Genomic DNA, 72,089 nt, shown 5'->3' with positions numbered 1-72,089 from the left:
ATTTTTTTTATTGGGTATGTTTTATAGCATAAAATAAAAAATATTGTTTTTTTTTTTTTTCCAAATTGTCAGTCTATTTTTGTTTATAGTGCAAAAAACAAAAACCGCAGAGGTGATTAAATACCACCAAAAGAAAGCTCTATTTGTGGGGGAAAAAAAGACATCAATTTCATTTGGGTACAGCATTGCACAACCGCGCAATTGTCAGCTAAAATAACACAGTGACGTATCGCAAAAATTGGCTTGGTCATTAAGGGGGTAAATCCTTCCAGTCCTTAAAGTGATTGTAAAGCTTTGTTTTGTTTTTTTTTTTAATAACAAACATGTCATACTTACCTCCACTGTGCAGTTCGTTTTGAACAGAGTGGCCCCGATCATCCTCTTCTGGGGTCCCTCAGTAGCGCTATCAGCTCCGCCCTGTTAGAGAATTTAGATTCTTATTTTATAATCATTTATGTTTGTTTACAAAAGATTGCTTAAAAGTAGTAGAATTTCAAATTAAGCAATATATGTTATTTCGTAGATATAGAAAGTCTTGAACTTTAGATGACCTCTCTGCTTCATACTGATATTTTTACTGGGTGAAAGTTCATTAGAATAGATTCAAGTTATATAGAATTGTCTCAAGTCCTTAAAATGCATATAAATCAAAGAGATAAGATAAGAACATCTTATACAGGAGGTTTAAAATAATTATGTGGAATATGGAAAAGTTATGTGCAGTATATTAATTAAGTTTGACAGGGTCAAACAAAGGTCTACTTGTGCCTCATTAAAACTCTGATGTATGTGTATAATATATATGTGTGTGTGTGTGTGTGTGTGTGTGTGTGTATATATATATATATATATATATATATATATATATATATATATATATATATATATTTTATGTAGATAATGCAGTACTTTTGCACATAGAATTGTGTAGTGAAAAACTATAACACATCTGGTGGGGTTATTCAAAGTTAATTCTCCCAAAGTCGTAAATCTGTAATATTTGAAGTTAGTTAAATCTTATTAAGATGAGGAGGGTTTGATCTAACACAGCTGGGTGCCATACTGTCTCTACACATGTGTTTTTAATTGGACAAAACCAATTATAAATCACTTTAATGAACATATAGGAATTCTGGGAATGAATAAGTGTCACGTACCTGAAGGGACACTGAAATGATGAGGTCGGCCTCTCTTGTATCTCCAGTCCAGGTCCCGCTGAGAATGAAACAGAAGGAGCCCACGAGTGCCTGCAGATGGAGACCTGGAAACCTGTAGCAGGAAGTCGCAGCTGGTCGCAGGACTGTGGCTGCAGAGCAGGAAGTTGCAGGACTGTGGTTGCAGAGCAGGAAGTCGCAGCTGGTCACAGGACTGTAGTTGCAGACACTCGTCTGCTGGTTGGAGACACAGTTGTGCTGGGCCGAGCTGGGCACCAGGGCAAGGTCCGTCAACAGACGGGCAGCAGGGTACCAGAACATTAGGCAGAGACGGGTCAGATTGGAAGCCGAGATCAGGAACCAGAGATCAGGTATAGCAGAGTTCAGAGCTGGGTCAACAGGAGCCAAGGTCAGCAACGGGAATCAGGCAGAACAACACAGGTTTCAGAGTAACAGGAACACAGCTGAAGACCAGTCAGTACCGATCAGTTGCTGGGGCCTTATTTAAATAGGCCGACTGGCGCCAACTGGTGCTAAGACGCGCTGCTCTGCGTGTACGACGGGCATCTGTGGTCTCCCGCGCGCACGCATGCGCACCAGCGTGCGCCAGGCGATTTCTACTGGTTTCCTTACAATAAGTTTGTCTGGTTGTAGAACAGGTGTCAGATTTATGGATAGTTACATTGACGTAGATTTTAGCAACCAATCATATCTAGGCGAGATGGCTGAGATAGTCTTGTAAAAGGGTATATAAATGCAAGTTCTACAATTGTTAGACAGACAATTCAGATAGGAGCTCATAAGGCTGAACTCTATTGCATAGGTCATAGAGGTCAGAACCAGTGGGCAATTATCTGTTCAGATAGGCGTCTATCGGGCTGACTGTTTGTCTATGCAGCCCTATTGCACAGGTGGCAGGCAATCAGAGCCAATAGGCAAATATCTGTCCTTTTGTTGTAACTTGTCTCCTCGTACGAGTCAAATAAAGAAAACTTCTTAACTAGATCCAGAGTGTGGTCTCAGGTGAATTTTGCTCACACTACCTGCATAGTATAACCCCCTGGGAGGCGGGCACGCTCCCGAGTCCAGAATTTGCGTCCATAGGTGCAGAATGCCGGACTTGGCCCTGCCCTCCGGTGCCCACATCATTGGATTTGACAGCAGCGGGAGCCAATGGCTGCGCTGCTATCAATCTATCCACTCGAGAGCCGAGAACCCCCGGACAGAGAGGAAAAGAGCGTCTCCGCCGTGGGAATTACAGGACTTAGGTGAGTAAAATGGGGGGCTAGGAGGCCGGTCACTGTCAGAAGTTTTTTCACCTTAATGCATAGGATATGCAACATAACAGCCCTCACCTTACATCACAGCGCTCCTTTCCTTGCATCCCACTCCCTTTCATAGCCCCCTTTCCTAGCACCCCAGTCCCCTTCGCAGCCCCCCCCTTTCTTGTATAGCAGTCTCCTTCACAGCCACCCTTTTTCTTGTATACCAGTCAACTCTACAGCCACCCTTTCTTGTATACCAGTCCCCTTCACAGCCCCCCTTGCTTGTATATCAGTCCCTTCACAGCCCCCCTTTCTTGTATATCAGTCCCTTCACAGCCCCCCTTTCTTGTATGCCAGTCCCCTTCACGGCCCCCCTTTGTTTCCCAGTTCCTTTCACAGCCCCCCTTTTTAACATCCCCAGTCCCCTTTACATGAAAGCCCCCCCTTACATATTGTCCCCCCCCCCTTCCAATCATAACCACTCCAAACTTTCCAATTCTATCTTGCACAGCAGTAGGTGGATGGGAGTCAGTGTGTCTGGAGGGGGGCGGGGCTGCCCAGCTTTTCCTGTCGCGTAAGTAATTGTCCTATCTGTTCCCCTTCCATAAATTGCTTTCAATTAGAAAGATAACTACTCTGTTCTACCTTTATCAGAGAAATATTCCTCAATGCATCTTCCTTCTGGATCAATTTAACTCGAACCAGTGGAATAGAATTCAGAATAATTTCTCCTTCTGTTTTGGACACTGCCCCTAAAAGGTTAGATTACCACGGTCTAGATTTTGTTTAAAAAAATAGGAGTGTATGCCAAAAGGGATTTACATTTCCAGCCAATTTATTTGGGTTGATTATTCATATCGGTTACTATTCTCAAAGGAGAATGATCTTGATAAACTACCCAGTCCTTGGAAACTACCCTCAGTGCAGACACGGAAGAATTTCGTATAATTGGCATATGCCGGTAGAGAGGCTATGGTTAACCATTCCTTGAGGGTTTTGCAAGCTTCCTCCTGAGTTTGGCAATTGGACTGGATGACAACTCGCCCTTCTGCTGAAGAGACTGTCCGCACAGCAACTGTGTAAGAGGGGCTGCAATCAGAGCAAATTTGGTGATCAAGTGTCAGTAACAGCCTTCTAGCCCCAGCTGTCACAGCTTTGAGGGCCAGCCAAACCCATACTGCCTGTGTCTTAGCTGGGTGAGGGGACACCCTTCTAGCCTCCACAACATGGCCTACATACTGTATTTCTCATCAGATGACATTTGCTCAGCTTCAGTTTTAGCCCACATTGTGTTAACTGGGTGAAAACATTATCTCAATATGATTTTCAAAGGTTTTAGATAAGCTGATGATGTCATCCAAATAAATGAGAACTGTCTCAAAGTTGAGGATCCCCAAGCATTGTCCCAGGAGTCTCTGAAAAGTAAGTAGCGCTACCCTTGCAAGGGCCACTGGAAGTTGCTTGTCCCCATTGGTTGCCCTGACCTTGCAAGCTCCCCAACACCCCTGACACTCTGGATTCTGACATACCGTACTTAAAGCAAACATAAAATACAAAGACACCAATAATTAGTAGGATTTGCAAGTCAACACTTTACTGAAAGGTTAACTCAAACAGACTATAGTAGTTACAGGTATAACCCAATTTGGGTGGTATTGCAGTAAAATGAGATCACAAGTTTGCTCCCAAAGTGTCTGCCTTGATCAGAGTGTATTTGTTTAGGCAGTGTCAAGATGCGCATGCCACTAAACAAGATAACTCCTCTGGATGAACTCCTGGGCGCAGGCTAAAACATATTCCCTTTTGTGCTCACAAGAACTGTGCACTGGATAATACATATGTGCAAACCCATGTGCACAAACAAGCCATCACGCATTCTCGTGCACGCTGGTGCTTGCGTGTACCTGTGACAGATGCTGGCGCCAAACACGCTATTTAAACTCAGCCAGTGGTCAGAATCAGTGCTGCTTTGTCTTCAGCCTCTGGTGTACCTGTATCCTGCTTTCAGTTACTGACCCAGCTTGTCTTGACCATTTCCTGAATGAACTCCACCAGCATCGACCTTGGCTTGTCCCCTGACCTCCACTTCTGTCTGTTCCTTTAGCTCCTGTTCCACTGATTGGTTCCAGACACAGCTTGTCTCCTGACCACATTTCTGTCTGTGACCTTGCTACTCTGCCTGCTGGGGCCAGAACCAGCTGCCTGCCTGCTTGCTGAAGCCATTTGAAGACTTCTCCTGCCCAGCTGCTAGCAAGACTTACAGGCACTTGTGCCACTCTGCACTCCTGTGCCTCCTGCCTACACTAGCAGGGGCCCCACAGAAGTGTAAGAGAGGCCTTCCTCATCATATCAGGCCCTGCTACCAGGTATGTGATAGGCAGGATGTAGTGCACAAAGAACTTTTCCACTAAAACCTTTGCCACTATGATGGCTTGTTGGTCTTGGATGGAATAGGCTTAAGCATATTGGGTGAAATGATTGGTCACCAATAGAACATTGCTTCTCTCACCGGCATTGGGTTCCAGGTACAGAAAGCCAATGCAAACCAGTTTCATAGGCCCTTGACTTTGTAAATGTCCCATGGGTGCAGCTTTAACTGGCAAGGTCTTCCTTTGGATGCACAGTAGACAGGAGTGACAAAAGCTCTTCACTTCTGCTCTCGTGTTAGGCCAATAGAACTGCTCCCTGACTAACCTAAAAGTCCTATCTGAGCCTAAGTGTCCATGTTCTTCAAGGAGAGCAGCCAGGACAGTCTGCCTATGTTTCTCTGGGAAGAATAACTGCCACTTTTCTTCAGAGTCCTCTAAAGGGCTCCTCCTGTACAGGAGGCCATCTTGTACCTGTAACCGGACCCATTCTCTGGACTACTTTGGAGTTCTCAACAGAGCTCTTAAGCAATAAACTGGGGTTTTGCTTGGTCAACGCTTCTAGAGCCAGATGGCACAACAAGTCCTCACTGATCCATCTTTAGATCCTTCTTTGACAATTGAGGAAACACCTCACTTCTCACTTGGGTCAGATCGCAGTAACACTTTGATACTCCAGTGGTGGTAACTCCAATGGCTTCTGCTCCAACAGCCCTCTTATGACAATGTGCAATACTCTGGCACAGAGCTTGCACTCCTTTCGATGTCACAGGAGTCCAACCATTTGATTCTGGCCAAACTATGAGACCTTCAGGCCAAAGCATTAGCATCTCGATTCCCTGCCCCTGTTCGGTATGTCAGGATAAACTGAAATCCAGACATTGCAGCCACCATCAATGTCCGGTATCATCCAGCTTAGCTGATGACAGTAAATACGTCAGAATGTTATCCATCTTCACCACGAAGGAAGCTCCATAAAAGGTCATTTTCAACTTGTCTACTATAGCCCACTTTAGGGCCAGAAACTCTAGCCTATGTACAGAATAGTTTTTCACAGATGGGTTCAATTTTTCGACTCACATACACTATGAGGTGTAGTTCATCATTCTGCTCCTGGTATAGGAGGCTGCATCTGCATAAGCTAGTACCGGTGCTTCTGTGAGGCTTCCCTTGCGGTAATGAAAAGCTTTCTCCCATTGCGGGATCTACTGCTCTTGTATAGACTCTTTTCCAAGCACCATGTTTTACTTGGTTCAATTTGCAATCTTCACCTTCAACCTCAATTGATGTATAATTCATCGGTGGAAACCTCTAGTGTGAGGAATTGTTCCAAGAGCTGGGATATGCGATTGTAGAAAGACACCACCTGAGGTGTGCTGAGGGGAAGCAAATGCAGATGCACTAGGATGCAGAAGACAGCAGGCAGGAGAAAGGTCAGGCAAGCCAGGTCATACACAGCGGATCAGTCAGCAGAGACAGCAGGCAAGGGATAGTCAGAGTTCAGGCCGGGTTGGTAACAGAGGATCAGGCAGACAAGTAAACAGGTTAAGGGAGCCAAGGGTCAGGACTAGAGACAGCAGCGAGGTCAGGAACCCGTGTTAGTGTTAGATCAGATGCAGGATCAGGTCACAGGGTAAAGCTGCAGATCAGACAGCAGCTGCATTAGTGCAGCTGCTGTCTTTATATAGGCCATATGGCACCAGCATTAATGGCTGTGTGCGCATATTTTCGCGCATGCACATATGCATTCGCCTGTTAGAGCAAATGTGCGTTCGCCTGTTAGCGCCAATGTGTGTTAGCGCCAATGTTCCCGCGCATGCGCATAGACTTTAGCCTATGCCTGGCAAGAGGTCACCTGCTAATGCACGTCTGCGCATGTCATGTCCCTGACACAAACAGGCAGATGAATGCCATCTTCTCCCCATCGTTAGGGTGCATAGGGATCTGACAGCATCCACTCTTGAGTCTAACACACTGAACCACTTTGCCCCAGACAAACACTGAAGGGCATCTTCAATAAAAGGGGGAGTGTACTGATCAAGAATGGTCCTTCTGTTCAAGGTCCTATCATCAATACACCCGCAACGCCCCATTTTTCTTCCTCACAACCACTATAGGGGAAGCATAAGGACTCCTGGATTCCCAAATGACTCCTGATTTCTTCAACTCAGCTAGCTGCTCTCTGAGATCTTCCAGATCACTCAGTGATACTTGCCTGGCCCTTTCCCTGGAAGGGTCTATCCTCCTGGAACCAAATTCGGTGCTCAGCATTTTTGGCGCAACCCACGTCAAAGTCATTCTAGGAGAAAATCTTCTCCCACCTAGACAACTGCTCTTGGACCCTTTCTTCCCATTCAGGGGGAACGACATGGATGAAGAGAGGTTCCCCTTCTAAATTCTGTCTCCTCTCGGTCATTATCGTCAGGGTCACTGGTAGTGGCTGAACTCAATCGCTCAATCAACATTTGGGGCCTAAATGAAACTGGATGATCAGTGACATTCTTGAGACTGACACCTTCCCTCCATTCTGGGACAGGGCTTTGGTAGGTACTATCTCAGGAACCAATTTCACGTCTGCTTCACTTTGTTGAGAATCAGTCTCCAAGAAAATGAAGGGACCTATCTGATCTCAAGTCAGCTTGACAGTAGCCTTCATGCAAATGATCTTGCCAGGCTTCAACACCTTCTCTCTCGTTTCCAGCCTCCATAGTCCTCCCACCCCCTCTACAGGGGCTCTCTTTACGTGGACTACCGCTTAAAGGCCTTATGCAGTTGGGGATGTATCCCTTCATATGTAGAATTTTCCTTCCTGGCTAATGGAACCAGTAACTTTTCACCAGGTCAGTGTTAGCCCCAATTAGCATTGAATTTTGTCCAACCCTTGGGGATTAAGGGCACACAAGAGTCAGCATGTCAAAGGTTTTGGTTTTCCCTGCTACTGACGGCCCAAAGGTGATCTTGACTGGGATATATCCATCATAGAGGAATTTCTCAGAGCCAATCCCCCAGATCTCCAGCACTTCCAGCTTACACAAGGGAATATGCTTCAAATGCTGGTCACAGAAATCCCAGTATAGCAAGGTTTCCTGTGCTCCAATTTCTAAAAGCGCTCTAGTGTATATGCCCTTTACCTGCACTGACACTGTTGAAGAGGGGCCTATAAACCTCTGCCATCAGTAAATGGTTGTTTTCCCCTGCATTCAGGAAGTGATGCAATTATTCCCCATGTTGAACACTAGAAGGAAAGTGCTCCATGCATATCACATGAAGGAGTGACACTGAGTGAATGTAATAACACAGCCAGCACTTGGCAACAAGGGCTCTGATCGTGAAGAAAATCCCTTTGAAAGGTGTCAGCCTGCAGGGACCCTGGTGAGGTCACTCCTATGCTTTGGTCATTGTTCAGTCTGGGAGTGTAAAGCCACGGAAAGCGGCCTGATGAGTGCCATTACTACCTATGCTTGTGAGTAGTTCTTTTTATCATATTTTTACACTTTAACAGATCTTCTCCCTAAACTAAAATCTTGAAAGTGTCCTCGGTCATTGCGCTTCTTTGGTAGTATCTCCACTCTGGACTCTACCCAGGTGTGCTTTTGTTTTTCAGGCTTTTGTTGTTATGCATGGAACTTTAAAGCGGGGGTCCACCTATCTATCGTTTTTTTTTTTTTTTTGAGTTCATTCACAAACTTTTCTTCTCAGCATTACATACTCACATATTGTGTGTAATATGTCCGCCTGTGTCAGATTTCGTCGGAAAGAATAACTTATATTATTCACTGCAGGCGGTTTCCATCTTCATTGTGGGCATTTGAAGCCCACAAGCATTTATTTCCTGGATGTGGTGAATGCTGTGCTCCCAGCATTCACCGCTCATTCCCGCACATGCTCAGTGGCATCCTGGGAAGCCAGAGACTAGCTCCCAGGAGTCTGGGAGAGGCTAGAAACACGCCTACTCCCACGGGAGGAGAACCAGGAAGTGCAAAGAAGAATAGAAAAATAAAAGGTAATTACGGCGATTTAAATTTTTTTAAACGGCGTGTCAGCATCTAGGCAAGGAAGAGAATACATACAGATATTGTTCAAAATTTGGGTGGAACCCCGCTTTAACTTGCTGTCTTTTGCTCTGGTTTGTTCAAAGGAGAAATCCTTTGAACACTAAGCATTTTAGTGTGTATATATATATATATATATATATATATATATATATATATATAAATTGAGACTTACATAATCTCCTTACCATGATTTTTGCTAGATTACCTATTGCGGAGGCCCCCTAGGACATTAAGCCCCTGCTCATTTGTTGTGCCATTTTTTGCTGCCCCTAACGGGACTTGTGTGGATGCCCGATGACCCACCCGGTAGAACAATGTCTTTGTGACATTAGTGATGTTTCCAAGTGACGCCACCTCCAATCAGCAGTAAAATTACATGATGACCTCTCTGGGTATGTTCTATGCAGGTTTTGTTGGGATGTGTCCTTTATTGTTTATAATCATTGTTAATTATTGATATTTTTGTACTGTTATTTATTATTGTAATCTGATTTTTATCATACAGTGTGACTTCTTCATGACTATATTCTCTGACAAAGGGACGTTGTGTCCTGAAACGCGCCGGGTTGCCGTGATCCACACGGGAATTTATCATCATTGTTAATCAATTTTAGCGGTTTGATTTTTCATATTTGTATATATATATATATATATATATATATATGTGTATTTTTTTGAATAAATTATATTTGTATTATTGTACTTTCGTTGCCGTTAAAGTCCTTATTTGGGGATTACCTCCTTTTTTACTTTTATCATACTTATAATGCAATTTGTGGGATAATGCACTAGGCCTGTGCACCCTTATTTTTTCGTTCTTTATTTGGCTACAAGTACTAGGGGCATTCGTTAAGCCAAAGCGCTGTTGATTAAACTCATACAGTCCTGGAGGATTTTCTCGATCCCCCTCTGTCACATGCACTTGACAATAGCCAAGTCTAAAGTTGAAAAGTGTTGGCAGTCTTGGACCTGTATTACTGAAGGATGGCTTCTGCTGGAGGGGTTGCACTTTGCGGTGCACCAGGACAGTACTGTAATGCTGCAGAGTAGCGCCCAACATTTCTTAATCTGGATACAGGGATGTTTTTTCAAGGCAGGCGTCCCTCTTCAGACCCTACTTTGCCAGGAACCTTTCCCTGTGCTATACACTTTCCCTAGCAAGAGGGGTCTCTGTCCTGGACCTACCACTTGCTCTAGGCATGCTCAAATGATCACCCTTTTATATAGAGTCCCACAACAAGATGGTTGCTGGAAATCTTGAGAGAACATAGGTTCCAATTGGATAGCTGACCTCCCTGAGAAACAAACAAGTTGACAATTCCTCTAAGGTCCTTTCAAGCATGTGAACCATTCCTTTCAACAGTTCAGTCATGTCTTTTCAAAGCAAAAAACAAATTAAGTTGACATCAGTTTTTCCATGCAAAAACTGACTTTTTGTCCATTCTGTTTTTTGTTCAATCAGTTTTTTTTAACCACTTTACGACTGCCCACCACATATATACCAAGGCAGGGCGGCCGCTGTGCGCTGGATCACGTATCTAGTACGTGACCCGCGTGCCGGGGTAGGGAGTTCCCGGCTGTGCAGCAATTGGCTACGGCATGAACAAATCAGCGGGTGCCAGCCACTGACTGATCGCCGGCACCAGACGATCAGCTTTGGCAATTACCAAAGAGAACCCTGTGTAGGTAAAAAAAATACAGGGCTCTCTTCTGACAGCAGCAATATGCTGTTTTTTCTCCCTACAAAGCAGGAAGTAAAAAACAGCACACACAGTGCACAGTAGCACATGTTGGGTACATATTTAACCCCTTGATCACCCTAGATGTTAACCCCTTCCCCGCCAGTGTCATTAGTACAGTGACAGTGCATATTTTTTAGCACTGATCACTGTATTGGTGTCACTGGTTCCCGAAAAAGTGTCAAAAGTGTCAGAATGTCTGCTGCAATATTGCAGTCCTGCTATAAGTCGCTGATCGCTGCTATTACTAGTAAAAGAAAAAAAATTAAATATCCCAAAGTTTGTAGACGCGATAACTTTTGCACAAACCAAACAATACACACTTATTGGGATGTTTTTCAAAAACATGTAGCAGAATACAGATTGGCCTAAACTGATGAAGAAATTAGAAATTAAAACACATCCAATTTTTTGGATGTGTTTTATAGCAGAAAGTAAAAAATTTCTTTTTTTTTTCAAAATTGTCGCTCTTTTTTTGTTTATAGTGCAAACAATAATAATTGTTATAATAATAACAATAAGCTCTATTTGGGGGAAAAAAAGGACATAACATTTATTTGGGTACAGTGTCACACGACCGTGCAATTGTTAGTTAACCGCTTCCAGACCGCCCCAAGTACATATACTGCGGCAGGGCGGCCCTTCAGCGCCAAATTACGTACCTGTACGTCATTTCCAGGTCGGGGGTGTGCATCAACCTGCTCCCGCTGTGATTGGACACAGCAGGAGCCAATCAGCGGGTCTGGTGGACCCGATGTTCGCCGGCACATGGCGATCTTCCCCGAGAGAGGCAGAGTGGCGGTCTGCCTATGTAAACAAGGTAGATCGCCGTTCTGTCAGAGGGGAAGATGGAGATCCTGTGTTTCTGCTAAGCAGGCACAAGGATCTCTGTCTTTCCACAGTACAACCACCCCACACACAGTTAGCAAGCACTCCTAGGGAACACATTTAACCCTTTGATCGCCCCTGATGTTAACCCCTTCCCTACCAGTATCATTAGTAAGTGACAGTGCATATTTTTAGCACTATTGGCGTCACTGGTCCCAAAAAAGTGTCACTTAGTGTCAGATTTGTCCCGCTAAAAATCACTGATTGCCGCCATTACTAGTAACAGAAATAAAAAAAATTAAAAATGCCATAAATCTATTCCATAGTTTGTAGATGCTATAACTTTTGCACAAACCAATCAATATACGCTTATTGGGATTTTTTTTCCCCAAAAATATGTAGCAGAATACATATTGGTGCAAATTTATGAAGAAATTATATTTTTTTTTATTGGACATGTTTTATAGCAGAAAGTAAGAAATACTATTTTTTTAGAAAATTTGTCGGTCTTTTTTTGTTTATAGCGCAAAAAATAAAAACCACAGAGGTGAATAAAAAAACACCAAAAAACATTATTTGTGGGGAAAAAAAGACATCAATGTTATTTGGGTACAGCATCACATGACAGCGCAATTGTCAGTTAAAGTAACGCAGTGCCGTATCGCAAAAAATGGCCTGGTCAGGAAGGGGGGGGGGTAAATCTTCCAGAGCTGGAGTGGTTAAAGTGGTTGTATGCCCTGAAAAAAAAAAAAAACACCTGTAAGGCAAAGGCATAATAAGCATACGAGCGAAGAACAAAACGCCCGCACTGCCTCCTGATCACTGCTGAGGGAGCTGACTTGTTGCCTCTGTGTTTCTTCTGGGTTGGCGGCTCTGGTGCTGTGAGTGGCCAAAGGCACAAATATGTCAATCCCGCACGGGAGCCCTCTTTCCCGCAAGAACCGGTGTTCTGTCAAAAAAGCCAACTCGTCAGAAACTCTAACTACTTAACTTCCGGTTTCTTTAAAACATCAGTAATTGGAGATTTTGACAAACTGTTGTTTGGACACAACACCAGCAACCAAATACAGTCCGGTGCACGATATTATGAGCGGAGATTGTTACTCCGCCCCGATACTAGGCAACAAAATGGCCATCTCCGAGGCGATGACAACTATGTCCTCGTTAGCCGCTGTGCTGTCAAAACAGCTATATCTTCCTGTACCGGACTGTATTCGGTAGCTGGTGTTGTGTCCAAACAGCAATTTGTGGAAATATGCAATTACTGATGGTTTAACCACTTCAATACAGGGCACTTATACACCTTCCTGCCCAGACCAATTTTCAGCTTTCAGCGCTGTCGCAGTTTGAATGACAATTGCGCAGTCATGCTACGCTGTACCCAAACTACATTTTTATCATTTTGTTCCCACAAATAGAGCTTCCTTTTGGTGGTATTTGATCACCTCTGCGGTTTTTATTTTTTGCTATACAAGACCGAAAATTAAAAAAAAAAAAAAGTTTTGCTTTTGTTTCTGTTAAAAAATTTTGTAAATAAGTTTTCTCTTTCACTGATGGGCACTGATAAGGCAGCACTGACAGGCACTAATAAGGCGGCACCGATGAGGTGGCACCAATGAGTGGGCACTGACGATGGGCACTGGTAGATGGCACTGATATACAGCACTGATGGGCATTGATAGGCGGCACTGATGGGCACTCATGGGTGGCACTGAGAGTTGACACTGTTGGGCACTGAAAGGCTGCAAATATGGGTTCTTATGGGTGGCACTGATAGGCATCCCTGGTGGCACTGGCAGGTATTGTGAGTGGGCACTGATTGGCAGCTGCCTGGGCACTGATTAGTATTTCCCTGGGGGTCTAGGGGGCATACCTGGTGGCCCAGTGTGGAAGGCCATCCTGGTGGTCCTGGGCGGCTTCCCTGGTGGTCCTGGGTGGGATCCGAGGGGGGGCTGTGCTGATAAATAATCAGCACAGACCCCCCCTGTCAGGAGAGCAGCCGATTGGCTCTCCTCTACTCGCATCTGTTAGACGCGAGTGAGGAAAAGCCGATCACAAGCTCTTCCTATTTACATCATGATCAGCAATGATTGGACACGGCTGATCACGTGGTAAAGAGTCTCCGTCAGAGACTCTTTACCTAGATCGGAGTCGCGGTGTGTCAGACAATGATCCAGGGGCGCGCAGCGGCTTAATATCCTGAGGACGTCATATGACACCCAGTCAGGGTATTGAAAACACTTTACAGCTGTCATTTTGCTATATGGCGGGCGGCAAGTGGTTAAATAAACCAGAAGTGACGTGATTGGAGTGCCAAATCGCTCCAATGTGAATCAGGGCTTAGAGCACATGCGGCGCTGACATCACTGGCTGCATGCAAGGTGAAGATCTTCTTAACGGTACAGGTTTAGGAGATATTCATTGAACATACAGGTGAGCTTTATTATAGGCTTACCTGTAGGTAAAAATGTGCAAGCGGAGTATACAACCACTTTAATGGAAGAAAAATAGGGCTTTGATCCATTCCATAAAAGGGATGTTTATGGAAGCGGATCGAAATAGACGATCATCCGTTTTTCCGTAGAGATGCATTGATGTCCGTTGTTCATCCGTCAACAGATGGATGAAAAATAGACAAACGTTCCTCATGTATGAAAAGGGCCCAACAGACTCCAGTCCACCTTCACAGCGCCATCTACAGGACAGAGGGGGGACCTGCCTCAGTCCTCCCAGGGATCAGTGCTGTCCTCCTGGGTGTATACTGACTGATGATAGAACTCTCAGCCTCCATTATTAATAAAGGAGGGATCACACCAGGAGAGAACCTGCTCGCCGTGTACTCCGCCCAGGGCCAGCCTTCCCTCAGTCACCAACACCGGGTACCTGCCATCCACCTCTGAGCTCCCTCCTCACCACACAGAATATTCCAGAACAGCCCCCTCCCCCTCCTCCGCCATTGCACAATTCCCGCTGTCCATCAACGTGACGTACACGAGGCAGGCCCCGCCTTCTTGTCAAACCGGCGCCTCCTGACCACGCCCCGTCCTCCGTTCCATTGGTGGAAGTGACGAGCCGCCGGAAGAGGTGCCAGTCCGGTGCGGGGAGCAGGGTGAGCGGCGAGGTGAGGCCGGTACGGTGACGGAGGGTGTGTACGGTGTGTGTGAGGGGGAGGACAGCTGGAGTAGCCGGTAACCAAGGCTGCGTTGCTAGGGACTTGTGGTAGGCCTCATCCAGAATGAATGGAGAATGGGGGTTCATAGTGCTGCAGTGTCAGTCCCAGTGCTTGGCTTCTAAGGCCGTACAGCCAGAAGGAAGGGGAGGGGGCGGAGCTCCCTGACACCTGTGTGATCTCCACATCTCATGACATGTTCATGTATCTTTGTGTATGTGGGGGGATCTGATGTCTTGCACACAGTCTCCTAAAGGATCAGTCCACCTATAGAGAAGGATGGGGGCCGCCATTGTGGATCTGCTTCTAAAAATGCCAGATACCTGGCTGTGTCACAATCCAATACCTATGAGGAAACTGCCATTACATATCATGGGGATACATTCCCCCACTATAAGTCCAAGTATAGACTGATACCAAGAGAGGGCACTACAGATCCCAGCAGAACCTCTATCTACTCTCTATTATGGGGATGCAAATCAGTACCGGCTCCCAGCATCCCCCTGTATGTGTGTGGAAATCTCTCTCTCTAGCTCTCCATACACACACAGGGCAGTGTTGGAAGTGGTGCCACCTGAATTCATCATTTTTGCTGCTTCCCGCATGGCAAAGATGGCCGCTTTGTGCGTTGTGTGTACGCATGCGCCTCCGCGTTGTGTTGATGAGCAGTGGCGGCTGGTGCTCCATTTTTTGGGGGGGTGGTAAACAAACCTCCCGGAGGAGAATCGGGAAGACAATAGCGAATATTCAGTATTGTCACACAACTGGGTGGGCTCAGGGCACATTGCTCTTCGCCCCAAGCCCACCCCTTTTTTTAAGCCAATTAGAACCTCAGGCTCTGATCATGTGCTTCAAGAAAAAAAAAAACTCCATTGAGATCCATGCATCCGGTGCCCTGCATGTAGATTAGGGGCAGGGCGCATAGATTAAGGGGGTGGCGCTCTTAATGGACGGGCCGCCCCTACTGATAAGTGTCACAGAGCAGAGTTTACTGCCAGACCGTTGTCCCTGTCCAAGCTCAGTGACATTAAACCTGCACTGTTAGGCCCCATTCACACCTGTGCAACCCATCATTTTTATGTTATTTTTAGTTTTTTGTGAATGGGCTTTGCTATGTGTGACAAATGCATCAAACTACCCCAAGTACCTTTTTTATTTTGTTTTTATTTTTTTTTTCGTAACAAAATGCAGGACTGCTACCAGCATTTGGAGTTCCATCAAAAAATAATAGCTCCGCAAGCGCAATGCGCGTTTTTCTGTTCTTTTAGCGTCTTTCCAAAAACGCAGGCAAAAAATGCGTTGCCTAGGTGTGCATGCAGCTTTAACCATTTCAGTACCAGGCACTTTCACCCCCTTCCTGCCCAGGCCAATTTTCAGCGCTGTCACACTTTGAATGACAATTGCACGGTCATGCAACACTGTACCCAAATTACGTTTTTATATATTTTTTGAGACTGATAGAGCTTTCATTTAGTGGTATTTATTCACCACTGTGTTTTTTATTTTTTGTTAAATGGAAAAAAGACTTTTGGGGGGGGGGGCAATGTTTTTCTTAGTTATTTTGGAAGTAAGGTATTTTTCTCCTTCACTGATGGGCGCTGATGAGGCTGCAATGATAATCGGGGTGCTGATTATTAGTGTAAACAATGTATTGGAAGCGTTACCAGTTATCAGCTCTCCTCTCCTCATAGCGCATGAGGAATGCACTGCAAATAACCAGCAAGTCTGTGATCAGCTGTGATTGTGCGTAGTTAATCACATGGTAAAGGGCTGTTGTGATTGGCCCTTTACCCTGATATGTGATTGGGGGCGGGGCAGGCACCTGGTTTTGACAAGTACCTGCTCCCACTTCCAGTCAGATTGCCTAGTCACTGGAAGTTCTCCCCTCCGCTTTGCCTGCAACCTTCCTGGACAATTCCCAGATCCCAGAAGGCTGTGGGAATATTAACAAAGCACAGTGGCTCACACATGGGCAGTAGCACCCAGCTGTGAAGCCGCAAGGAGTCACAGCCGGCCTCCCACAGTTAACATGCCAGCCCTGGGGATGCACAGTTGCTTATTGAAATCGCTCCCGAAGTCCTCAAAGGTAGTGCAGGAACTACTTTCAGAAATCAGTGTGGTGCCGCACTGATTGGGACAGTGCCATTGTTCTATTGGATAGTGCCTGCTATCGAGAAGTGCCCGGGAAGAACGGCGCTAGAACACCGGCAATGGGCTGCAATATGTCATTTGACATGTCAAATCATGCCAGTGTGAACGGGGGCTAACAGTCCTTTTAATCAAAGTCAGCCGCTACAGAATTTGTAGCGGCGGACTTTTATTTTTTTCAAACCAGGTGAATAATCTTTTTAAGGGTGAACTCCAAGAAAACTAAAACTCTAGCGAGACTTGTGTCTGGGGGTTTGGTAAAGAATTTTTACTTACCTGATCCTCTGCATCCCCCCTCCCCCTCCATGCTCAGCTGTCTAAGGGCCTTTGATGTAGGGTCTATAGCCATGTATTGGATGTGAAGACCTTGAGGAACAATCCACCACTGGAGCATAGGGATTGGGTGAGTAAAATGGTTTTACCATCTCCTAGACACAAGGGAGGAGTTTTAGTTTTACTGGAGCTGGACTTTTCCAGGCTCCACCTCACTGAAGGAGCTCAGCGCCTGCTTATGTGACAGGTGCGGCAGCCTGGCAGGGATCCTGTGGTTTTGCCAGGCACAGGAATTGCTGAGCTGTACCAGGATAGAGTATCCAATATGGTCTCTCTGGCCTCAGTGCTGCCCCTCATCAAGCCTTCATGAGTGCCCCCGAGGCAGCTGCCTCAATGCAACGCATGCTGTTGTACTCAGCGGCATTTATGAATAGCATATATTTTTCATAGAGCACCCCTAGGTGTGAATTCTGTCCATGGAGGCAGACTCCACCAAGCCCCCCTCCTGACCCGGGAGGACCTCTAGTACCTTTATCGGTGGCCTGCTTATGAGTCAGAGACCTTGAAAATGCATGTTGTAAATGAGCATACCCAAATTCCTTGTCTTTATAGCTGATCTGGGTCATCAACTCAAGATTTTGAAGCCACAGTATCAGGATGACAGCCAAGGGGACACAGTCCCAATTAAAGGCTCCAGAAATGAGAGCCTACATTAATCACATGAGAAGTTCTCTTTAAAATATTTCAGCTCTAGGATTGTTTATTGGAGTTCTGTATGGGTTCACCCACTAACTTTTTGTATTTTCATGTAGAGGGGAAATCTCCATGTATAGATGTTTGTGTTCTCTTCCTCAGTATATGAAATAAATTAAAATATTAACACTTTCATGATTTGACTTGGCTGTAACTCTAATTTCTCAGTTTAACCACCTCAATACAGGGCATTTCAACCCCCTTCCTGCTCAGGCCATTTTTCAGCTTTCAGCGCTGTCGCACTTTGAATGACAATTGCGCGGTCATACAACACTCTACCCAAATGAAATTTTTATTATTTTTTCTCCACAAATAGAGCATTATTTTGGTGGTATTTGATCACATCTGCGGATTTTATTTTTTGTGCTATAAACAAAAGAAGAGTGACAAGTTTGAAAAAAACACAATATTTTTTACTTTTTGTTATAATAAATATCTTTTTTTTTTTTTTTTTTTTTTTTTTTTTTTAACAAATTTTTTCCTCAGTTTAGGCTGATACATATTCTTCTACATATTTATAGAAAAAAAATCGCAATAAGTGTATATTGATTGGTTTGCACAAAAGTTATAGCGTCTACAAAATAGGGGATAGATTTATAGCATTTTTATTATTTTTTTTTTTTACTAGTCATCGGACACATCGGACACTTTTGACACATTTTTGGGACCATTCACATTTATACAGCGATCCGTGCTATAAAAATGCACTGATTACTGCATAAATGTGACTGGCAGGAAAGGGGTTAACACTAGGGGGTGATCGAGGGGTTAAATGTGTTCCTAGGGAATGTTTCTAACTGAAGGGGGAGGGGACTCACAAGGGGAGGAGACCGATCTGTGTTGCTCTATACTGAGAACACAGATCGGTCTCCTCTCCTCTCTGACAGGACGTGGGTCTGTGTGTTTACACACACAGATCCACGTCCTGCCGTGTTATCAGGCAATCGCGTGTGCCCGGTGGACATCGCGGCCGCCGGGCACGCGCATCGGGTGCCCAGTGACACGGCGGGCGCGCGATTGCTGTCTATGTGGGTAGGGAAGGCATATGACGCCCTCCCAGAACGAGAGCCGCGCCGCCTCGCCGTCATATGACAGCCGGCGGGCGGCAAGCGGTTAAAGACCGAAAATTTTGAAAAAAAAAAAAAAAAAAATGTTTTTGTTTCAGTTACAAAACTTTGTAAATAAGTAAGTTTTCTCATTCACTGATGGGGCTGCACTGACAGCCCTGATAAGCGGCACTGATGGGCACCCATGAGGTGGCACCAATGAGGTGGTACTGATGAGGTGGCATTGATGTACTGTTATGTATGGTACTGATGGATGCAAATCAGTGCCAAATAATAATGCCTGCCAATCAGTGATGCCCATTGTGGGCACTGATTGGTATCCATTGTGGTCTATAGTGGCATACCTTGTGGTGACATCCCTGGTGGTCCTAGTGGCGTTCCTGGTGGTCCAGTGTGGGCATCCTGGGGGGGCTGTGCTGATCGATCAGCACAGACCCCCCCCCTGTCAGAGGAGCAGCCGATTGGCTCTCCTCTACGTGTCTGACAGACGTGAGTGAGGAAAAGCCGATCACCGGCTCTTCTTGTTTACATCGTGATCAGCCGTGATTGGACACAGTTGATCACGTGGTATAGTCTCCGTCAGAGACCCTTTACCGAGATCGTAGTTGTGGTGTGTCATACTGACACACCGCAACAACGATCGCCGTGATGCGCAGCGGCTTAATATCCTGAGGACGTCATATGACGCCCAGTCAGGATATTGAAACCCTTTGCCGCTGTCATTTTGCTATATGGCGGGCAGCAAGTGGTTAATGAACCAAAACTAATTAAAAAAGGTTCATGCAGCATTTTCGGCAGTGTACAGCAACGTACAGTGTGTTAAGATCACACTAACGCCTGAACAGGCCCTAAAGCCTTGTACACACGATCAGATTTTCGGACAACCGTTCGTCTGCTTTTGTTGCATGCTAGTCTCATGTTGAAAGTGAAGAGGTTACTCACCAAATGAAAATTCTCGTACGACAGAATACAACTTCAGAAGTGATGTAATGTGTTGAATAGTTTCTGTATGTATTCCTTCGTTTCTGAGCATGCATAGTCTTGCTCTTACAATTTTTTTTCAGACGAAAACCGTACTAATTACACCGAAAATTGGAGGTTTGAGTTCAAGTACGACAAAAATGTTATAGTCTGCACATCTAGCTTTTGTTGGACGAAAAAAACGTAATCGGCTTTTAAAAGCACCATACCAATGATCCGAAAATCGGCAAGTCGTTTGTCGGACGAAATTTTACTTCTGATTTTCGTATCGTGTAAGGGCCTCAACAGTCTGTATTAGTGGGCAAAGGCAGTGTGCAAGTTTGAGATGCTTCTGCGATCATTCATGATTAATTGCTAATGCAGTTGACCTGCTTCAAGGCTAGGTTCACCCTTTTTTTTTTTTTTTGTTTTATTTCTTTCTCTCTCTCTCTAAATTCCAGCTCCCCTATGCACCTACCAATATACTATTAATGTACCTCTGTTGCAGAAAAATAAAAACTTTCTTTGATTTTTTTAGAACAAGGCCTTACCTTAGCCCCTGCTGTGTTCATAGAAAACGTCATGACTTCCTAGTATGTAGATTTGGAACGTGAGAACCAGTAAGACACAGGAAGCAGATCACCAGCTGACTACATTAGCGCACACCCCTTGCACCCATCAACTATTTCGCATGGCATCCCTCCAGGCATTAGTTTGCCTGGCTTGTCAATGTAGGCTGCCACACCTGCTATGTTTGTACAGCATCCCCCCAGATGCACTGCAGATCACTCTTCAGAGAGCCATGCTAGTGTAAACCAGCCCTTCTATAAAAGGAGAAGCGGTTCTGAATTGCCTGTTGACGCTGACCCTAATCGTTTTTTTTTCGGGATAAGGCATAGTGTGTGAGGACCTTAAAATGCATCTTGCGTTTTATAGATGGAATGGGGCCCCCAGTTAATGTAGAAGGAAAGAAATCTTGTTAAGGCTGGGTTCACACATATGCAGATGGAGTCTGGTGTGTCCCTGTTCACCAGTGCAGGTGCGAATCAGGTCTGAATTTCTGGCTGAATTCGCACCTGAATCGGACCCAAAGACGCACAGGACCCTTTTTAAATGTGTACCACAGCCGCCCAGGACCTGGGTGAACCGGTTTTATTTAGAGCCAGTCACACTCGCCTGTCATTTGAATTTGGTGCGAGGAAACCCGCATCCAATTCAGATATGTGTGAACCCAGTCTAAGGCTCCATTCACCTGAGTATTTTGTAGCTCGAAGCTACAAAACGCTCAACAGTAAAATTCCCATTGTTTGTAACGCTCCTGTTCACACCTGAGTGCTCAGGTGTCTGTCGCTAGACGCCGGTCATGTGAAAAAGTAATGGAGCTTCTTTTTATGCAGATTTGGGGCATTTTTGATCCCATAGACATCAATGGGATTGCCTGAAAAAAAAAAATTTGTGAAAAGTCTATGGGGTCGAAAGCATTCGATCCTGTCCCAATGAATCTCCTGAAGAGCACAGCACATCACTGAACACCCAAAAAGTACAACCCCCCCCCCCCCAAAAAAAAATCATCCAAATACATTACGCTGAAGTGTAAGGCTTAAAGGGGTTGTAAAGGTAAAAATTTTTTCACCTTAATGCATTCTATGCATTAAGGTGAAAAAACTTCTGACAGAACCGCCGCCCCCAGGCCCCCCGTTTTACTTACCTGACGCCTCGAAAGTCAGCTTCGCGTTCCCGACATCTGTTCCTCCGCTCACCCTGGCCACTGATTGGCTGCAGTGGATGGATTGAAAGCAGTGCAGCCATTGGCTCGCGCTGCTGTCAATCACATCCGATGACGCGGCGCGCCGGGGGGCGGGGCCGAGTGATACAGCGAGCGGCTATAGCCGCCGGCTGTATCACGGGAGCGCGCCCGCAAGCACTCACCACCGTGCGAGGGAGCTCGCATTAAGGTGGTGAATGCTTGCGGGGAGGAGCTGAAACAGCCGCCGAGGGACCCCAGAAGACCAGGTTCGGGGCCACTCTGTGCAGAACGAGCTGCACAGTGAAGGTAAGTATAACATGTTTGTTATTTTAAAAAAAAAAAAAAAACACCTTTACAAACGCTTTAATGTACACAGGACGTTTTAAAATCTCTTCTGACTCTAAGTTGACAGATAGTAACCGACGTTTAAAACATAAGTTTTGCCGCGTTTACATGCCGAGTTTAGCCACGTTTGCATTTAGAGGCATTTTTTTTGTCAAAAATGTATCTCCATTAAAACCGCCTGTAAACGAAGGCCTTGTGTACACTGCTGCTGGTTAAGGATGAGCTCCGGCGTGTTCGCATACACTCCACGTGCCGAGCCCACCAGGAAGTTGGCATGGCGCTGTGCTAATCACAGGCAGTGAGAATATTCCCGATCTCTGCGGCTGCACATCGGGAAAATGGAGCTCATCCACGGACATTTAGGAGCAGTTGGGCATTTTTTTCCAACTGCACCTGAACTTTCCTCTGTTATCTTATCAGTACATGTACACAAGGTCGTTTGCAGTCGTTTCTAGGCAGTTGAGTTTAGAGGCTTTTTTTGGAACCCAAAAAAATGCATTCAGAAGCTTAAAGTTCAGAGTTTAGAGGCATTTCAAATACGAAATGCGGCTACCCGTGTTTAGGCGCGATGGTGTCTAGTAGCGTTTTTAAAGGGAAACATTTTATTTATTACTTTTGAGCCTGGAAAATGCTAAAAAAACACACCAACAACTCAATTATCACTGCCTGCAAGCTTGATATACCATGTGATATTCCCCTCATCAGCCAATTCTGCTGTACAATAGACGACTTGCATTACTTGACGCTGAAGTTGAATAGGAATTTCACTCACCCGTCAATCATTGAGAATTTGCAAACTAGACGGAGTCTAACCTTTTCCAAGAGAACGTCAAAGGTGGCAATCAACATGCGTGTAAAATTAAAAAAAATTCTCTGGGTAATTACGCAGCTGAACATAGATATTAGAAAAGTATCCTGTGGACATGCGTTGTGCCATCAATGGATGTGTCCAGTAGAAATGAACTCTGGTCCTCTCACGCAATTTTCTATGTTTTTGGAGCCTCAGCAAAAGCAACATCAGGATCATTTCCTCACACATGCTCATCATGGAATCCATATTAACAAACCAGCCAAAAAATAACAGCAAGCTACAAGCACACTGCTTTCTCAGCTGCTACTCGCACTGTGTTCTCACAGAATGGCTGAAATAGTTTTTAGTGCTTTCTAATCATTTGGGAGGGTCTCCTGAGGTTATCTTTAGTAAAGAGGAGAGGTTGAGAAACATCCTGTGTACATGAAGCCTAAAGGTGAGTTACCGCATTTACAAGCTGTTACAGGCGTTTCAAGTGCCTCTGAACATCCATCCTGAATGCATTTTTTGGCTTTCCAAAAAATGCTTGATTTGATTGTAGCCGTATTAGTGCAATTGTGACAGAGAAAATTGAGTACTGTCCGTGATACTTTTTTTATTTGCACTAACATACAATTTTTCAGGACAAGCTTCAAGGAGTACTGCTTGGACCTTGAAGAAGGGGACATACCCCGAAAGCTTGTCCTGAAAAATTGTATGTTAGTGCAAATAAAAAAAGTATCACGGACAGTACTCAATTTTCTCTGTCAAAAAATGCTTCTAAACACAACTGCCTAGAAACAACTATAAACGACCCTGTGTACATGTACTGATAAGATAACAGAGGAGTGTTCAGGGGCAGCTGAAAAAAACACCCAATTGCTCCTAAACATGCGTTTACCAGCAGCAATTTACATGAGGCCTTAATGTGGCCTTAGATATAGCAGAAACTCTTGGCAGATTTTGCTTTCAGTGATCTTCAAAAAGTTTCAACCCATGGCACTGCAGTATGTCATGTGTGGCGATGGTGCACATGAAAACATTGCTGCGTTGCTGTAGTGCATAGGTGTGAATGGGCTCTTACTGTCTTATCTACCAATGGTTTTTGTAACTTCAGCTATTCTTGTGACATACACACACCCTGCTATTCAGAACAATCACTGTGCTGCCTTCAGGGTCAGCTCATTGCACAATGGTGAAGATGCTGAATCACTGCCAGTGAGAAGGTTGGAGAGGCTGTTAATAGAAAGCTGAATTGCAAAATCAGAAACGACATATTTCACATTTCAACTGTCTGCCCATTCATGTGCATATATATAAATCAACTGTGATTTGCTTTAAAAGCAAATTTAGGGTGTAACATGACAAATGGTCACATTCCGCAGCCTCCCCCCACCCAGACCTATATAGTGGAGCTGCACGATTAATCAAAACAAAACGCAATCTCGATTAAACCCTGCAGTGCAGAGCCGTTCTCTACTCACTCAGAGCTGTCAATCTCCCCCCCCCCCCAAAAAAAAAAAAAAAACAGGCAGCCTGCCAAGTATTTCCCAACATTGTCAGCGCTGGGAGATCATTCTAAACAAAGGTGTCTTTTTAGTTCATTTAGATCAAAGGAATCAACTTCTGTCTGCAAATGAGGGCAGTTTTTAAGTGATTGTAAAGTCTTGTTTAAAAAAACAAACTTGCTATACTTCCCTCCTCTGTGCAGTTGGTTTTGCACAGAGCACCCCGGATCCTCCTCTTCTTGGGTCCCTCTTCGCTGCTCATCAGCAGATTCCTATGGGGGCACTGGAGCTGAGTCACAGTTCTGTGTATCCATTCAGACCCAGAGGCCCCGCCCCTTCTCTCCCCTGATTGACTGACTGACTGACCAACAGCCGTGGGAGCCAATCAGGAGGCGTGTCCCGGACGGTTTAGACATTCGCTGGAGAGAGATGGGGCTCAGGTAAGTAATTAAGGGGGTGCTGGGGAGGCTGCTACACACAGAAGGTTTTTTTTATTAATGCATAGCTTGCATTAAGATAAAAAAAACCTTCTGCCTTTACAACGCCTTTAACCACTTGCCTACAGGACACTTACACCACCTTCCTGCCCAAGCCATTCTTCAGCTTTCAGCTCTGTTGCACTTTGAATGTCAATTGCGCGGTCGTGCTACATTGTACCCAATTTTTTTTATCATTTTCTTCACACAAATAGAGCTTTCTTCTGGTGGTATTTAATCACTGCTGGGTTTTTTATTTTTACAAAAAAAAGACAAAAATTTTTGAATTTTCTGTCAGTAAATTTTGTAACTAAGTAAATTTTTTTTGCCTTCACTGATGAGCGCTGATGAGGTGGCACTGATGGGCACTGATAGGCTGATGAGGTGGCACTGATAGGTGGTACTGATGGGCATTGATGGGCGACACTGATGGGCATTGGCAGCACTGATAGGCGGCACTGATTGCCAGCACTGACTGCGCCGTGTCCTAGCAGCATTGCGCAGCCACGCAAGAGCGGCCGTTCTGGAACGACTTCCCAGAATGAGAGCCGCACCACCCTGCCATCATTTGACGGTGGGCGGGCGGCAAGCAGTGAAAGACTAAGCCTTTTTCTGACACTTGTTGCTTACAAGTTAAAATCAGTATTTTCTGCTAGAAAATTACTTAGAACCTCCAAACATTATACATATATATATTTTTAGCAGAGACCCTAGAGAATTAAATGGCGGTCATTGCAATATTTTATGTCACACTGTATTTGCGCAGCGGTCTTTCAAACGCAATTTTTTTGGGAAAAAAATACACTTCAATAAATTAAAAAGAAACTAAACAGTAAAGTTAGCTCCTTTTTTTTTTTTGTATAATGTGAAAGATGATATGCCACGAGAAATGTGATCTTTATTCTAAGCAAAAAAATTGTGATTCACATTTTAGCCAGAATCTTGCAGCTCTCTATAGATTGTGGCTAAACTGGCTGTAGTGACTGTGTGGTGGGCTTGGCATATTTGGGTTGGGGTGTGGGAAGAATCCAATATGGGTGGCTGTGAGATTGCAGCGTTAAAGTGGAATTAAAATCTCTCAATCAACATTATGTTAAATCCCCATACTGCTAGCATTAGTAAATACATAGGAAGGTATATTGTATTTCAAGGTGGAAACATGGATGGGGGAGTTTGCTTGGAATGTTACCAATTCGTTAAAGTGGAACTTCAATCTCTCACTCAGCATTGACTATTTTTAATCCTTGCTACTAGCATTAGTAAATAGATAGGAACTTATATCATATTTACTTGTTTTAAACCCTTTAACATTTCTTCAGTTACTTTCAGGTTTCCATGCCTAGGTAAATTATGTCATACATCCCAGCAGTCTCAGGAGAGAAGGAGGGGTTTTTCTAAGCTAAACACACCCTCCTGCCTACATGCCTGAGCTAAGGGCAGATTGATTCCAGAAAGTAAATGCTACATGTATAATCTGCCCTTATATAAAATGGCCATGGTCAGAAATACCAGGGGGTTGTTTTTCAAAGTTATTTGTCAGCAAAATAAAGTATGGAGACATGGAAGGATGGGTTTTCTTTGAATTTTAAAGATTAACCAAATGGTGTTTTTCAGTTTGTAGTTCTGCTTTAAAGTGGATGTAAACCCAATGTCATCCTTTCTAAGCTACTGCCATAGGGGTTATCTATAAGGATATACATGTCTCCTGCATGTATCTTTACCTGTCAAATGTCTCCCCTCTGTCTGTTATGAGAGCCGAAAAACAGCAGATACTGTGGGTGGGTCTGTTGTCTGGAGCTCGGTGGGTGGAGTCGTGATGTCAGTAGACTCCCCGCCCACCTCTACACTCCCCTTGTCAATATGCATTTTCTCCTGTGTATTTCTAACACTGAACTTCTGCTATGATCTCTAACATCCAGTGAAAAGACAGGAAAGTAACCACATGACTTCAGCATGCCAAATCATGGTGAGGTGTGGAACAGCCAATCCTTGCAGAGCTGCTGAAGAAAGGAGTGGGGGAGGGAATTAAAAAATACTGCATGTCTTAGGCTAGTGCACAGAGATGTAAATCACCTGTCACTCACAGCAAGGGGGAGGAGTTGACAAAGTTTTTCTGTTTGTCAAGTTTTATCTCACTGAACAATAAAAGAGGATTGCTCAGAGATGGATTAACTCTGTGTGGCAAGACTGGGCTCAAATGATAGGAAATCTTATACTCTACATTATGACAGCAAAAAAAAAAAAAAAAAAAATATTTCGGGTTTACATCCACTTTAAGCACATAGCCACAAACTTGCCCAATTTGAGATTCTTTGTAAATCTTCACAGAATATGTTTGCATCATATAAACAAGTAATGGGAAATTTTAGTTAGCGCCCTTAGAAATATGAAAACCTAAAACTCATTGGCACTGGTGGTGTTTCTTTAGGACCCTTTTATAAGGGGGCCTTTGTCCTTCCTAAGCCACCAGTTTTGTTGGGCCTACTGTAACTATTAGCTGTCCATGGTCACATTGAATGGTGTTTGGCTTAGATTAGAGGCTGAATTAAAAAGGTTTTCTTGTTACACCCCCCCCCCCCCCATGAAAACTTCAATGTTTATTACTGTAATGCAGTCAGGCTTTATATACAGTAATAAATATGCTGTTCTTTTTAGTTGCTAAGTGCTGCAGCAAGGATTTAAATACCCTGGCAGCACATTGGAGAGTCTGACCACTACTCACACGCAATGTAGTCTCAGCCTCAGTCTCCAGTGGTTTGAAACACCCCACTACATGCTTGCTCCCATAAATAGTGCTGCTTAGACATCATGGACATTTATTTTCTCATACATAACAAACATTTACTCAAGCGTGGCTTCATTCAGACATGTCAATTGGCTTTGCTCAACAGTTATGCTAAGATGGCAGGGATTTTACGTTTCAGGACATAAATGTCTTTGTGCACAAGGCCTTGGGGAGCAAGGGTGCTTTTGTTTGGAATACTGTGGATTGCTGTGTGTGTGTGAGCCACAGTCTATCTCTCCCATGTGCTGTGTGCACAGAGTATTTAAACCTCACTGCAACATTTGGCAGCAAAAAAAAAAAAAAAAAATCAGCGTATGTACATCTGCATCACAGTAACAAATACAGAGGGTTGGGTTTAAAAGCTACATTTCGGAAATTCAGCCGATTTGTAGAAAGTGAAGATAATCTTGGTGCATGACATCTCCTGGACTTCGCTCTATTATTTATATTTAACAGATTTTTTTCTGCCAGAGAGAGACTTGGGGATCTAAGAGCAGAGAAGCACACATAGAAGGTATGCCAACCCCCTCCCCTCTGCTGCCCATTCACAGAAGCCAGAATGTGTTCACACAATACAAAGGCTTCTGTGATTTGGCAGGAGGAGGGAGGGGGGGGGGCAAGCATGGCAGCTGCATTGACTCTACTGTTGAAGGTGTAGAGATCAGAAGAATCAGCATCGGGCTCCTGGAAATACAGCGATAGCTGTCTTCCTGGTGTACTATAAACCTGTCAGCTATAAATGGAGATAAGTCCAGGAGATGTCATGCACCACCTTGGACCTGTTGTATGCCTTCAATTTTTACAAAGAAGCTGCCCTGGAATTCCGCTTTAAACTGTTAAAACATTTAGTAGCATGCTACTACTAGTGTTTGGTAGAGAAGAAAACGTGTAAACATTGTATCCTCTTGTTTCACTTTCTAAAAAGTGAGTTCTAATTCTGTGTGCTGCAGCACATCGCAATCCACTGTAACGTGCTGCTATAAAATAATGCCTGCATTAACTTTATCACAAAGCATAAAGAGGAAAGGATTGTCTCTACTCCCTACCATCCAGGTGAATAAACGATAAGAAGCGGCCTCAGCCTACATGTTTTCACCACACCCTGATGCATATCATGCTGGTGTGAACAGGCCCTATACCTGGAGTCTCCAATTTTTTTAAAGAAAGGGCCAGTTTACTGTCCATCGGACTTCAGGGGGGCCAGACTGTGGCCTGGGAGAATAGAATAAACTGTGCCAGATCTTTGGTATTAGGGGGAGGGAATAGTGCCTGATTGTTGGGGTCAGTGAGAAAAATGGCACCCCATTGTTGTCAGTGACAGGAATTATGCCCCTTTGTTGGTGTCAGTGGGATGAATAGTTCCCTAAGGAATAGATAAATGCAAGCAAAGGGCCACAGTTTGGAGACCCCTGCCCTATACAAAGCGAGACGTTTTGTCTTTGCATTGGGGGACACAGTCCTTTGCAGCCCAGCTGGGACTGATGTGAACAAGCCAGAAGACTGAGCTAGATATACAGTGTGTATATATAAGATGTCACCAAGTAAAAGACCAAAAGATACATAGTTCACAGGTCAGTGAACCTTAATCAGATGACATGACATGATAAGATGAAGCATATTTGTAATCTGATCAGGGTATTATTATGGCCTGTGTCAGAATATTGGTAAAAAACATACATTTGAGCGTGGATGCCTAGACAAGGGGCTCTCCATGTGTGTTTGTGATCCATTCAGTTGCATTCGACTCTATGGGTTGATTTACTAAAAATGGAAAATGCAAAATCTGGTGCAGCTCTGCATAATAGCCAATCAGCGTTTACCTTCAGCTTGTTCAATTAAGCTTTGCCAAAAAAACCTGGAAGCTGATTGGTTTCCATGCAGAACTGCACCAGATTTTGCATTCTCCAGTTTTAGTAATTCAACTCCTATGAGTCTGTCAAAGGATTTGTTTTATGTGTCTACCTTTCCCTAAGATTTACACAGCCCTACCAAAAGCAAGGTTTGTACCCCAGCTTCTTTACTACAGTAAATTAGAACAATTGGGCTTGTCCCTGTCTCCAGCCCCTGACTTGACAACAAAGAAAAAGCAGAGGACTGATGAGTACATATACTCTGTCAGTCTGATCTTTCCTCCCATCAGCTTGTTCTTGTTAGGCTCCATTCACACCTTCCGGAACTTCATTTGGGCGACACGCGTCCCACAAGTTTGTTTGCCACGATTTGTCATGCAACAATCTCTGCAAAATCGCACCATAAATACGTGATTGGGAGAATTCTCTCTCTGTTACAGTCAACTGTGCTGAATTGGCTTTGAGTACAATTGGAGGTTAAGTTTCGGTCCTATCAGTATTCTTATCTCCTAAGGCCTTTAGACTCCCATTCACTGGTCCGAACCTTTATGCAGGGGGTAACTCGCTTGCTTCCCCCCATTAGGTCACCTATGTGTCCTTGGGACTTGAACTTGTGTTCTGTCTGTGTTACAGAAACAACCATTTAAACCTATCGAGGAAATTCCATTAGACTTGCTGTCACGCAAGCTAGCCTTCCTGATGGCCATCATCTCGGCTAGAAGGGTGTTGGCAGCCCTTTAGTGCTGGGAACCATACTTGATCCTTAACCACGATGGGGTCGTGTTGCGACCTGTTCCATCTTTCTTGCCAAAAGTGGTGTCAGCCTTTTGCCTTCCTTTTTCTCTCACCCCCCAGTGTGATTGTCATTGTCCGGGCAGTCAAGGTTTATTTGTCTAGATCTGCGGAGATCTGAGGATCAGACTCCTTTTTTGTTTTACCAAGAGGACCCAAGAAGGGGCAGGCAGCTTCCATTGCCAAGTGGATTCCGTCAATTGGTCATTCAGGCCTATGGTCTGAAACATAAAGCTCCTCCCTTTAGGGTGAGAGCTCCCTTTACTGCCCCGTACACACAGTCGGATTTTCCGACGGAAAATGTGCGTTCGGAGCGTGTTGTCGGAAAATCCGACCGTGTGTGGGCTCCATCGGACTTTTTCCATCTGATTTTCCGACACACAAAGTTTGAGAGCATGCTATAAAAATTTTCCGACAACAAAATCCGATCCTTTAAATTCCGATCGTGTGTAGACAAATCCGACGGACAAAGTGCCACGCATGCTCAGAATAAATTAAGAGACGACAGCAATTGGCTATTGCCCTGTTTATAGTCCCTACGTACGTGTTTTACGTCACCGCGTTCGGAACGATTGGATTTTCTTATGACTTTGTGCGACCGTGTGTATGCAAGACAAGTTTGAGCCAACATCCGTCGGAAAAAATCCTAGGATTTTGTTGTGGGAATGTCCGATCAATGTCCGACCGTGTGTACGGGGCATAACAGGGGTGTAGGAACCTCCCTGGGCTTTTCGCCATCAGGTATCTGTGGCTCAGATTTGTCAGGCTGCTACCTGGTCTTCAGTGCATATGTTCACAAAATTTTTTCAAGTGGATGTTCGAGCAGCCGAGGATTCGGCTTTTGGCCGTATTGTACTGCGGGCTGCCGTATTAGGTCTGATGGCTGTTGTGTGGCAGGGTGTCTCCCTCCCCTCAAGGCTATTGCTCTGAAACATCCCAGCAGGTAATGAATATTAGCCTAACTCTGTGTCCCATAATGTATGAAAAAGAAAATAGGATTTTTTCGTCATACTTACCTGTAAAATCCTTTTCTTTGAGCACATCATGGGGCACAGAGGTCCCTCCCCTCTTTTTGAGGATTCAGTGCTTGCTACAAAACTGAAGTACTTTATCTTGGCATATAAAATGGATCCAATCGGTCAATCCCTTGATTCATTTAAGAACCGTTTGTGGGACTAGAGACCTGGTGCTCAGAGAGCTCAAACAACCGTGCCATCCACCTTGTAGACACTGGTAAAAAACTGAAGTACTTCCTGTATGGAAGGAGTTATATAGGGGATCACTTCCTGTCTAAAGACCTTTGGTCTACCAGTGTCCATTCACCTGGAGATGAAGTATAACCCAGCAGGTAATGAATATTAGCCTAATGCCCCGTACACACGGTCGGATTTTCCGATGGAAAATGTCCGATCGGAGCGTGTTGTCGGAAATTCCGACCGTGTGTGGGCTCCATCAGACATTTTCCATCGGATTTTCCGACACACAAAGTTGGAGAGCAGGAGATAAAATTTTCCGACAACAAAATCCGTTGTCGGAAATTCCGATCGTGTGTACACAAATCCAACGGACAAAGTGCCACCCATGCTCAGAATAAATAAAGAGATGAAAGCTATTGGCCACTGCCCCGTTTATAGTTCCGACGTACATGTTTTACGTCACCGCGTTTAAAACGATCGGATTTTCCAACAACTTTGTGTGACCGTGTGTATGCAAGACAAGTTTGAGCCAACATCCGTCGGAAAAAATCCTAGGATTTTGTTGTCGGAATGTCCGAACAAAGTCCGACCGTGTGTAAGCCCTATAACTCTGTGTCCCATGATGTACTCAAAGACAAGTATTTTACAGGTAAGTATGACGAAAAATTCCTATTTTGGCAATCGGTGTGGCGCCGCAACTCTGAGCCGTTGCCGGCAGTAGACATGTCAAATTGGCCTGATGTGAATGGGGGTTTATTTTCAAAGCTTATTGAACAAGCTGTAGTTATAACTGATTAGTTACTACGTACAGCTGCATCAAATTCTGTGTGCATGAGTAATCTCCTCAATGATGTCTGCTTTGCAGTAGAAGATCTTTGTTATGTTTACATTTTACTCTTTGTGTTTTCCCAGATATTGCAGCCATGGCGGACTCGGTCCCTAACACTCCTCCCCAAGTAGGGGCAGTGGTAAGTAGTGTATATTGCAGTTTACCAAGCCTTAGGTGTTGTGGCTGAATTAGTCTTTTTTCCTTAGTTTTCTTTTGGTGATCCTGCCAGTAACACACTTCTTGTACTAGGGTGACAACACTCACTTGCTATACTGTAACTGTGGGATAGCAGCATTATCACCCTAGGACAGGCACTGTCCTAAAGGCTACAGACCCCCCCCCCCCCCCCCCCCATAACAGAGGGAGTGTTCTGTAGTTTAAAAGTGCAGGGTTGATAACACTACAGAGAGCAGAGGAATAGATGAGTCCACTGGATTTCTGGTAGGATCAAAAGGTTTTTTCATGCATTTGATTAACAGATCTATGAAAACTCTTTCAATTATGTATTTAAACACATCAAAAGTGAGCAGAGAAAAATGTCATTGTTATGGTTTACATACACTGTAAGTCAGTGTTTCTAATTTGAAGCAAATGGTACAAGTTCTGCATCTTGCTCATGTTTACTTTTTTTTCAAGCAAAACTTCATTCATGGCTCTGCATATTGGATGTTTTCCAGTATTATAAGCATATACATGTAGCTATTGAAGCCTATAGATTCCAAATAGTGGTTTATAACCTGAACCATTTCCTAGGAAGGGCTCCACATTTCATGTTCATCTTTGTTATGGATTGGTACATCCATGGATGGAAGGAATCAACCGCATCATGGGAACTTTTGTCAAAGGATACAGTAGTTAGTGCCATCATGGGTGCTGTCACTAGTAACTGTAATGTGTAAACTGTTTTTATACACAAAAGTGTATTAATTGTGTGTTCTGTCTTTTTGTTTTTTTCTGTAGCAATTTATGATGGCAAATAAACTTGACACTGCAATGTGGCTTTCTCGATGGTTCACGGTGTATTGTTCAGCATTATTTATTCTTCCTCTTTTAGGGTAAGCAATCACCTTTTGGTCTTGGCATAATGCTTTCAATTAAAACAAGGCTAGCTAAAGTTTTTAAGATATTAGGCTTAAAATCCTTTGCTTCATATGAGGAGATAAAAAAAACGAGAATCAGAAGACTGACACCATAAGCTTGTAAATCGCGAGTGTGAGGGCCGGTGCATTCGACCTTATCCTAAACTTTAGACTTTAGGTCCCCATCAGGGTAGCCAAGATGTGTCTTCGACCCTTTCTCAATAATGTGGCCAGTTAAGCCCTGTGTTGCATGTCTATTGGCAGTGCCCAAACGTGACCAGATTTTGGATTCAGCTTTTGAACCGCCTCCGTTTGGTTATGTGGGTGAACATACTTGGAACCCTTGAAATTACCCTCTTTCAAAAATGAGATATTGCGGGGTTTGACCGTCTTAAACATTTGAGGTGATTGGTCTCCTACATAATTCTCGCAGCTAGAATTGTGATTGCATGGAACTGGAACCAGTCAGTAGCGATCTTCCATTATGCCAAACAGAAACTGAATTGGATCATAATTAATAATACATTTTCATGCACTCTTAATAAAACCTAAACTAAATTTGACAAAATATGGAACCCATGGATACACGATCTGGCAACATGATTTTCTTTTGCTCAGGTAACTTTTTTTTTTTCTTTTATAATTTTTCCTTTCTTTTTCCCTTTTGTGTCACAAGTAGGGACTTGGCTTATCATTATTACTTCGTTTTAATATGCATACACAGGCCTCCTACCCACATGCTAGGATTAGCTGCAGAATACTTCTGTTGATACATGGCATACGTTCCTACTAGTCATATGCCATTATTCAAGTATTGTATCTATTTCAAATATCTTGTTAATGTGTGGTGTATATGGAAAAGCTAACTGTTCTCTCCATGACAATACTCAGATCCCTGAAAGTATTATTATGTCTTTGCATACAGGTTGGAAAGGGATTTGCATTTTGTTCTAATTTAGTTTAGACAAAAAACCCTCTGGTGGGACTTTTTAGGGCATGAACGTTAACATGATTTAAAAAGTTTAACAGTATACTTTATTGACATGGAAGCATAAAAAAGGACAAGACAAAAAATACAAAAGTGGTTCCAAAAGAAGTTGTCTGTGAATATGTAGGAATAACCAGCGTCAGGCGGTGGCTTACATTAGACATGTTGTCATATAATATTATGTACAAATTTGTATTTGCATTCTCTGCACTTTGGGGCATGCCCCCTTTAGAGCTCATATTTTAACTTTTGTGGAAACACTGTATGCTATTCATTTTTAATAAAGAACGTATTTTTCCAATTACATCTACTATTCATTTACTTCGCTGCTAAAAACCCCTCTGGGGGGAACTTTCCCATAACATGTAGGAATAACCAATTTCCAACTGTCAGACCTCACATGACAGAGACCAACGCGTTTCGTAAACTTAGTTTCTTCAGGGGTAGGTGGTTACAGTACAAAACTTTTCCTGCAGACACAAGCATAACATAAGGAGCCACCTAAATTAAAGGCACAAAGGTTTATTTGCCGCTGCGTGTTGCCAGGAGTCCAGTTATCAGGACACTGGAGCTTGCGCCTCTCCCCACAAGGAGTTAGATGGAAGCCCACCTAATCGCCACTGGACCTGCGTATAAGCCATCTGAACTTCATAGTAATACAGCCAGCCATAGATGCAGAACAATGGTGTGAACAGAGGGGTAACGCCAGGAAGTAGTCCTGAAAGCAGGTGGTACTGATGGGATATTTGAGTGTTGAAATAGTTACTAGACCATGCCCTCCAATAGAGTAACAACATCTAGCTAGCTGCAGCAGCCCATCTGACTGTTCAGACATCAACACCGCAAGATTGGTGGATCACTTGCTACCAGGGCGATTACACCCCTAGACGTCGTGACCCTATTGGTTGGCATGGTCTAGTAACTATTTCAATACTCACATCTCATCAGTACCACCTGCTTTCAGGACTACTTCCTGGCGTTACGCCCTCTGTTTACACCCTTGTTCTGCATCTGTGGCTGGCTGTATTACTATGAAGCTCGGATGGCTTCTACGTAGGTCCAGTGGCGATTAGGTGGTCTTCCATCTAACCCCTTGTGGGGAGAGAGGCGCGAGCCCCAGTGTCCTGATAACTGGACTCCTGGCAACAGGCAAATATAAATCTTTGTGCTTTTAATTGAGGCGGTTATTCTTGTGTCTGCAGGAACAGTTTTGTACTGTAGCCACCTACCCCTGAAGAAGAAATTTTAAGTTTTCGAAACGTGTCGGGCTCTTTCTGTCATGTGAGGCCTCTGACAGTTTACATAGTTACATCGTAGGTGAGGTTGACAAAAGACACAAATCCATCAAGTCCAACCTATGTATGTGATTATATGTCAGTATTACAGTGTATATCCCTGTATGTTGTGGTCGTTCAGATACTTATCTAATAGTTTTTTTGAAACTATCAATGCTCCCCGCTGAAACCATTGCATGTGGAAGGGAATTCCACATCCTTGCCGCTCTTACAGTAAAGAACTTTCTATGCAGTTTAAGGTTAAACCTCTTTTCTTCTAATTTTAATAAGTGGCCATGTGTCTTATAAAACTCCCTTCCACTGAAAAGTTTGTGGGGTCACCAGTATGGTATTTGTAAACTGAAATCATATCCCCTCTCAAGTGTCTCTTCTCCAGAGTGAATAAGTTCAGTGCTCGCAACCTTTCTTCATAACTAATATCCTCCAGACCTTTATTAGCTTTGTTGCCCTTCTCTGTACTCGTTCCATTTCTAGTACATCCTTTCTTAGGACTGGTGCCCAGAACTGGACAGCATACTCAAGGTGAGGCCGGACTAGAGTCTTGTAGAGGGAGAATTACCTCTTTTATCTCTTGCGTTAATCTCCTTTTTAATGCATGCCAATATTCTGTTTGCTTTATCACAGCAGCTTGGCATTGCATGCCATTGCTGAGCCTATCATCTACTAGTACCCCCAGGTCCTTTTCCATCCTCTATTTCCCCAGAGGTTCTCCCCCTAGTGAGTAGATTGCATTCATATTTTTGCCACCCAAATGCATTATTTTACATTTTTCCAAACCTCATTTGCCATGTAGTTGCCCACCCCATTAATTTGGTCAGATCTTCTTGCAAGGTTTCCACATCCTGCGGAGAAGATATTGCCCTGCTTAGCTTAGTATTGTCCGCAAATACAGAGATTGAACTGTTTACCCCATCCTTCAAGTCGTTTATGAACAAGTTAAATAGAATTGGTCCCAGCACAGAACCCTGGGGGACCCCACTTTCCACCTCTGACCATTCCGAGTTCTCCTCATTTATCACCACCCTCTGAACTCACCCTTGTAGCCAGTTTTCAGTCCATGTACTCACCCTATGGTCCATGCCAACAGACTTTACTTTGTACAGTAAATGTTTATGGAGAACTGTGTCATGCTTTTGCAAAATCCGGATACACGTCTATGGACCTTCCTTTATCTAGGTGGCAGCTCACCTCCATATAGAAGGTTAATAGATTGGTTTGGCATGAACAATTCTTCATGAATCCATGCTGATTACTGCTAATGATAACGTTTTCATGACTACAATCTTGTATATAGTCCCTTATCATCCCCTCCAAGAGCTTGCATACTATTGATGTTAGGCTAACTGGTCTGTAATTCCCAGGGATGTATTTTGGCCCTTTTTAAAATATTGGTGCTACATTGGCTTTTCTCCAATCAGCTGGTACCATTCCAGTCAGTAGACTGTCAGTAAAAACTAGGAACAATGGTCTGGCAATTACTTGACTGAATTCCCTAAGGACCCTCGGGTACAAGCCATCTGGTCCCGGTGATTTATTATTGTTAAAGGAGTTGTAAACCCTCATGTTTTTTCACCTAATGCATCCTATCAGTATCTCTAGTTCTCCCATCTTGTCCGCCAAGTTCCTGGCATTGGTGAACATGCCATGTAGTTTAGATCAGTCGCATACTGTCCTCTTATTGAGTGTTCTGAGATTGCAACTTGTACTTGTTACTAGTCAACCTACCACTAATGCCGCCAATACTACCCTCTGGAATATGTTCTACACTGACTATCTCTACCTCTGGACTCTCCAACCCCCGTCGCCTAGTTTAAAATCCCCACTAACCTTTCAGCCATCTTCACTCCCAGCAGATATTCCTGAGAATACTATCTTGGAGGTCCTTTTCCTCATTTTAGCTCCCAAGTCCAAAAAATCGTTCTTTAGGACACTCCATCTGCCTCGGACTTTGTCATTTGGTGCCAACGTGCATCATGACAGCTGGGTCTTCCCCAGCCCCTCCCAGTAATCTGTCCACCAGATCCGTGATGTGCCGAACCCAAGTGGCGCTTCAGGTGTTTGTCACAGATTTCCCTCTCTGTCCTCCTAAGAATTGAGTCCCCTACCACCAGAATCTTTCCTTTCCCTTCGCTTCCCTCCCACTATCACTGGAGGAGTTCTTCCCCTTGGAGCTAGAGGAGTCCCTCAGCTCCAGCAGAGCTGGTCCCTGACTCGTTTCACCAATGTCACTCAACGGGGCGTACTTATTGGGATGTTCCAGCCCAGGATCAGCCTCCCTGGCTCTTTCCCCTCTACCCTTCCTAACTGTCACCCATCTACTCTTTTCTAGTGCCTGCACCTTTTTGTCTCCACCAGCCTCTGTGCTGGCCCCTGCCGGCACATGCCGGGTACGTTCCCTGGCTCTTCTTTTAGTTTGGAGGGTCTTCGCCATGCTGACAGTTGCTTCCCCAGATTCAGAACCTAAGCAATGTGCTTACATTTTGCACAGCAGTATTCGCACTCAATCAGATGATCAAGGAACGCATACATTCTGCAAGATGTACACCGAGTCGCATCTCCACACCCACCGGGCATTGTACCTACTAATTTAATGAGGATTGGGGATTATACCCTGTCCAAATGAACTAACAACTAGCTTCCTGACACTAATACTACATACTACAATACTACTAATACAAAACGCAGGTACTCAACAATACAATACTCAGGTACTCGCAGCCCTCACAATGTCCCGGTACTAACGATCCACACACACTACTCAGATACTCACAATACACAGGTACTCCCAACACTCACAATACTCAGGTACTCACCACAATATTCAGGTCCTCACATACACTGTCAGTCAGGTTTTGTAGTTTGTGTCACTCTGCACAGTCTCCCCTTGTAATCTGACACTAGCAGTCAGTCCCCCTTCACTGATCGGCCTTACATTCTCCCTCCGGTCTGCACTACACTTACCCACCGCCTTTCCCCTGTCAGCTCTCCATCTCCTGGTCCCGCTGGATGTCCTCCCGCCGCCTCTGTCCACATCTGTGGGTTGATTACTGTCCTCAGTACACCCGCTCCCTCACCACGATGTCCCGCTCTGCCGCCGCTGTAGGTCCCTGGGGTCACTCGCTGCCGCTCTCAGTCGTAAGGGGGTCCGATCCAGTCGGGGGTGGGGTCAGGCTGCTGCTCTCGGGGATGGGGGGGGGGGTCCAGTCCTGCTCACACACTCCCTCTCACTCCACGCTGTCCCAGCACTGACTTCCACGCCAAGAAACTCTGCAACAGCACCACCTAGTGGACAAACCAGGGGGTGGTGGGAGTTTGAATGTGGTTATAACTACATAGTCACAGTCAACATTTCTATTGGAACCGCTTTTGTGTTTTATGTCTTATATTGTCCTTTTTTTATGCTTCCATGTCAAAGTATATGGTTAAACTTTTTAAATCATGTTGAAGTTCATGCCCTAAAAAGTCCCACCAGAGGGTTTTTAGTCTATGCTATTTAGAGAATAGGGATGCTGGCATAATCTCACACTCCCGTTCAACAGCAAATCAATTTATTATATATTCTAATTTTAGTTTGTTGAAAAAATTCTGAATAAACGTATTGTAATATAAAATATTAGACTTTTGATATAATGACATGTTCATTAGGAGCGCATCTCATATTTAACCACTTCGCGCCGGGAGGGCATCCAGGGACGTCCTTGATTTTGCAGGGGGATATCTGAATGATGCCTGCAGCTACAGACATCATTCAGATATCGGCTTTTTCAGCCAGCAATTCCCTACACCATAAGAATGATCGATCATAGCGGCTGTTCCGCCGCTTAATCAGTCTTACGGGCGGCGGGAGGGGACGCCCTCCTGCCGCCCTCCAGTGCTTCTACCGACTCACCGCTTCCATCGGTAAATTGGAGAAAGGATCCGCCGGCCCTGCATGGTGATCATAGAGATTTTGGCCAGACCAGATGGTCGCCGGAGTCTCTGTGATCGTTCGGAGACCGGGCACAATGTTATGACGTCACGCCCGGCCTCTGACTTCCAAAAAACAAAAACGGCACCGCCTCGGCTGGGAAGCCGTGATCGTTTTTTTTTTTTTTTTTTTTTTTAAATGATTTTAGGCTTCCCAGCCTAGAGGTGAGATATGGGGTCTCATTGACCATTTTTTTTTTTTTTTTAAAGTGTCAAACTAAAAAAATAAAATTTAAAATTAACAATGGAAAAAAAAAAATTTAAAGTGCCCCTGTCCCCGTGAGCTTGCAACAGAAGCCAACGCATACGTAAGTCCCGCCCACGTATGAAAACTGTGTTCAAACCACACAAGTGAGGTATTGCTGCGAACGCTGGAGCAAGAGAAATAATTGTAGCCCTAGACCTCCTCTGTGACTCTCAACATGTAACCAGTAAAGAAAAATTTAAAGCATCGCCTATGGGGATTTTTAAGTACCAAAGTTTGGCGCCATTCCACGAGCGCGTGCAATTTTAAAGCGTGACATGTTGGGTATCTATTTACTCGGCATAACTTCACCTTTCATATTATGCAAAAAAATTGGGCTAACTTTAATGTTTAGGTTTTTTTTTAAACCATGAATTTGTTTTTCTTCCAAAAAAAGTGTTCTAAAAATTGCTGCGCAAATACCATGCCAGATAAAATCTGCAACAACCGCCATTGTATTCTCTAGGGTCTTTGCTAAAAAAACATATATAATGTTTGGGGGTTCTATGTAATTTTCTAGCAAAAAAATAATGAATTTTACATGTAGGAGAGAAATGTCAGAATTGGCCTGGGTGCGAAGTGGTTAATAGCTCCACCCAGAAATGTTAGTCTGAAGGTACCCAAAGACATTAAGTGATTGGTTCACTGTGGGGCATAGCTGACACTCTTATTTAGCCTGCTTTGTTGAGTTTAAGGCTGAAACATAATTATAATTTATTTTATATAAATTACAATTACAATACAATGTGCTGTGGAACATGCCCATTACCGCAACAAACATTGTTATGTGCGATTCATTTTCAATGGCACCCCAACACACTACAGCAATGGCGCTCCGGTGCATATGTGCAGTAGCACCTCACAGTACATGTAAGCATGTACGTTCTGGTGCGCTGCATCTGAAAAATATTGAATATCTGTTTTTGGTCTGTTCTTGTGTGTTCGCAACTGAACTGCTTTAACACAACAAATGTCATACATGATACAATGGGGGAGAGTTACTAAAACTGGAGCACTTCAGCTTCTAACTTCAGCTTGTTCAATTAAGCTTTGACAATAAAATAAAAAGCTGATTGGGGGTTATTTACTAAAACTGCAAAATCTGGTGCAGCTGTGCATATAAACCAATGTGTATGCATATGAACGCAAAATGTACTAAGTACTGTAATAGGTACTAAGGCCGGGTTCACACTGGTATGACGTGACAGTCGTACAACTTTGGATCCGAGTTTGCCCTGCGACTTGAAGTCCGACTTCAATGAACAGGGATACGACTTTGATCCCCGACGATACCAGGCACTGTTTGTGGGTTAAATCTTTAGGGGGAACTCCATGCAGAATGTTTAAAAAAAAAAAACCTGCATGGGTCCCCCCTCAAGGAGCATACCAGGCCCTTTTGGTCTGGTATGGATTTTAAGGGGAACCCCCATGCCGAAAAAACGGCGTGGGGGCCCACCCCCAAAATCCATAATAGACCTTTATCTGAGCACACAGCCCGACAGGTCAGGAAAGGGGTAGGGACGAGCGAGTGCCCCCCCCCCCCTTTCTGAACCGTGCCAGGCCGCATGCCCACCAACATGGTGGGGTCATCGGAGGCCCGCCCCTTATGACATTACCTGCCATCATGCCATTTGTGGGGAAAAAAAGGGACATCAATTTTGTTTGGGTACAGCGCCGGATGACTGTGCAATTGTCAGTTAAATCTGCGCAGTGCCGCATCTCAAAAAATGGCCTGGTCATTAAGGGGGTAAATACTTCTGCGGCTGAAGTGGTTAAAGGTGCAATGAATGCCAAGATCCTATGTTGTTACTCCAATGCAGTGGTCTTTTTGAACAATACAGTTTTAGTTGTTGATCGATGTGGGCTTACATTGATCAAAAAAATGATTGAAGCTTTGGGTAAGGCAGAATAATGGCTGCAATTATGACCTATCATTCAGGGCAAAGTATCGTGGCTTATCTTGGGCACAAAATGTTTGACCAATCCCTTTCAAGGATGTGCCTAAATAACCCATATTGAAAATCAGCTGTCACTTCTTATATGCATTCTGAAGGATGGTTTATCTTTAAAAGTACCATATGCCAGATTTAATAAATGTAACTGATAGCAAGTAATGCAATGCAGTATTTTTAAAACACTTTTACATCTATCCTTTTGTTTTATTTAGTGTGGTCATCTGTAATTTTTTTTTCTTCTTCTTTTGCAGATTAAATGAAGCTGCCAGTTTCTATCAACGTGCCTTGTTGGCCAATGCTCTCACCAGTGCTCTTCGGTTGCACCAGCGGTTACCTCACTTCCAGTTGAGTCGGGCATTTCTGAGCCAGGCTTTGTTAGAAGACAGCTGTCATTACCTGTTGTATTCACTCATCTTTGTCAACTCATACCCTGTCACTAGTATCCTTTGCCAAGTGTCCTCTTTAGACAGCACCTTAGTCTCCCGAATTGGTTACTCCTGAGTTAGACTGAATTGAGTTGACAATCTTTACACAATAAATTCTGTGCATGTTCATTCAGTTATCCAATCATGTGAACAGCAGTTCTTTTGTTTACCTATTTACTTGGACCATAATTGGATAATTTTAGGTTGTTCTAAAGGCTGAAGGTGTGTTTTTTTTTTTTTTTTTTTTTTTTTTTTTTTTTTTTTTTTACCTCTATGCATGAAGGTAAAAAACCTTCTGTGTGTTGCTTCTCCCACAGCCCCACCCCAATACTCACTTGAGCCCTCTCTCGATTCAGCGATGTCTGCAGGAGCCTCAGCTGTCCTGGGTCTCTCTCTCTCCTCATTGGCTGACATAGCAGCGGGAGCCACAGCCAGTGAGCCAATGAGACAAGAGCAAAGGGCAGGGCCGAGCCGCGGCTCTCAGATCTATGGATGCAATGAGCTGTGCTCTGGAGTGAGCACACACCAGTGCCTTCATAGCAAGTGGCTTGCTATTGGGATCATTGGTCAAGGGGAGGAGCGCTAGTGGGGGACCTGAGAAGATGATGATCAGGGCTGCTCTGTGCAAAATCATTCAATGGAGCAGGGGTAAATATGACCCTTTTTTTTTTTTTTTGTTTTGTTTTGTTTGTTTTTTTTTTAAAAAGCTGAAGCTTTAATATAATTTTAAAAGTGCAGGTTTAAAAATAAATTAACTTACATGCTCACCTAGATGGATGCAGAAATGATCCAATGTTGCATCTGTCCCCCGCCGCCTGTAAGACAGAGAACTGAGTGTTCAAAGACCGCTGTCTACTCAGCGTTGGAGGAGCAGAGCTCTCTGTTTGAAAAGGTTTCAAAACTAAAACTGTTATTAAAAGAAACCTGAAGACTGGGATGTCTAAACTCTCCTTAAAGTGATTGTAAAGGCTTGTATTTGTTGTTTTTAAAAAAAAAAAAAAAAAAACCTGCTATACTTCCTCTGTGCAGATGGTTTTGCACAGAGCAGCCTGGATCCTCCTCTTCTCGGGTCCCTCTTTGCTGCTCCTGGCCCCTCACTCCTGACTAGTGCTCCCACAGGCAGCAGCTTTCTATGGGGGCACCCGAGCCTTGTCACAGCTCTGTGTGTCCATTCAGACATGGAGCCCTGGCCCGCCCCCTTCTCTCATGATCGGCTGATTGACTTTGACAGTCGTCTGAGACAATGACACTGCTGCTGTGTCTCAGCCAATCAGGAGGAGTGTCCCGGACGGCCGAGGGACTCGTGGACATCGCTGGAGAGAGATGGGGCTTATGTAAGTAATTGAAGGCAGAGAGATGGGGCTCAGGTGCTGGGGAGGCTGCTACACACACACAAGGTTTTTTATCTTAATGCATAGAATATATTAAGATAAAAAACCTTCTGCCTTTACAACACATTTAAACAAGGGTGGTGTGCCTGTCATGCTGATCGTTTTGCATCAAAACTTTCAGTTACTAATCTGAAAGCCAGTTTGCTGATCAGGACTTTCTATTTTTCTGATCTGCAGACCTGTTCCAGGTCAGTGAGTCAAAGTATTAATGCCAGGGCAAAATCATACCAACCAGTCAAATAGCTTTTTAGGAAATTGGTATGCTCCATATTTCTCTCATTTACAGGTTTGCCTCTTGTATTGCTGCACTCATTTACTTATTATTGTTGCTTTTATTTTAAAGCATAATTGCCAGAATAAGAATCTATATCTGATTTGTATTTTATTTTTACCCTGATGTGACGACTAAAAAAAAAAAAAAGTACATTCACACAATTACAGACATGGCCAAAAGTATTGAGAGTGACACAAATATTAATTTTCACGAAGTCTGCTGGTTCAGTGGTTTTAGATCCTTTTTGTCAGATGTTATTATGGCATACCGAAGTATAATTTACAAGTATTAAGTGTCAAAGGTTTTTTTGCCAATTACATTAAGTTTATGCAAGAGAATATTTGCAGTGTTGACCCTTCTTTTTCAAGACCTGACTAATGGCAGCCCATTCTTGCATAATCGATGCTTAGAGTTTTTTAGAATTTGTTCACCCGCCTCTTGAGGATTGACCACAAGTTCTCAATAGGATTAAGCTCTGGGGAGTCTCCTGGCCATGGACCCAAAATGTCAATATTTGTTCCCCAAGCCACTTGGCTATCACTTTTGCCTTATGGCAAGGTGCTCCATCATGCTGAAAAAGGCATTGTTCATCACCAAACTGTTCTTGGATGGTTGGGAGAGTTTCCTCTCTGAGGATGTTTTTGTACCATTCTTTATTCATGGTGGTGTTCTTAGGCAAAATTGTGAGTGAGCCCACTCCCTTGGCTGAGAAGAAACCCCACACATGAATGGTCTCAGGATGCTTTACTGTTGGCATGACACAAGACTGATGGCAGCGCTCACCTTTTCTTCTCTGGACAAGGTTTTTTTCCGGATGCCCCAAACAATTGGAAAGGGGATTCATCAGAGAAATTGACATAGCCTCACTGTGCGTGCAGATACACTCACACCTGCCAGCTGCCATTAATAAGCAAGCTCTGCACTGGTGGTCCTCTGATCCTGCAGCTAAATCAAATGTAAGAGATTGTCCTGGCACTTGCTGGACTTTCTTGGGTGCCCTGAAGCCTTCACAAATGCAGTGGAAATATTTTTTTGGGGATGAAGTTCATTTTCATGGCAAAGAGGGACTTGGCAAATCATCTGGTCACTTTTCATAACATTTTGGAGTATATGCAAATTGCCATCATAAAAACTGAGGCAGCAGACTTTGTGAAAATTGAATGTGTCATTCTCAAAACTTTTGCCCACGGCTGTAGATTGTATGGAAAAAATAACAGAACATTGACAGAGGCACTGTCTTTTGTCTAGGTTGGCTAGTAAACACTCATCAAGTATAAATTGAAGAGAAATGAATCATGTTGTTGTGTTTTTCTTAATAACTTTCTTCAGTGAGCATCTTTCCTGTTCTGCTCTTTTCAATGCTTCATGCATCTTCATGGACAAAAAAAATCTTGGATGTAAGTATTCTGTCTGAAGCATTAGGCAGCTTGTACTGCACAGCAGTAATAACCTGGGAATTCACAATATGTTATTACTAACATGAACTTGTATGTTTCCTGTGTCATTTAGTCAATGTTGATTATTAATTTACTCCCATTTTTCATCAAAGGCAAGGACAATATATAACAACGGTCACCAGCCAGTAGTCCATGAAAAAATTTTGGTGTTCCCCAGGGGTTCTGCTGCAACTCAACAATGTGGTGGATGTATACCGCCCCAGTGTTGTTTCCAGTGTCGTTCTCAATGCGCTCTGACTGTCAATACTGCCAGCACGCATTGATACGCAATGTCTCCTCTGTGTAGTTCTGGCTGCTGTGAACTCAAATGGAGGCCACAGGTGTAGTGCAGAGAACAGGAGGGGACTTTCAATGGCATTACTGATCACAGACTGGGAGGGAGCATGGAGCTTGAGCACATGGCTGAATAATGAGGTGAGATTCAATGATGAGCCTGTGCGAGGCAGCAGTGTGATGCAGAGTGGGGGGGGAGGGGGCCAGAGAGCTGGAGCATTGTGTGTGTGTGTGTGTATAAGGCATGTAAAATTCATGTTAGTGGTCCACAGGATTCAAAATTGTGGTCCGAAAGGTTGGCGACCACTGAGATTTGAGATTTGAAGTAGTGACAAACAGTGAAGTCTTTAATGGTGATATTTACAAGTCTATAGAGGTGCTGTACAGTACAGTACAATAGCCAAACAAAACCCTAGCCGTGTCTCGGCTCTAACTTTACACTATGCAGGCCCTAACTACCAGGCTGAGCAAGCCTACCGCTTGTCAGTTTCCACATAAATTGCTTCAGCTTTTTACCAACCTTTTTGCTCTCACAGACCAGCGTTGTCTGTGTTTCCCAGGTAGAGGGCAAAGGCTGACTGCTCAGGTGAGCTTAAAGCGGGGTTCCACTCAAATTTTTAACTTAATCTTACCCCCTTCAGTTAATTGCATAGATGTTCAAATGCCGCACAAAAAATTTTTTTATCATTGTAATTACCTTTATATTGTACTTTATTGTGGCACTTCCTGTCTCTCCTCCCATGGGAGTAGGCGTGTTTATTGCCTTTCCCCGGCGCCGCACTGTCTCCTGGGAGCTTAGTGTCAGGCTTCCCAAGATTCAGTGCGGGAACAATGATCATGCATGTGAACAAGCTGTGAATGAACAGCATTCGCCCGCCGCATTCCGGAAATCAATGCTTGTGGGCTTCACATGCCCACAAGCAAGATGGAAACAGCCAGCATCACATTTTTAAAGTTATTCTTCAGTACGAAAACAGACAGAGGCGGAAATATTACACCCAAACTGTGAGTATTATTTTGGGATTAGCAAAGTGTCTCAATGACCTAAAAAAAAAAAAAAAAAAAGATTGGTCGCCGGACTCCCACTTTAAATTAGCCTGGAGAGGAGGACCAAGACCCAAACTGGATCATGAATCAGAGATACCTGAATGTGTACTAGAGGAGCCTGGAAGACGTATAAACCCTGAACAGGACTTTTTCTGGCTCTCTCTGGGACACTCTGCTAATATATATATATATATATATATATATATATATAATATATATATATATATATATATATATATATAATATGTGTGTATATTATACACACAGTATCTCACAAAAGTGAGTACACCCCTCACGATTTTGTAAATATTTTATTATATCTTTATCTTTTCATGTGTCAACACTCAAGAAATTACACTTTGCTACAATGTAAAGTAGTTAGTGTACAGCTTGTATAGCAGTGTAAATTTGCTATATAACAATAAAGTGTCACGCTATATCAGTGAATCAATCCTAAGTATCATGCCATTAATACATACATATAAATCCAAATATCATATAAAAATAAAGTGCTAATGTGCATAAATATTCCATATTCTGTGTAAAAACATGCTTGATGGTTACAGTCCATAATGAACAATGTGTAGACAGAATACATATAGGATAAGTATAAAATGAAGAACATTGTGCAAAAGTGCTTCCCCCTCCCCTCCAAGCATGTACATTTAGGTTTGGTATATACACGCTGATGAACCACCCCTGGGCTCTATAGGTAAGGCTGCTCAGGTGTGTTGGATCCTCCTAGAATGGTATCCTCATAGTAAAAGAAAGCAATGAACTGCATAGTGTAATACCATTTAAAATCCTTTATTTAAAAAGGGGTACTCACATATTTAAGGTGCTGACAGTGCACCAAACTTTAACAGGCAAATCTGTGTAAACCCTTGGAGATATTGTTCCATTTTGCGGTCTCCGCAGACAGCACCAGAGCTGCTGCTGCTGCTACCCACACCGTCCTGTCCCCTCCCATGCACAGGATGTATTTGCAGATGTAAAATATTCCTGTATTTCAGCACCCAGGTGCTCCAGCTGCTGAGTAATTTTGCCCATAAGAATGAATTTAGAAAATACGTTGTACATGGGTATACGCTTGTACTTACATTTACAGGTGCATGCGTAGGGGTATATTTTCCAGAGTGCAAAAGTCAATGTACGTGTTATACTTTAGGAGAGGGGAAAAAATGGATTGCGTAAATTGTTAGTGACACAAACGAGCACAGTAGCGAGTTTTTCACAGGTTTGCGTTTCGCTAAAATTTTAATGACATTGTGTTTGCTATGAGCATTGATGCTTGCGCACTGAACACAAATGTCATGCAGATCATCCAACATCATTGTTTGAACCCGTGGCCTAATATTACATTGTTATTGTCGAGGGATGTGGATCTGGTCAGTGGGGGACCTGATCTAGACTTGCCCAGGCTAGAACAACTGTCTAGGTCCCCATACTGAATCGGAGAAACTTGATGTCCCTACACTCCCGATGTAAACAGAATGTGGAAGCATTCTGGAAACTTTTGATTCTACTTCATGCTCATTTGGAGCAATCTGTAAAAGCATTGGAGGCCCAGGGCATAGCTAATTCTGCATTTGGGCTTAGTGCTGGATGCTGGCTGTCCCAAGAAAGCTGGCTGTTCCAAGTTGCACCGAGGCTTGGACCTGCAGGGGCCACTAAAACCAGGTGCCCGTTAAAATGTATCCACGTTCTGATTGGTGATAGTTGGGTGGTTCTAATGAGGTGCCCTTTGGGGAGAGCAACAAATTTAAATAAAATATTGATTTTTGAGAAACCGAGGCTTTGAATTGTTATGCAAAAATAAATAAAGAAAAGTTTACTGAGTAAAGTTCAAATTGATAGCATTGTACATATAGACATCATGTAAGGAGTTGGAGGTCAATGACTTACAGTGCCTTGAAAAAGTATTCATACCCCATTAAATTTTTCACATTTTGTCATGTTACAACCAAAAACGTAAGTGTATTTTATTGGGATTTTATGTGATAGACCAACACAAAGTGGCACATAATTTGTGAAGTGGAAGGAAAATGATAAATGATTTTGAAACATTTTTACAAAAAAGTGTGGCGTGCATTTGTATTCAGCCCCCCTGAGTCAATACTTTGTAGAACCACCTTTCGCTGCAATTACAGCTACAAGTCTTTTTGGGTATGTCTCTATCAGCTTTGCCATTCTAACCCATGAATATGCTTTGATCTAAACCAGGGGTCTCAAACGGGCGGCCCTCCAGCTGTTTTGAAACTACTAGTCCCATGAGGATTGCAAAGCTGACAGTTACAAGCATGGCTCTTACAGGCAGAGGCATGATGGGGCTTGCTGGAAGGCCACCAGTTTGAGACCCCTGATCTAAACCATTCAATTCTAGCTCTGACTGTATGTTTAGGGTCATTGTCCTGCTGGAAGGTGAACCTTCACCCCAGTCTCAAGTCTTTTGCAGACTCTAACAGGTGTTCTTCTAAGATTGCCCTGTATTTGGCTCCATCCATCTTCCCATCAACTCTGACCAGCTTCCCTGTTCCTGCTGAAGAAAAGCATCCCACAGCATGATGCTGCTGCCACCACCACGTTTCACGGTGGGGATGGTGTGTTCAGGGTAATATACAGTTCGTTTTCCACCACACAAATCATTTTGGTTTTAGGTCAAAAAGTTACATTTCGCTCTCATCTGACCAAAGCACGTTCTTTCACATGTTTGCTGTGTCCCCCACATGGCTTCTCGCAAACTGGACTTCTTATGGTTTTCTTTCAACAATGGCTTTCTTCTTGCTACTCTTCCATAAAGGCCAGATTTGTGAAATGCACGACTAATAGTTGTCCTGTTGACAGATTCTCCCACCTGAGCTGTGGACCTCTGCAGTTCCTTCAGAGTTACCATGGGCCTCTTGGCTGCTTCTCTGATTAATGCTCTCCTTGCCCGGCCTGTCAGTTTAGGTGGACGGCCATGTCTTGGTAGGTTTGCAGTTGTGCCATACTCTTTCCATTTTTGGATGATGGATTGAACAGTGCTCCGTGAGATGTTCAAAGCTTGGGATATTGTTTTATAACTTCTCCACAACTTTATCCCTGACCCGTTTGGTGTGTTCTTTGGCCTTCGCGGTGCTGTTTTTTTACTAAGGTTCTCTAACAAACCTCCTGAAGGATTCGCAGAACAGCTGTATTTATACTAAGATTAAATTACACACAGGTGGACTCTATTTACTAATTAGATGACTTCTGAAGGCAATTGGTTCCACGAGATTTTAGTTATGGGTACCTGCGTAAAGGGAGGGCTGAATACAAATGCACGCCACACTTTTCAGATATTTATTTGTAACAAATTTTGAGAACCATTTATCATTTTCCTTCCATTTCACAATTATGTGCCACTTTGTGTTGGTCTATCACATGAAATCCCAATAAAATCGTTTACGTTTTTGGTTGTAACATGACAAAACGTGGAAAATTTCAAAGGGTTATGAATACTTTTTCAAGGCACTGTAACTTCCTGCAAAAAAAATGTAAGAATTTAGCTAAACAGTGCACACGGGAATTCCTATGTAAGAGACTCACTAACGCGTTTCAGCCAGGTATAGTTATAGAGTTTTTGAAGCAGAAGACAATATCCAGAGCTTGGGTGCAATAAGGTCTCAGATAATCTTCCAATTGTACCTCCTAGGGTTTGTGTGCTGGACAAGCCCCGACAACAAGGTTATCTGTAGTGGCACTATGGTACTTTTGTGTGATGGGGACTGCGTGTTTTGAAGTAGGAGTTCACTTTTGGGACCATGTCAGATGGGCAGTTATTTTAATTGTTTACAGTTACCAGTGACGGCTTGATTATTACTAATGGAAGGCTGTCTGCTGCTTCATGAAATGCTTATGAAACTAATTTTCTAGTGATGGAACAACAAAGATTAGTTCAAAGTGTCACTTGTTGCCCTTAAAGTGGAAAATTACATACCTTGTGTTTGCATATGCTTTTGGAATTGTTTAGGTAACCTGCAGAGACCTGGGTTTACTAAAATTGGATCAGAGCTTTTTGTGATGCTGAATGGTTTTGTTTAATGATTAAACTCATAATTAAACCTTGTATTTTATTCCCTCGGTTTAGGCCAAAGATGCAAACAGCATGGCACTTGTCAGGTCTCTTCTTGACAGAATTAATGCAAATCAGCAGAATATACTGAAGTTCATCGCCTGTAATGAAATCTTTTTAATGCCTGCAACTGTTTTTATGCTGCTCAGGTAACTCCTCTTTTTAATAATTTCTGAGTTGTAAGTGGAAGTCAAGGCTCCAGAATAAGAATAAGTTTATATTAGAGCAACATGTTAAAGCCTTCACTTATAAAATGACATTGTGGAAGTACCATAATATAATCTTCTAAAATCAGGTCACATGATCCTTCTGTCTTGTTTGCGGTTATAAAATATACGGCCTGGGATGGGTGTTGCTGCAGAGATTCTAGGCCAGGGGTCTTGAATTAAAATGTATAGAGGTCCAGTTGGTAAAATTTTCCTGCAGCAGAGGTCCAAATCTCATGTTTGCACTATAACACATCACAGCAGTGCTCTCCCCCCCCCCCCCCCCCCTTAACATCACAGACCTCCTTTACAACAATCCCACAGTGTCCTCAGTTTCTATTCCTGTCACTGCAGCCCCTTTACACATCAGTGTCTCTTTACACATCACAGCACCCAATTACACTGCAGTCCCCTTCACGTCAAAGTGCCTCATTACACATCACAGTGCCTCTTTATACATCAGAGTGTCCCTTATCACAATGCCCCTTTGCAGACCGCAGTGCCCCTTATCACAGTGCCTCTTTACACATCAATAGCGCTCCATTACACTGCAATCCCCTTCACGTCATTCACGTTCATTAAAGGTGCCCCTTTAATTTCCAGCCTCCCCTGCACCATCCTACCAGGGCAGAGACACTTATCGGCCTGACTGTCCTCTTCCCAGGCCCAGAGCTGGTATCATCCTTACAGCGGGTGGGAGCGGAAGGTGCTGCAGATCTGGACGGAGGGCGGGAGCTGCCAAACTTATGTCAACAAGCGGGTGATCACCCATTTGTTAACTTGAAAAGACTCCCGTACTTTGCCGATCTGCAGCACCTCCTGCCCCCACCTGCTGTGAGAATGATAGTGACAGCCCGGCGAGAGACCCGAGAAGAAAAAACACAACTTCTAAGTGGCACGACCACGTTCTGGACAGGACTGTTGCTCAGTCTGGAACACGGTTCACCATTTAGTGATCACTGTTCTAGGTGATAACATTTAATCAAGTTACATGACAATGGAAGATGAAATTACACTCAAAAGGGATAATACAGAGCAATACTCTGCTATTGATTGGCCTCTATGAGAGCAGGGAAAGAAGTCTCCACTTCTAGTTCATGTATTGAGATGTTGTAGGACCAGAAATGGCAGAACTGATGCCATTTTATTGTATTTCCACCAGTACAGCGCTTGTTACTCATGTCGGGGCCTGAGATATCAATGATGCAGAGTAATAGTTTTAAAAAGTAATGCACATTGTCTTGGGCTCCTAGCAGTATAAAATTTGCACTCAAAAACACTTTTAATTGTATGTGTTTGTTGGCTTGTGGCTTTGCTTTGCTGTATCGTGACCTCCATGCATTTTCTTTATTTATGAAGTATATTCAGGAGTAAAAACATAGGATTCTGAACTTTTTTACTTTAAGCCAGATAAATATGAAATTATGTATAAATTATTTGATGTTACCCCAACCAGCCAGCAGAGGGTGTGTACCTGTTTCTTCAGGGTTTCAGAAAGCTGGCTTACTGCTGTACTAGGAATACAAACCCAATAACACAATCCTACGTTGCACATTCAGCTGAATGACTAGTGGGAAGGAATCCACTCTTCTTCCAGAAGAGAGGGCTGTCTAACATGTATGTCTAAGTATATGTTACTTTAACAATGATGATTGCTTACATGTGCTGTATTAATTATAAAGTTCCTAAAAACTGCACCTTGCATATTTTTTATTTTATCTGTTCTCACTAAGTACCTGATGATGCAGTTCCCTTTTCCAAACTGACCATGCCAAGAACAGTAGCAGATCCATGCTGGCATGGTCAGTTTGAATCCCTGGGATCACTGTTATGAGATGTAGGATGCCGTGCACACGCATGGCAAGCCTGTATCTCCTGGTCAGTTTTGAAGCCACGCCTGCCCCTGCCCAGTGCTGTTGCAGGTGCAGCCTGTAGAGGGGTGGAACAGCCTGCTGGAACAGCGCACAGACTGGGGACGTATGTCCCTCCTCTGTGCTATGTCACACTGGCTGTACAGGCACGCCCACCTCTACGGGGAAGGAGATGGAGGAGGAACTGTCACTTGACCATGGAATAATAAAAGGTACACGACAGTTATGTTTGGTAAACATACAGGCAATTTCAGCCTGCAATTAGGGTTTACTCTTTTGCTACTGGCTTTAAAGTTGATGTGTTCTTATACTTTAAACCTGCAGGAGCAGTCACCAGGTAAAGAGCTAGTGCTGGGCTATCTTATTAGAAATCCCTGAATTAAACATTTATAGGGATTTTATACAAATAAAAACTGCAATAATAACATTTCAGCTTATAAACATACAGGACACTTTCACACTGAGGCGATTTACAGGCGTTTTATCACTAAAAATAGCGCCTGTAAAGCGCCTTTCCTGTCATACCAGTGTGAAAGCCCAGTGCTTCTACACTGGAGTGGTGGCTTGCGGGATGCTAGAAAAAGTCCTGCAAGCAGCATCTTTGGGGCGGTGGAGGAGCGGTAAATAATACCACTCCTAAATCGTCCCTCCCTGCCCATTGAAATGAATGGGCAGCGGCGCTGCACGGGCAGTATTAACCCCTTCAGCTGCTAGTAAGGGGTTCAAAGCACCCCGGTATCGTCCGAAAAGCGCCGCTAAAACTAGCGGCACTTTAAAGCCAACGCTCTCACCGCCCCAGTGTGAAAGTAGCAATATTGTTCAGTTTAATAACTGTTATCCACAAAGCTGAACTAAGAATGCTGTTACTAAGCATGTACCACCTAGTGTCTGCAATTGGTGAATATGAAATGGCTAAATATGTTCTTTATACTTTCAATTTACTTACAATATCCACATCATACAGATCAATAGCCACAGAAATACTATGTAACAGCAAAATATGAGAGCAGGATTCACAAGTTTAGGTAAAGAGATTAGGAATCGTAAACCTAAAATAAAACCATTCAAAAAGAGCCTCCGAACGTTGTGCAATTGTGGAGGTTATCTTTGTGTACAGTAAACATTGACAAAGGTAGAAACGGCCTTTTTCACTTCTACATAAATGCCTATATGTTCTAACAGAACCCGTGTAATGGGAAAATCGATGGTAAGAATAGTGTAGTCAATATCACTAGGTTATAGAGGATGTGCAAGGTTGCTCACAAGAGTCAAAACGCGATTTCCAGTTCCCCCCAAATTTTGTTAAAGTGGTTGTAAAGTCTCAAGATTTTTCACCTTAATGCATTTGGTGAAAAACCTTCTTAGCTGCCCCCCAAGGCCCCCCTTTTTCTTACCTGAGCCCATCTGATCCAGCGATGTGCATGAGCCCAGTGGCACCAGCCGCTGTCTCTGTCCTCATTGGACAGATTAATAGCAGCAGGAGCCATTGGCTGTGTCAATGGATGCAGCAGAGGGACTCGAGAGCGAGCCTGCATGAGTGCCCCCATGGTAAGCGTCTTTCCGTGGGGGCACCCAATGAAGGGGAGGAGCCAGGAGGGCTGGCAGGGCACCCCAGAATAAGAGGATTGGGGCTGCTCTGTGCAAAACCCTTGCACATAGCAGGTAAGTATAACATGTTTGTTATTTTTAGTTAAAAAAATCTTTACAACCCCTTTTAAGCAGGACAACCTCTAGGCTCATGTTATTCTGTAGAGGGAGTATCCACCAGTTTTTTCCAGACATTAAAGGAGAAGTACAGCCATAGCTTGTTTGGCTGTACTTTTTCCTGTGGATCGCGAGTGCAGTTTGTTGTGCACTCCTGTGACCCGTTTTCAGTAGACAGCTGGATGTATCCTGCTGTTGGCTGATGTCACAGAGCCGGTCCAGGCTCGGGCATGATCGAGACAATGAAGTGGGGATCCACCCACATGCCTGGACCAGCACCCAGCTCAGCCTCTCGGCGAGCCGCTAAGGGCCTGAGCCGGCCGCTCCCGCCCCCTTCACAGCTAAACACTCCAGTGTCTGGGGGGGGGGGGGGTAGGGCAGAGCAGACAGCGGTGACTGGCAGTCAGCAGCTCTCTCCTCAGGGAGCTCTGAGAACCGAGTGATCGGTGGTGTTTGAGTCAGCGGGGGACAGATGCATCGACTCAATGCTGCATCCACATAGGTAGGTATGATTCTGAAAAAAAGAAAAAAAACCCATACTTTTCTTTTGGTATCCATGAGTGCTGTTCAAATCCAGCATTAGCATTTAAACGGAGTTCCAGTCCCCAAACACTTTTTTTCTTTTTTATTATTTACAGATCTCGGTAGCAGGCAGGTTCCTTTTTGGCTGTGGGCATCTGAAGCCCTCCTGTCTTCATTTCTGTGATTTCCTCCCGAACTCGCGCATGCTCAGTAATGCCTCTGCGCGGCAGTTCTTGTTCCTAACAGGTTGCAGTGTCAGTGGAAGTTCCCACCCCATTGCTATAGCAACCTGTCAATCAGAGGAGAGGAAGGTAATAAAAGTCGGAACTCCCGTTCGCGTCATTTGATCTCTGCAAACAACGCAAGGTTTTGGCAGCAAGCGATTCGCAAGGACTCCTGGGATACATGACGCCGCTATCCCAGGAACCCTTGCGAATCGACTAGTGATGTAATCGCCTAAGCGGGGACGGACGGAAGTAGAAGAGGAATACAACTGAAAAAGGTACTTCTAAGTAGAATTAAAAAAAAAATGCTTATGAAACAGGATGAGCTAAGGGGATGCAATAGGGAGAAAGTTCATAAAATGGGTGTAACTCTGCTTTAAATAAAAGTAGTCTCAGGTCTTTTAAACACTTCATAGATCCATATCTCCAAATATCCTTTAAAAAAAAAAGTACGTTATTTCCAGCTTTGAATTTAAAGAAACTGTATACAAAACAATTCTTCGCCCCCTTTAATGATATCTGTATTTTTCTTTTCCAGTGGTCAAGGGAGCCTATTACAGCCATTTATTTACTACAGATTCCTGACCCTGCGTTATACTTCCAGAAGAAATCCATACTGCCGGTAATTTGATGTGCCTCATACTGTATATACAGCTGCTGTTGCAAAGGGTTGGGTAGGATAGAAAGTAAATGAATTGGCCGCCTGGGAAGACCATAACCATGGCATGGCAAAAGGTATTGCTTTCTCTCAGAGAACCAAAGAAAACTTAAGTAAAAACAAAAGTGTAGTGCCTAAGTGATAAAGAATGAATATAACAATCTTAACAATCTCATTAAAAAAACAAAGTGTAAACAATATACCTATAACAAAAACATAACTTTAACCACTTTACTCCAGGCCTTTTTCTGACACTGTAAAAATCAGTATTTTCTGCTAGAAAATTTGTTAGAACCCACAAACCTTTTTTTTAAGCAGATGCCATAGAGAATAAATTGGTGGGTGTTGCAACTTTTTTTATGTCAAAAGGTATTTGCACAGCAGTTTTTACAAACCAAATTAAAGAAAAAAATATATATACTTTGTTTTTTGCATTAAAATAATAAAATAGTGCACGACCCAATTTTTGGGTAAAATAATAAGGTTATGTTACAATAAAATAATAAGGTTATGTTACACTGAGTAAATAGATGCCAAACATTGCACGCTTTAAAATTGGGCACACCCGTGCAACGGTGAGAAACAACGTGCATTTTACTATCCATAGTCTACGCTTTAAAGGCCTTTTTACAGGTTACCACTTTAGATTTACAGAGGAGGTCTAGTGCTAGAATTACTGGCCATGATCTGGCATTCGTGGTGATACCTTGATGTGCATGAGAGCCTCTGCTCTCTGAGAACTCTCCCTTCTCATTGGCTGAGGAGCATTTGGCAGGAGGGAGGGGCCAGGAGCGCCGGCGGGGGACTCGATACGAGGAAGATCTGGGCTGCTCTGTGCAAAACCACTGCGCAGAGTAGGCAAGTATGACATGGTTGTTGTTGGGGGGAAAAAAAGAGCCCTTAAAATCACTTTAAAAGGACATGTAGTCTTGATGCCCAGTGCCTTTGAAAGTAATTGTATATGTGCTTCCCAACTGGAAGTTGGTGGAATTGCAGCACCAGCTATAAGCAGCGGGGTGCTTTTAAATAAGGTTTACTAAAAATCGTAAAAGTAGAGCCGATAAATAGGAAAATTTGTGTACACAGTAAATTAACTTACATTGAGAGCTTATTTTTCCATGGAGGGTTTAATACTATTTTAAAAGGATAGTTCATGCCAAGTCATTTCAGGCATAGGGGAAATCCGGTTGGGTGGGTCACTACATGGTTTCTTCTTTTGACCTTGGAACAGCAGAAGTGTTCCAGTGTTCTCACTCCTCATAACACCTGTAATGGCCCTGGGAGCTCAGGTGATCCCACCACCTAATTCCCCAAAGCAGGCCATAGATGATTAGATTTTCTTTCTTTCCACCATGGGTTGCAGTAAAGAAAATCGCTTGATTTTCCCCATCGACACAGCCAGTGTTGATGGGGGGCAATGTCTCCCACAGTGCTTTTGAGTTCTGCGCACAGGGAGCCTTGTCAGGCAGCAGAACACCATGATTATTGCTAGTGGCTATAGCTGCCGGCAGTAATCGTATGTAAAAAATACGACAGGCTGGTTGTACCCATGTCGATCGATGGATCGACTTTGGTACAATGAGCCTGCCCATAAATCAGATTTTAGCCGGTCCCTGCTGAACTGGCTGAGATTTGGTCCACCTGTGGCTGGCTTAAGAGACTAAAAGAAACGAATTATTGTTTAACCTCTTCCTGCCCAAGGTACATATGACATCCTTGACTTTGAGCGGGTATATCTGAATGATGCCTGCAGCTACAGGCATCATTCAGATAGCGTCTTTTTCAGCCGGCGATTGCCTACACCATAAGAATGATCATAGCGGCTGTTCCGCCGCTTGATCGTTCTTACGGGCGACCCCCCTCCCGCCGCCCTCCGTGCTTCTACCAACTGGCCGCTTCCATCGGTGAGTCCGAGAACGCATCCGCCGGCCCCGGATGATTACCATTAGAGATTTCCGGTTTCCCAGCCTAGAGGTGAGATGTGGGGTCTTATTGACCCCATATCTCACTATAAAGATGACCGATCATGCCATATTCCTATTACAAGGGATGTTTACATTCCTTGTAATAGGAATAAGAGTGATCAAATTTTTACTTTTTTTTTTTAAAAAGTGTCAAACTAAAAAAATAAAAATAAAATTTAAAGTGCCCCTGTCCCCGTGAGCTCCCATGCAGAAGTGAATGTATACTTAAGTCCCGCCCACATATGTAAGCGGTGTTCAAACCACACATGTGAGGTATCGCCGCAAACGTTAGAGCGAGAGCAGTAATTCTGGCCCTAGACCTCCTCTGTAACTCAAAACATGTAACCAGTAAAAAATGTTAAAGCGTCACCTATGGGGATTTTTAAGTACCAAAGTTTGGCGCCATTCCATGTGTGTGCAATTTTGAAGCATGACATGTTGGTGTAACTTCATCTTTCACATTATGCAAAAAAATTGGGCTAACTTTAATGTGTGTTTTTTTTTTTTTTTTTTTTTTTTTAAGCATGAAAATGTGTTTTTTTTTTTACAAAAAAAAAAAACGTGTTTGAAAAATTGCTGCGCAAGTACCGTGAAAGATAAAATGTTGCAACGACCGCCATTGTATTCTCTAGGGTCTTTGCTAAAAAAAAAGCATATATAATGTTTGGGGGTTCTATGTAATTTTCTAGCAAAAAAAGATTATTTTAGGGGAGCATCTACCAAAAATTACAATACAATATCGGTTTTGGGGGACTTAAGCGATAGATTTATGTTAAAACAAATTCATTATCTCCTACAGCAAAGTACTTTTTCAAAACAGACACTTAACAAACAATTGTTTGTTTAATTCCACATTTACAGGACTCTGTTCACGGAGCTGAGGATTATCTTGGAGCACCTAGTTATGAAGCCAGCGTGTCCGGACTTTGTCAGAAGACTGTGTCTCAGCAGCATTGCTTTTATCAGCAGACTGGCACCGACTGTTGCATAACTTATTCTTAACTTATACAATGTGTATGTAAATGAGCATTAGCAGCTGGTATTTCTGCTCTCTGTATGGTAATAGGGTCGTTTTACAGTTACTGCAACCTAACGGCATCCAGACCGGTCCATGCAAAATGATGCTCCTAATGCCTTTTTATAAACATCTTGCTACAGTATCTTAGAGTTTTTCTGTGACCGTGCCCCCAGTCAGTGAATGTAGACTTCATTCTTTTTTGTAAATAATACAAATTATGGTACCAAACCTTGCTTGAGCACTATCCGGGATCTGATTTCCAATGATCGCCTTATAGAGTTGCAGCCTCAGGTTTCCCTGCCCCAAGCTGCAGAAATGCACAGATACATTTATCAGAAACAGACTGTTTGTGAATGAAAGGTAGTGAAGTCTAAATGTTTTAGCTCTATATATTCACTGGAATACACTAGATTGAACATTGTGTATATTAAAAAGAGTTTACTTTTCTGTCCCACTTATATTCTTTGTATGAAGACTGCTATTGAAATGTAAACTAGAGTAGAGGAAACAAATTATTTTAGAGCATTTGGGGGGTATCTAGCTTTCTGAGATGTCAAATTCATTGTATTTTTTTTTAGTTTTTCAGAGTGTACAAATAAAGGAAAAAAAAAACGCAATAAAATTCATACATGCACCATTCATAATAACTAATGTTTTAGTTTAATTGTATTCAGTGATGGATCACTGCATGATTTTGGTTGTTTTTGTATTTAATGCACAGGTTAGCTCTTGGTTTATATCAACAGTCGTCATTACAGTGAAATTCCATATTCATTTTAAATGAATAATAATAAAAAGTCATTGATACGTCCTATGTTTATACATGTTTTTATTTGGTGATACACCTTTTTAAAACTACCTCAGACTTGTGACATTCTTTGTGTATGTGATTCAGCCTTACTCAATAAAAACTGCAGTCTGTTCTGGTTTGTGAGTAGCAGTATCTTCTCTAAAGGAGGTGTGCTTAAAATGATTCTAAAGGTTCATATTTTTTTTTTTTTTTTAAACAAAATAACATGCATGTCATACCTGCAGTGGTTTTGCACAGAAGCAGACCAATCCTCCTCTTCTTCCCCCGCTGGCGCTCCTGGTTCCTCCCCCCTTGACCAGTGCCCCCAATAGCAAGCCACTTGCTATGGGGGCACTGGTACGTGCTCATTCCCGAGCCCCATTCTATGCTTACATAACACACACACAGCCGTGGTTAGGCCCCCCTCTCTCCTCATTGGCTCACTGGCTGTGATTGACAGCAGTGAGAACAAATGTCTCCCGCTGTTTTATCAGCCAATGAGCAGAGAGAGACCAAGGACAGCTGAGGCTCTCATGCACATCACTGGATCAAGAGGGGGCTCAGGTGAGGATTTGGGGGAAGCAGCAAACGGAAGACTTTTAACCTTCATGTATAGTATTCTTGAAGGTAAAAAAAAAAAAATCTTCAGCCTATACAACCACTTGACAATGCCTTTATCCACTTATATACCCAGGAGGATGGAATCATATTTGTTTTGCATTATCAATGGTCTATGTCTACAGTGCCTTAAAGTATTCACACCCCTTGAAATTTTCAATATTTTGTCATGTTACAACCAAAAACATAAATGTATTATATTGGGATTTTTTGTGATAGACCAACACAAAGTGGCACCTAATTGTGAAGTGGAAGGAATAATAAATCATTTTCAATTTTTTTTTTTACAAATATCGGAAAAGTGTGGCGTGCATTTGTATTCAGCCCCCTTTACCCTGATCCCCCTAACTAAAATCTAGTGGAACCAATTGCCTTCAGAATTCACCTAATTAGTAAATAGAGTCCACCTTGTGTGTAATTTAACCTCAATATAAATGCAGCTGTTCTGTGAATCCCTCAGAGGTTTGTTAGAGAACCTTAGTGAACAAACAGCATCATGAAGGTCAGGGATAAAGTTGTGGAGAGGTTTAACCACTTACGGGACCGCCCGCCGTCATTACGTCGGTACTTTGAAGAGGAGTATCGTTGTTATGGCAGCAGCTAGTTGCCATAACCCCGGTATCCTCTTCTTCAGCGGGCGGTCTGCTTTCAGATAAAAGTGGTCTCTGTGGCAGATTTGCCACAAGATCACTTTTATCGGCGGCGAGAGGGTGCCCCTCCCGGTGCGCTCCGGTTCCCTCCGCCGCTTACTGGAGCCGTCGGTATCGGCGGAGGCAATCGGGTCCTCTTCCGTGTGTGGTATGTAGATGAGTGAGGGGAAGATGGCCCCCACCCGTCTCCATACCATTGCAGGGCGGAAGCGACGTCACTTCAGCCCATAGCTCTTAAAGAGACTTTTTTTTTTTTTGCATTTTAGTGTAAATATGAGATCTGAGGTCTTTTTGACCCCAGATCTCATATTTAAGAGGTCCTGTCATGTTTTTTTTCTATTACAAGGGATGTTTACAAAATAAAAGTGGCACATTTTTTTTTTTTTTTAAAGAACAGTGTAAATATAAAAACATTTTTTTAAACGCGCCTCGTCCCTCCGAGCTTGCATGCAGAAGGGAACGCATACGCAAGCCGCGCCCGCATATGAAAATGGTGTTCAAACCACACATGTGAGATATCGCTGTGATCATTTGAGCGAGAGCAATAATTTTAGCCCTAGACCTCCTCTGTAACTCAAAACATGCAACCAGTAGAATTTTTTAAACTTGGCCTATGGAGAGTTTTAAGAGTAAGTTTGTCGCCATTCCACGAGCGGGCGCAATTTTGAAGCGTGACATGTTGGGTATTTACTCGGCATAACATTATCTTTCACAATATAAAAAAAAAATTGGGCTAACTTTACTGTTGTCTTATTTTTTCATTCAAAAATGTGTTATTTTTCCCAAAAAAGTGCGCTTGTAAGACCACTGCGCAAATACGGTGTGACAAAGTATTGCAACGACCACCATTTTATTCTCTTATGGTGTTAGAAAAAAAAATATATAATGTTTGGGGGTTCCAAGTAATTTTCTAGCAAAAAAACTGTTTTTAACTTGTAAACACCAAATCTCAGAAAGAGGCCCGGCCTTAACCACTTCAATACAGGGCACTTATACACCTTCCTGCCCAGACCAATTTTCAGCTTTCAGCGCTGTCGCACTTTAAATGACAATTGCGCGGTCATGCTGCATTGTACCCAAACTACATTTTTATCATTTTGTTCCCACAAATAGAGCTTTCTTTTGGTGGTATTTGATCTCCTCTGGGATTTTTATTTTCTGCTAAATAAATAAAAAGAAGACTGAAAATTTTGAAAAAAATAACTTTTGTTTCTGTTACAAAACTTTGTAAATAAGTAAGTTTTCTCCTTCACTGATAGGGCTGCACTGACAGGCACTGATGATGGGCACTAATATGCGGCACTGATAGGTGGCACTGCTATGCAGCACTGATGGGTACACATAGGTGGCACGGATGGGCACTGATAGGTGGCATTGATGTACACTAATGGATGGCAGGCTTCCATTGTGGGCACTGATTGTTATCCCTGGTGGCCATGGGTGGCATACCTGGTGGTCACTAGTGGTTGGGCATCCCTGGTGGTGCAGTGTGGGCATCCTTGGGGGGCTGCGCTGATAATCGGCACAGATCCCCCCCATCAGAGGAGCAGCCGATCAGCTCTCCTCTACTCCCATCTGACAGATGCAAGTGAGGAAAAGCCGATCAACGGCTCTTCCTCTTTACACTGTGATCAGCCGTGATTGGACACGGCTGATCAGGTGGTAAAGAGTCTGAGACTCTTTACCTAGATCGGTGTTGCAGTGTGTCAGACTGACACACCGCAACAACGATTGCCGTGATGCGTGCCCCTGGGTGCGCACAGTGGCTTGTTATCCTGAAAGACGTCCTGTCAGGATAACACAACCACTTTGCCGACTTCATTTTGCTATATGGTGGGCACAAGTGGTTAGGTTATAAGAAAAATATCCTAAGCTTTGAACATCTCACGGAGCACTGTTCAATCCATCACCCGAAAATGGAAAGAGTATGGCACAACTGAAACCTACCAAGACATGTCCGTCCTCCTAAACTGACAGGCCGGGCAAGGAGAACATTAACCACTTCAGCTCCGGAAGGATTTTTCCTCTTAATGACCAGGCCATTTTTTTTGCGATACGGCACTGCGCTTTAACTGACAATTATTCAGGCGTGCGACGTACCCAAACAAAACTGATGTCCCTTTTTTTCCACAAATAGAGCTTTTTTTGGTGGTATTTGATTACCTCTGCATTTTTTTGGGGGAAAAAAAATCCCAATAAACGTATATTGATTGGTTTGCGCAAAAGTTGCAGCGTCTACAAAATAGGGGATAGATTTAGGGACTTTTCATTTTTTTAAATTATTTTTACTGGTAATGGCGATCTGCAGTTTTTAACGGGACTGTGACATTGCGGTGGACAAATCTGATCCTAAGTGACACTTTTTGGGGACCAGTGTCACAAATACAGTGATCAGTGCTAAATAAAAATGCACTGATCCCTGTATAAATGAGTGTGTTTTAACTGTGTGGGGGACGGGCTTACTGGGACAACACAGAGATCACTGTTCTTGAGCACTAGGAACAGCAGATCTCAGAGTTGTCTCCTGTCAGAACGGGGATGCACCTTGTTTACAAAGGCAGATCCCCATTCTGCCTCTGTATCGCGATCGCAGGTGGCCGGCGGACATCGAGTCCACCGGACCCGCATGCAAGCTCCCCCAGCGTGCCCGCAGCCGCACTATCTCATGCACAGACCGATGTACAGGTATGTCGGTTTGCGCAGCCGAGCTGCCTTGCCACAGTATATCTGTGGAAGATGGTAGGCAAGTGGTTAATCAGAGAAGAAGCCAAGAAGCCCATGGTAACTCTGGAGGAGCTTCAGAGATCCACAGCTCAGGTAGGAGAATCTGTCCACAGGACAAGTATTAGTTGTGCATTCCACAAATCTGGCCTTTATGGAAGAGTGGCAAGAGGAAAGCTCCTGGCTGGTTTTCCTTTCCGTGGTGAAAAGCTGTTTGGGGAGGATTTGGACAAATATATCCAAACAATATCAAGTGGAAAAAGTTTCCCTTTTGCCATTTAAGAAAAAGAGTAGCCGACCCTCATTTAAAGGGGCTCTTTCTCCAGTGCCAGGGGCATCAGCCTCCAGGCAGTCATGATGGCCTCAGCCGTCAGGTTCAAGAGGTAAACCTCAGGGTCAACCCCAGGAACAAAAGAAATCCTGGGGGAGGAATCCCACAAGACAGAACGCTAAAGCCTCTTTATGAAGGGGCGCGTACACACACGAGTGGAATGTCCAACAGAAAAAGTCGGACGGAAGCTTTTCATCGTCTATTCTGATCGTGTGTATGCCTCATCGGCCTTTTTTTTTTTGAAAATTCTGACGGACCTAGAAATGGAACATGTTCTAAATATTTCCGACGGAACCAATTCCTATCGTGAAAACCGCTCGTCTGTATGCTGTTCCGACGGACCGAAAACTACGCATGCTCTGAAGCAAGTACGATACGGAAGCTATTGGCTACTGGCTATTGAACTTCCTTTTTCTAGTCCTGTTGTAAGTGTTGTATGTCACCGTGTTCTTGACGGTCGGACTTTGGTTTGACCGTGTGTAGGCAAGACCACTTGAATGGAATTCCGACGGAGTTCCGTTGGAGAAACCTTCGGAGTTTATTCCGACGGCAAAACCGGTCGTGTGTACGCGGCATAAGAGAACTTTTGCACAAATATTATTGGGAGAAGGGAAGAAAGAGTTTTTTTCTCCCATGAATAATTGACATTCACATTATATTTAATAAATGTCTTATTTTCTCATGATCAGCAAAGTCCATGATATTGGCACAGTGCACCAAAGAGTTATGAAGGCAAGCAATCACTGTTAATATGAAGCATTTTAACAATATGGTTCATAATAATGCCAGATTAGATGATAGGACAATCTGAATTCCAATTATGTAACTGAACTGACAGCTAGTGGGCAGAAGGGAAATGAACAGTTACTGCACAATTTTGGAACCAATCAATTAGAAGAAAGTAAATATTGATCTGGGAGTCGTCATTAGAAACAATAGATCCAGATCACATATAAGAGATTCCACTTCCTAAAAAAAAAAAAAAAAAGGGACACGCACACTTTCTGACACTTCCTGGATGACACTGAGAAGGCTGCTGCCCGTTCACAACTGCCAATATCACTGACCTCTTGCTGCTGAGACGAACCACCATCCCATCCCATAACTCTTTGAACATTTTTTCTTTTGAAGCAGTGGTGAGATATAAACTAAGTATCTTTACTAACCTCTTTGCTTCTAAGATCGTAGGAATTGTATTTCAACTGCTAGAGTTTTTATATATTATAATCTACAGTGTGCAGGGCAAATTTATCTGTTAAATTTTTCCCACGTATTTCGTATGTTGAAATTGTATCTTGTATGGTTAAATTGGATACAGGTCTGTGTTGCAACTAGGTTGCTATTGTTGGTATACTAGGTTAATTGTTTATTGTTCATGCAAATTTAACAGATCTATTGACTTTAGAACTTCTTTTGCTTATAGTAGGGTTTTGCTCTTTGAGATACATTTCTTTCCTTCCTATGGCCGTGGAAAACGAGAAACTGCCTTAAGAGTGTTTAGGTATTTTATTTTGATATTTTGAATCACGGTTTATCACATTTTTCTTTGTTGGTTGTATCTGCTTCTTTGTTTTCTCAAATTTAAAAAGTAATTCCATTTCAGTTGTGTTGATTTTCTTGATTGTGTATTTGAATATTAATCACCAGTAATTCTAATTTTGTAAGTAAATATATAATTATACTTGTATTTTAAAAAAATATCATTATTTATTAATTTAACTGGGAGATATTTATATATTGGTAAGAAATCACCATATGCTTAAAGAACTCAGAAAATTGTTGTGGTATACTATTGAGTGTCTAAACAAAATTCATATTGTTATTTGCCGTAATCGGCTGGAGGCACTGTCTATCAACTCTATTTATAATTCAGGCACCGCCCCTTTATTAACAATTTATAATTCGCCAAGCCCCTCCTTTTTATTCAATTACATATTCCCCATAGTTATCATAATTAGATTTTATACCACACACTCACGACACAACAAGTTGATCGATCAATCAACTCGGTACATTCAGCCTGCCCATACATGGTTTGAATCTCGGTGGTTCAGTAGGAACCATCTATGGTTGGCCTAAGTGAAAAGGGGAGAGAGGGGAAACCAGGGGATTAGTAAGAAATAAAGAGAAGGGACTGGGGGATTCTCCTTTGTGGTTTGGTCCAAGATAGAGAGCTGAGCTACAAATAGCTAAGGGTAGAGGGAATCAGGAATGGAAAGGCATAAGTAAGCTACATTTCTGAGATTTCCAGAAGGTTCCACGACTTTCATACTTACCATCCTGTTTGTGGACAATCAACATCTGCCATGACACATTCCATGATGAATGGATTAAGGTGTTTGTGCTACCTGTGTGGATATAAATTCTGGGGTATTTTCCTGATACCCTTTAGAACTGAAGTGGCTTGTACAGTTGCTAAATCTTCAACATTACAGAGCAAATACAGTTGAATATGACCAATGGCTACAAGCTGTGTAAGCAGATAGTTTTCCTGCACACTTCCACAGTTCAATAATATCACCCACTCATGTTTGGTAAATTGAAAGGGTCTTGTAGGAGAAGTAAAATAAACAAGACTAAAAAAAAAATAGTCTACAACTATATCACCTAACATGTAAAACCATGGATCTTTAAATGCTAAAGACCCTGAAGAAAAACTAACTTTCCCCAAAAGCATTATATTTATAGTGGACACTGTTTTGCAAAGTCCACCTACCATGCATATAAAGAAAGGTAAAAAGGATAAGTGCAGATTTTGAAGCATGCTACACATTACACCCATATTTAGGGTGTGACATGTAATATGCTCCAGTACATGTCCACCTCACCCCTCCAATCCTTCCCCCTTCAACCACTGTCACATTTTGAAAACATCACAGCTGTGCAGGGCTCTGCCTGCACAGCTATGTCATTCAGTCACAGGAATCTGTGAATAAGAGAACTACAAGTCCTGTCTACCATTGTGGCAAGTCCCCTGCCGCTGCGGAAGACAGCTTGTAGTTCTCAATGAACTGCTAGGGCGATGGTGAGATCGCTCGCAATTCATTCACAAGCCCTGCAGCTTTCAAATTGACAGCTCATTCAGAGCTGAAAGGCTTGTCTGCAGGAGCCTGACATTGAACCTATGATTACCTGCGATCAGTTTTTAAATGATATTAAAAATACTGTATACCCTTTACAGCTTTAATGTTTTTTCTTGTATTCTCACCCTAATGTATCAGGAGGAAAAGCCAAGCAAGACATACAATCAGATCTTTTCATCTGACTTTATATATCGCCCTCATTATACAGTATGTAATGACCAAAAGCCATATCAAATCTTTCCTTTTTTTCCCACATCTATTTGTAATATTTTGTTTCCTCTTCTGTTTTCTTTGTTATTGAAGAAATCAGAAAAATATCTTGAAGAAAAAAATAAGCACATATTACAGTTTTAATGTTTATATGATGTAACTGTAATATGGGGCAGAGTAAAGGCTGAATTTATTAATGCAATATCCTGTGTGTTAATGCTGTTCCAAAAACTGGCCCCAAAAAATAAGAAAAACATACTTAAAGCCCAGCTCCAGGAAAAAAAGGGAATTTAAATAGCACATTGTGCATCAATTACCTTACGCCTTAGTCTTGATTTCAACACCTCTTCCAAAGCCAATCGGCAGTGTAATGGATTATTGTTACAGTTCCCTCTATGAGCAAAGTTAATATCCTGCCCTGGGGGCCAGCATTTTTCCCTGCTCGTTATCTTCTTTGGCATTGGTCCCCTCACTGCCTCTGTGAGTTGTCCTGCCTCTCAAGCCTATGAGAGAGGACCCCACTGTTGAAAGAGTTGCCGACACAAATAAGAGGTGCCCACATAAAGCAGGCAGTTTAGATCAAAGATGGACCCCTGGAAGTAAAAAGAAGAATAGAGAAGGACCGTCACATGACTATGGTTTCAGGTAGATCTTTGAATAGGTTTTTATTTTCATACCAAAAGGTTCGTTTAACCCTTTCGCTGCCAGGCCCTGTGCTCCATTTTTACACTCAGTGGCCAGGCCATTTTTGCAATTTTTTCATTGCTTTTTTATTTTTCCCCTACAGCTTTCAGAGTTTGTTAAAGACCCCTCCAAACCATATATTTTCTTAAAGCACATGACCAGTAGAATACAAATAAGGTGCTACTGATTTTTTAGGGCACAATAATATTTGCGCAAATGTTTATCAAAACAATATTTTCGTTAAAAATACACTAAAATCATTATTAGCAGTACATTTTACAAAATTCCTACTAAATATAAAAGCTTAACCTGTATTGAGTTAATAAATAACAAATATTTGTAATTTTTAAATAAAAAATCTGAAGGTTTTCATTGTTCCTTTACAGCTAATCATTGTTTAAATTACGCCTTTTTGCAAAATAGTGAAAACTGAACGTACGCAAAAATGCAAATAACCATATTTCTCTAAAAATCTGAAGGTTTTCATTGTTCCCTTACAGCTTTCAGAGTTTGTTAATGACCCCCAAACTATACCTTTTCTGAAAGCATAGGACCAGTGGAAAAAAAAAGATGGTGCTACTGATTTTTAAGGCCCCATGATATTTGCGCAAATGTTTACCAAAGCAATATTTTAACTAAAAATATGCTAAAATCATTATTAGCAGACACAAACACAGCAAATTTTACAAAATTCCTGCTACATTCCTACTTAATATAAAAGTTTAACCTGTATTGAGTTAATAAATAACAAATATTTGTAAATTTTAAATTGCGCCTATTTGAGGAATAGTGAAAATCTTTAAAAATCTGGAGGTTTTCCTTTTTCAATTACAGCGTTCAGAATTTGTAAAAGACTCCCCAAACCATACATTTTCTGACAGAATTATGGCCAGTAGAATAAAAAGAAGGTGCTACTGATTTTTAAGGGACCGTGATATTTGCACAAATGTTTATCAAAACAATATTTTCGCTAAAAATACACTAAAATCAGTAATAGTGGATTACAAAATGCCTGCTAAATTCCTAGTAAATATAAAAGTTAAAACTGTACTGAGTTAATAAATAACAAATATTTGTACATTTAAATGTACACCTTTTTGTGAAATGGTGAAAACTGAAGGTACGTAAAACTGTAAATAAATATTAAGTACTCTAAAAATCCGGAGGTTACCATTTTTCACTTACAGCTTTCAGAATTTGAAAAGATGCCTTTTTTTTCTGAAAGCACATGACCTGTAAAATAAAAAAATGTGCCACTGATTTTTTGGGCCCTGCAATAATTGCACAAATGTTCATCATATCCTTATTTTCACAAAAAATACACTAAAATCATTAATAGTGCACATAAACACAACCTAGCTTACAAAACTCCTGCTAAATTGCTACGAAAGCATCGTTTACATGTGGCATACTAAAGTGTACGCCCCTGGAGGGCCATGTTTCCCCACACAGGGATGCACAGGTGTTCCATCACTCGATTGGGATGCAACGGCTGCACAGGCATAGCTTCTGCTCCCAATCTGACATCTGGGTGGGTACATGACCCTGAACGCAGATAGTGTGAGCTCAGGCACATGCATGCAGACCTACATGGATGTAAAATTCGGAGAAAAAGCTCTGTTCGTGCAGTGGCTACATCCCAAATTACATCAATGGGACTGCCTGCACAGAGATGCACGGAACACCTGTGCATCCCCGTAAAGGTATGCTGTGTATGCCCTGTGTGAACAAGGCCTTAGGCCCCTTTCACACAAGCAGACCGATCGAGTTTGCCTGTCTGTTTTTCAGGCGGGCCCAATCGGACCACCCATTGTTCTCTATGGAGAGGCTGATGTAAATGGACATGTGTCTGTTTACACCCGCCTGTATCCGATCCAGCCCAGTCCACTAAAAACAGACGGATGGGGATTCCATTCCCCACCCATCTAGCAGATCGGATTGGATGGTATCTGATGGAAATGGACCACCTGACCGCCCCATAGAGAACAGCGGGCTGTTTCTGTGTCTGCTCTGCATCAGTGGAGCGGACACAGACCTGTCATCTGCCTGTTCAGTGGGGATCAGCAGACAGATCCCCTGAGCAAGTGGATCTACTTGACAGAGTCTACTCCATGTGACAGGGGTCTTACCAGGAGCAGCTGGTCCATTAGGGCGCCGGACTCATACGTTTGTATGAGTTTTTTGTTTTTTTTCCAAGCCACATGAGTAGAGCCTGAGGGTCTATTTGGCTTGAAAAAGGTTGGGCTCTGGGAGCAGAGCATTGCACCCCAAACCCAACCACTTGTGACAATAGTAAATTAATATTCGCTATTGTCTTCCGGCTTCTCCCGATGAAGCCATGGAGGGGTGAGTGCGGGAGGAGATGGCCACCATGGAGGGGTGAGTGCGGGAGGCATCACCGTGTAGGCGGACCGGGGGGGGTTGCCGTCCCCCAAAAAAGTCACTGGGTTTTACTATGTTTTGTTATTTTTTACCCTTTTAAAATGTTTTACAGTTATATTTTTTAATATTTTTTAATATTTTTTATTTTGAGGGGGGTCTTTGGTGAGATATCAGAGGTCTAAACATACCCCCATAGTTCTTTTTTTGAGACAGATTAAGCCCCTTTCTCTGCAGAAGTTTACTTGAATAAATAAGGAATCTGTTTAGAGATTCCTAATTCATTCATAAAATGACAGTCTGATACATAGTAACACTTGCGGTTTACTATGATCAGCTGTCAGCTGTGGGACATCTAGGAGCGATCTGAAGTGATTGCTGCCTGCGCCCAGGGGGGGCTTGGTAAACACATGTTTACCAAGCCCCAACTTCACCCCCACCCGCACCGCTCCCCCCTCCGCGCTCCCCAGCCTGACAGCTCGCCGGAGCTCAGTGGCGGGAGAAGCTGCAGGCGGTGGAATGGAAGGAGGGATGCCGCTTGAAGCAGGCACGGGGGTGTGGGGGCATTAAGTGAGCTGAGTGATGGGGGAACACATCTGGATCGGACCAATGCAGCACCTGAACCCGGCAGGAGTGGAAGAGGAGGGATGCCGGCTAATGATGGTAGCTGCAGGGGATAGAGTTTGCTGGGGGGGTCGGATTGGGTGTGGGGGGTTAATCAGTGCTGCGGGGGAAGAAGGGTGAAGGAGAGTGGGGGGAGTAGTTTTAGGTTAAAGGGAGCGGTGGTAGGTGGAGAGGCTGGGGACAGGAAAGCGGCGGTATGGGTGGGGGAGCAGTCACATTTGGGGTTAATAACTCTGAGCAGCGAGTTGTAATTTGGTGATCAGAGTTATAGAGTTGTTCAGCAGAGTCTTTGCAGAACAAGCTGATGTTAGGCTTAATGAGCACAGTTGTAGGCAGGACTTTCAAGCATGCCCCTTTACCTCACCAGTGGGCAGCATTCAGCAGAGGTGATGGTGGATATGACCTCAGGGGGCATAATATACATATGAATGCCACCTCTATTTACATATTAAAGCCGCCGCTATTTACATATTAATGCATGTTATTTACATGTAAACACAGGGTCTGCAGGTGAGTCATCTGTACATGGCAACAGGGCAGAGCTAAGAAGCATTAGTAACTTCACACTGAGATATCGGGACACAACACGGGACTAAAACTTCAAGGGACAAGGGAATTTAAACTGGGATAGTTGGCAAGTATGAGGCAGCTGCTTTGGGACCAACAACAATGATGGGGCCCAGGGTAGCTGCCCCTTTTGCCCTGCCTTACAGACGGCGCTGTATATGAGCCAGGGAACCATACCATATATAATCTCATTCCATTTTTTCTGCATTTTGGTGGTCGTATTTATTTTTCAAACAAGAGGTGGACATGGTGTTTTACTTGCATGTTTGTCAATGTTTGAATGATACCAATCTTGATTTAAAGTTTATATTTTTCTTTGTTTTGATACCATTAAACATTTTTTGTAATTTCACTAATGTGCATAGTGAGTGGTGTAAATCTTTGATTGTGGAATGGTTGAGCATAATCAGTTTTTGCGTTAGAGATATAAGTTGCACTAGTAAATACAGCTGGCTAAAAGAAAAACGGTGTCTGTCTTCATTTCAGGCTGCAAAGCAACAAAATGTGGTTATTTTAAAGGGGGGATTCTTTTCTATATTCACTGCATGTTTAGTTGTAGTTGAGTATTTGAAACTTGTTGGATATTTCCAGTTGGAAGTTTACTGTGAGGAATTACCTCTGTGACAGCAAACGACAATTGGATGTACCATAAAATATCAGGTGTAATCATGTGATGTTGACCC

The 72,089-nt window shown here is 43.1% G+C and overlaps 1 protein-coding gene across 3 annotated transcripts; it reads left to right on the top strand.

Moving 5' to 3' along the window:
- The first annotated feature begins 14,387 nt into the window (after nucleotides 1–14,387).
- TMEM33 (transmembrane protein 33) lies at nucleotides 14,388–59,683 on the top strand. Of its 3 annotated transcripts, none has more exons than XM_073608515.1 (8): nucleotides 14,388–14,528; nucleotides 32,179–32,234; nucleotides 33,056–33,150; nucleotides 41,874–42,061; nucleotides 45,042–45,109; nucleotides 50,598–50,731; nucleotides 55,648–55,731; nucleotides 58,593–59,683. In XM_073608515.1, the coding sequence occupies exons 2-8, from the start codon at nucleotides 32,190–32,192 to the stop codon at nucleotides 58,720–58,722; spliced, it is 744 nt and encodes a 247-aa protein (XP_073464616.1). In that variant the 5' UTR covers nucleotides 14,388–14,528; nucleotides 32,179–32,189; the 3' UTR covers nucleotides 58,723–59,683. The 3 variants fall into 3 exon arrangements, with proteins under 3 accessions (XP_073464616.1, XP_073464618.1, XP_073464617.1); XM_073608517.1 differs by having other exon boundaries at nucleotides 14,444–14,516; XM_073608516.1 differs by having other exon boundaries at nucleotides 14,450–14,537.
- The last annotated feature ends 12,406 nt before the right edge of the window (nucleotides 59,684–72,089 follow it).

The sequence above is a fragment of the Aquarana catesbeiana genome, linkage group LG01 (assembly GCF_042186555.1).
Source record: "Aquarana catesbeiana isolate 2022-GZ linkage group LG01, ASM4218655v1, whole genome shotgun sequence".
NCBI lineage: Eukaryota > Metazoa > Chordata > Amphibia > Anura > Ranidae > Aquarana > Aquarana catesbeiana.
Note: the sequence above shows the minus strand (reverse complement) of the source record. Positions and strands in the feature narration are given on the sequence as shown.

Bases quoted from the DNA above. Each gene is read 5' to 3' on its own strand.
- TMEM33 (XM_073608515.1), top strand. From the start codon at position 32,190: ATGGCGGACTCGGTCCCTAACACTCCTCCCCAAGTAGGGGCAGTG. The intron at 50,732-55,647 runs GTAACTCCTCTT...TTTCTTTTCCAG, and splicing joins ACTGTTTTTATGCTGCTCAG to TGGTCAAGGGAGCCTATTAC. The intron at 55,732-58,592 runs GTAATTTGATGT...CCACATTTACAG, and splicing joins AGAAGAAATCCATACTGCCG to GACTCTGTTCACGGAGCTGA.